This window comes from Helianthus annuus, chromosome 6 (assembly GCF_002127325.2).
Source record: "Helianthus annuus cultivar XRQ/B chromosome 6, HanXRQr2.0-SUNRISE, whole genome shotgun sequence".
Taxonomy (NCBI): Eukaryota; Viridiplantae; Streptophyta; class Magnoliopsida; order Asterales; family Asteraceae; genus Helianthus; species Helianthus annuus.
This window is the reverse complement of record NC_035438.2, coordinates 64,531,262-64,603,350: the sequence shown is the minus strand read 5'-3', so window position 1 is coordinate 64,603,350 and position 72,089 is coordinate 64,531,262. Positions and strand designations below refer to the sequence as shown.

The 72,089-nt window shown below is 38.9% G+C and overlaps 5 protein-coding genes across 5 annotated transcripts in view; 2 read left to right on the top strand and 3 right to left on the bottom strand.

Moving 5' to 3' along the window:
* Positions 1-22,573: 22,573 nt before the first annotated feature.
* LOC110942539 (uncharacterized mitochondrial protein AtMg00810-like) lies at positions 22,574-23,760 on the bottom strand. Its single transcript, XM_022184313.1, has 2 exons — positions 23,640-23,760; positions 22,574-23,523 (listed from the first exon to the last, which is right to left on the bottom strand). The coding sequence occupies exons 1-2, from the start codon at positions 23,758-23,760 to the stop codon at positions 22,574-22,576; spliced, it is 1,071 nt and encodes a 356-aa protein (XP_022040005.1).
* Positions 23,761-36,402: 12,642 nt separating this feature from the next.
* LOC110942540 lies at positions 36,403-36,861 on the bottom strand. The gene has a single exon (XM_022184314.1). The coding sequence runs from the start codon at positions 36,859-36,861 to the stop codon at positions 36,403-36,405; it is 459 nt and encodes a 152-aa protein (XP_022040006.1).
* A 4,236-nt stretch (positions 36,862-41,097) lies between these two features.
* Positions 41,098-41,676, top strand: LOC110942541 (protein PRY2-like). The gene has a single exon (XM_022184315.1). The coding sequence runs from the start codon at positions 41,098-41,100 to the stop codon at positions 41,674-41,676; it is 579 nt and encodes a 192-aa protein (XP_022040007.1).
* Positions 41,677-47,269: 5,593 nt separating this feature from the next.
* LOC110942542 (protein FAR1-RELATED SEQUENCE 2-like) lies at positions 47,270-48,936 on the bottom strand. The gene is made up of 5 exons (XM_022184316.1): positions 48,658-48,936; positions 48,244-48,393; positions 47,868-48,097; positions 47,398-47,449; positions 47,270-47,299 (listed from the first exon to the last, which is right to left on the bottom strand). The coding sequence occupies exons 1-5, from the start codon at positions 48,934-48,936 to the stop codon at positions 47,270-47,272; spliced, it is 741 nt and encodes a 246-aa protein (XP_022040008.1).
* Positions 48,937-71,378: 22,442 nt separating this feature from the next.
* LOC110939785 (probable carboxylesterase 18) overlaps positions 71,379-72,089 on the top strand; it is a 5,375-nt gene continuing 4,664 nt past the window's right edge. The window contains exon 1 of the mRNA XM_022181349.2: positions 71,379-72,024. Coding sequence (XP_022037041.1) covers positions 71,434-72,024 — 591 coding nt within the window. The 5' untranslated portion in view covers positions 71,379-71,433. The remainder of the gene's footprint in view (positions 72,025-72,089) is intronic.

Genomic DNA, 72,089 nt, shown 5'->3' with positions numbered 1-72,089 from the left:
GTATATGTGGCATTCACACCGGACCCCGGGCAGTTGTCGCCAAGATCCAAAACGCCGGATACTATTGGCATGGGATGCACGAATACGCGGTAGATGAACTCAGAAAATATCGCAGCTGTCAAAAGTTTGCCCCACAAACGCTCCGCCCTAAAAAAAACTTGATTCCCGTTACGGCGGCCTGGCCTTTTCAAAAATGGGCAGTTGATATTGTGGGACAATTCCCGCTAGCCCTTGGGAAGCTAAAGTACTTAATTGTAGCAATCGACTATTTCACCAAGTGGGTCGAAGCAAAGCCTCTGGCCAAGATAACTGCTGAGAACGCCAAGAAATTCCTATGGGAACACATAGTCTACCGATTTGGATTGCCGCTATATCTTGTGAGCGACAATGGAACACAATTCACAGATAGGGTCCTACAAGATTGGTGTGCAGAACTTCAGATTCAACAAATCTTTACATTGGTCGCATATCCCCAAGGAAATGGCCAAGTGGAGCGTGCAAATAGGAGTCTGCTGGATGGAATCAAAAGAAGGTTAGGCTACAAGGGGAGTTCTTGGGTAGAAGAATTTCCAAACGTCCTTTGGGCACATCGAACCATTCCCAAGACAAGTAACAGCGAAACCCCCTTCAGTCTAACCTATGGCGCTGAGGCAATGATACCAGCGGAAGTTGGGCTACCCTAAGGCATCTAACAACTAATGATGATAATGGCAGGCTCCTACGGGAAGGCCTGGACCTCCTTGAAGAACGGCGCGAAGCAGCCGCCATCAGCGTGGCAAAATACAAGAAAACTTTAGAGAAGTACTATAAACAATGCGTGGCTCAGCAAACTTTCAAGGAGGGCGAGTATGTCATGCGGGATAACGAGGCCAGTACAGCGGAACCCTCAGGCAAGCTAAGACCCAACTGGGAAGGCCCCTACATCGTCCAAGAAGAGTTAGGCAATTATCGCCTATCCAGACTTGATGGCACAGCGGTCCCACGTAGTTGGAACGCTGCTCAGTGGAAAAAATGTTACATGTAGACTCCCACCCCTAACGGCGGGTTTGACTGTTTTCTTTTCATGAACAAGTGTAATCCATCATGAACGATGTCTCTTTTTCTTCTCAGTTATTAAGTTAATAAAAGTAACTTTTTATTCTCTTTTGTTATCTACATGTACACTAAAAATTACCATCGCATTTATACTACATATTACGGTACAAAACATTACCATCGCATTCAAACTGCACATAACGGTAAAAAATGTCTCTGACACGAAATATTTTTCATACACAAGTCAGGTGACCAAAACTATACAGCGCTAAGAGTGGGTATCTTGGTAATAGATATATTAACCACTACAAAAGATAGGTATTTTGGTGATAAATACATACAACTATCTTACAAAACCAAGTACTTGTCCCTGTTGTTAAACACCAACATATGGGAATACCAAAAAACGAACATGTTCTACTATACTACATATCGGGAAACATTGCTACCACCTCTGCAGGGGTGTGCAATGCCTCACCATAATACTCCAAGGGACGAGGATCGGCGATCAAGTCATCAACGTTCACCTCATCAACCGGAGAAGCTGATGTCTTCTGACCTCCAACTGAGCTTACACATTGACGGCCACACCGGCGTCGCTGGTACACCGTCCTAAATCGTTGTATATACTCATGAGGAAATGCCTACATCAAGGTATCAGCAGTTAAGAATGCCACATCAACGTCATCCTTAACCAGAACATGGGAGGGGCTGTCATCTCCGATACCTCTGCAAGACCTGTTTACACAAGGCATGGTATCGCCGGAGTTAGCTTTCTTACCCCTGATCATCTTCTCCGTCACCGGATCCTGAAGACGGACCAAAGCCTCCTCTGCATCCAGGTTTCGAAGTACGTCGGAAATTTTCCGATTACGGCACTTTCGGTCCACTTTTTCAGTTACTAAATTTGGAAAAAGCATGACACAATTATAGGGGATTAAGAGTGCTGACAACTGTGACGACGGCAAAATTAATAGCATGGCATCATTACATGTCAAATCGCCACACTTAAGTAAACCTCGACGTTATCATGATGGAAATTGCATTAATTTTCTTACAAAAATCAAGTGCTCACACGCACCCCAAACAAAACCAAACAGTGTTTTTACAAAAATCTAAGGATCAATGGGATTAACAAATAAAAAACACTCATTCATCTCCAGATTCCTCTGCCACATCCAGCTTCTGGCATAAGGAGTCCACGCCGTCTTCGGCCACCTTATCAACAAGCTTTGCATACGCGGGCAGCGGGTCATTGCAAGTTGCCTTAAGAGCATCTGCCATCTCCGCTGTCAGTTTGCCTCTATACTCCTGTAACTCGGGAATGAGCTTATCCGTTTGTTGGCACCTAAAATAACCCTCGTAGAGGCCATCATGGTGCCCTGACTTATAAGAGGCAGTAAACAGGCGGTCCAGAAGAGTAACAAAGGACTCCGATTGGCAGAGATACTCAAAAGCCCCAACCAAGCCATTGGTTATCAACCAGTTCCGATCACCCTATAAACCAGCCAGGCGGCTAGTCAGGCTGTCGATTTCGGCGTTGGATTGATCCAAGGCACTCTCCGCCTCTTTAAGGCGCACATGTTGGGAGGTTGAAGATTGAACCAGTTGATTTTTCTCTGACACGAGAGAGTCACACACCTGCTACAGTTTCCTAAGCTGCCCTCCCGCTCTTCCGACTCAACCTGTTTGGCTTGGGCTTTGGCATTAGACGACTCTAACTCCACGGCAAGACTTTGGTATCTCTCCTGCACATGAGATACAAAATCGGTGTCAATACAGAACTTTTCCATCTCGGCAGATAGCTCAGATCTCACCTTTTGAGCCTCAGTGATGGCTTTACGTTCCAGCTGTTCTTGAACAACCTTGGAGTGAGAAAGGACATGATCCTTTTTCGCTATGTCGTGGGCCCATAATATCCTTTCCTCAGCAAGGTTGGCTGTTACACGCTTCAGATCCTCCTCTGCCTTGTTTTTCTCGGAGACAAACCGACTCTCCCTAAGACCAACAGCTTGGAGTTGGCTTTCCAAGCGATACTTTTCATCCATCAGCTCCTGAATGGTAATCTGCGCCTGGTGGCTCATTGTTATCATGCATCCACCGACGTCGGATTTCGGCCAACCTCTGAGGTTGAATTACTGCGTCCACCATCGTTGCATTCATCAAATTCTCATTATCCAACCCCTCTACATAGGCTGATTCAGCCAGGGGATACGCTCGCTCAACCCAGTGATGCTCCACCAGGGGGGAAACCAACCTAGTAGACTCCGCTATCTTCCACTTAGGTTGATAGCGTTTGTCCTGAGCATTCAAATCCCAGCAAATGGTGGGCAGATAAAGATCATCGCCCAAACGGGCCCCATCGTCAACAAAACCACTGCTAGATCCCCCAGCATCACTTACAGTGGCATCCCTGGCACTTGTGGACTCGCCGACAACGGAAGTTGTAGGCATCTCCTTCTCAGACGCAGAGAAAACGCCAATAGGTGAATCAAACGGGGACACGGGGGTAGAACTTGAAAACAACGGTGTTGTAAAAGAGCTGGGTGTCACAACCACAACATTTGTAAACTCGGGCGGTAGCATTGAAGAGCTAACAGCGACAGCACTGGCCAGGAATATAAGATCTGAAAGGCTTGGCCTGCCAGCCGCGGAGGAAACAATTGCACCAGAGGACCCACCCCCAACTTGGGTCTCAGTAATGGAACCTGCATCAAATCAGATATTCAAAACAAGAACATAGAAACTCAACTCCTATATTGACAAGTAAAATCACTCACCAGCGGGTAAGGCGTGAGCAGCCTTGATTGCTTGAAAAGAAGTCAAAGGAGACATTATCCTACGCTTTCGCCCTTTTTCTACTAACCACTAACCCAACCACCTACCTTTAACCCAAGCCTAACCCTTCACCCCAAAAGTCCTCTTGATATTTACAAAGGTACATAGTTAAAAAGGAGGAGGATTGATTGCTTGGCAAGCTTATGGTAGGAGTAAGTTCCATGCCGCTCTCGAGTGATTCACTAAAATACATCTTCGGCCGAGTGTTGAGTGATCCCTCGTGAGGTATGTGAACTTGTATATAAATGGAATTTTAAAAAAGGCATGTTATGCCCTAATAAGTAATTTATCTTTGTAATGTTTTTAATAAATCATGACGAATAGGATTGTAAATAAATAAAAATAAAACTTAATAAAGAATCTTTGAAATCCCAACACTCTATGACAAGCCCAAAAACCTTCTCTTCTACCCATTCCATTTGGGAGTGTAAAAGCCACATTATAAAGAGTTTTGCTTGAGGACAAGCAAAGATTCAAGTGTGGGGGTATTTGATGTGCACAAAATGCAACATATAAATTACATCAATTGTGGCATAAAACTAACCCTTTTTAGTACTAATGTTGGAAAAAGTGTGTTTTTGTCTTCCTTTTGTATTTTCAGGATTAAATGAGCTTAAATGAACAAAAGAAGCAAAAAGGCAGCTAAATCTAACATAAATACAAGAAAAGGAACAAACGTGGCATGCCCGACCCCCCGACAGCATCTTCCCAAGCAAAACAAGAGAACAGAAGACTGAACACGCCCCGTGCTCAATGAGCACGGGGGCGTGCCCAAGTGTCAGCAGAAAAGACAAAGTTGTAGAAGCTTCTATCACCTACCACGGGGGCGTGCCCAGCGGACACGGGGCCTTGGTCAACTCTAAGATTCCCAGAATCTGAGGAAATCTTGATAGTACAGATACGCTTCTGCACACGGGGTCGTGCTCAGCGGACACGGGGGTGCGGTCAACTAATGTAGACAAACTGCAATTAATGAAGAAAGAGAAGAGGGATGGACACGGGGCCGTGCGCAATGGGCACGGGGCCGTGCCCGAGCTTCTATTCAGACTATAAATAGGGGTGCTTGGCTCATTTGCAAACCATCCCTTGGCACACCACCTCTCTCACACTTCACCTACCACCTACCACCATCACAACACCATCATCCACCACTATTATCCATTGTCCATCATAGAGTGTGTGAGTCGTCTCGGGATCCAAGATTGATCGTAAGAGTTCTTGACAATCAAAGGCCATGTTTGCCTAAGTCTCTTACAACACTTGGTGAAAACAAGCATTTAGTGTAATACTTTTTATTTCTAATCTTTTCACACTTTTTATTTGGTTATGTATTCATGACTTTAATAACTAGTTTTATATGTTGAAGGTGATTCTTCCTTATCATTTGTCCGTGGTGTCTTGGCATTATTTTACTGTCTATATAAAATAAAATATTTTCACCATTCATATCTCCACGGTCTATATGGAGATATGTTGGCTACCTGGTCGGGGGTTAAGGGAATGGTTTGGTAAGAGTCTTGCCATTGTTCAGTGTAGAGATCCTGCAAAGGACCTGGGTCAAATTTAGTAGGACCTCCTTCAATACCCAATGGTATTGGATGGCGGAGGTGCAAACTCTTTGATCCCCTCATATATAAACTACTATTAAAACTTTAACCCGGCTACTTAGGACTGTATCCCTGCTGACTCTGACTACTTAGTCGAGGGTAACGTCACCTTCAAAAGAGGGGCCTACCACATTATGCATTAATAACTTAATTAATTATCTTTCAATAATCCAACCCTTTAGGATTGTATCCTTGCTGACTCAAACTACTGGGTTGAGGGTAACGTCACCTTCAAAAGAGCGGCCTACTACAATAACTAAGATAATCTCTTAAAAAGTGCAAAAGTGCGGAAATAATCAAAGGTTACACTAAAGGCGAGTCGGATCCAAGTGATTCATCTTGTCTATCTGGTTTTACTTTTATTTTATTTTCATCATTTTAGTTAGTTTTATTTTTCTAGTTTAAAAACATGTTTTCTAACTTTTTGATTTGATTGGACGTTGAGGATAAACCGGTATTAAAAGCACTTGTGTCCTTGGACGACCTCGGTATCTTACCAACACTATACTACGCTCACGATGGGTGCACTTGCCCATATGTGTGTTTAGTGTTAGTAAATATCGTGTTTTATAAATTTAAAACTTAGCTAAAAAGTGTAAAAGGGCTTAAAATATACATTAAAAATCTATTACACCTAACACACATCAGTTACCCTCGGCTAAGTAGTCTGAGTCAGCAGGGATACAGTCCTAAATAGCCGGATTAAAGTTTTAATAGTAGCTTACATATGAGGGGATCAAAGAGTTTGGACCCCCGCCATCCAATACCAGTGGGTATTGAAGGAGGTTGATGTGTGTAAAACGCAACATATAAATTACATCAAATGAGGCATAAAACTAACCCTTTTTAAGTACTAATGTTGGAAAAAGTGTGCTTTTGTCTTCCTTTTTGTATTTTCAGGGTAAAAAGAGCTTAAATGAACAAAAGAAGCAAAAAATGCAGCCAAATCCAACATAAATACAAAGAAAAGGAAGAAACGTGGCATGCCCGACTCCTCGACAGCATCTCCCAAAGCAAAAGCAAAAGCAAAAGCAAAAGCAAAAACAAGAAGAAAGCTGAGCATGGGGCTGTGCCCAGCTGAGCATGGGGCTGTGCCCAGCTGAACACGGGGCGTGTCCAGCTCAACACGGGGCCGTGCTCAGCGAGCACGGGGCCGTGTCCAGGATGGTCAGCCCTGGCAGAAAAGACAAAAGTGATAGAAGCTTCTGTTGCCCACCACGGGGCCGTGCCCAGCGGACACGGGGGCGTGGCGAAAGTACTCCAGGCGCATTAATTGTAATTGAGAATTACAATTAATGAGGAGAGAGATTGTCAGACGGGCACGGGGCCGTGTGCAGCGGACACGGGGCCGTGCCCAGGCTTCTGTTCAGCCTATAAATAGGAGTGCTTGGTTTCATTGCAACTCATCCCTTGGCACACCACCTCTCTCACACTTCATCCACCACCCACCACCATTACAACACCATCATCCACCACCATCATCCATTGTCCATCATAGAGTGTGTGAGTCGTCTCGGGATCCAAGATTGATCGTAAGAATTCTTGACAATCAAGGCCATGTTTGCCTAAGTCTCTTACATCACTTGGTGAAGACACGTGTTTAGTATAATACTTTTTATTTTTAATCTTTTGCACTTTTTACTTGGTTTTGTATTAATGACTTTAATAACTAGTTGCTTATGTTGAAGGTGATCTTTCCTTATCATTTGTCCGTGGTGTCTTGGCATTATTTTACTGTCTATATAAAATATAAGATTTTCACCATTCATATCTCCATGGTCTATATGGAGGTATGTTGGCTACCTGGTCGGGGGTTAAGGGAACGGTTTGGTAAGGGTCTTGCCCTTGTTCAGCGTTTAGAGGTCCTGCAAGGGACCTGGGTCAAATTTAGTAGGATCTCCTTCAATGCCCATAGGTATTGGATGGCGGGGATCCAAACTCTTTGACCCCCTCATATGTTAACTACTATTAATACTATAATCCGGCTATTTAGGACTGTATCCCTGCTGACTCAGACTACTTAGTCGAGGGTAACGTCACCGCCAAAAGCGGGGCCTACCATAATTTGCATTAATAACTTAATTCATTATCTTCCAATAATCCAACCCTTTAGGATTGTATCCTTGCTGACTCAAACTACTGGGTTGAGGGTAACGTCGCCTTCAAAAGAGGGGCCTACTACAATAACTAAGATAATCTCTTAAACAAGTGCAAAAGTGCGAAAATAATCAAAGGTTATACTAATACACGAGTCGGATCCAAGTGATTCATCTTGTCTATCTGTTTTTATTTTCATTTTATTTTTCAGCATTTAGTTAGTTTTTATTTTCTTAGTTTAAAAACCTTTTCTAACATTTTGATTTGATTAGACGTTGAGGATAAACCGGTACTAAAAGCTCTTGTGTTTTTGGACGACCTCGGTATCTTACCAACACTATACTACGTCCACGATGGGTGCACTTGCTCATATGTGAGTTTAGTGTTAGTAAATATCGTGTTTTATAAATTTAAAACTTGGCTAAAAGTGTAAAAAGGGCTTAAAATATACATCCAAAATATATTACACTACACACGCATCAGAGGTCCTACTAAATTTGACCCAGGTCCTTGCAGGATCTATACACTGAACAAGGCAAGACTCTTACCAAACCATTCCCTTAACCCCCGACAAGGTAGCCAACATATCTCCATATAGACCGTGGAGATATGAATGGTGAAAATCTTTTATTTTATATAGACAGTAAAATAATGCCAAGACACCACGGACAAATGATAAGGAAAGATCACCTTCAACATAAGCAACTAGTTATTAAAGTCATTAATACAAAACCAAGTAAAAAGTGCAAAAGATTAAAAATAAAAAGTATTACACTAGACACTTGTCTTCACCAAGTGATGTAAGAGACTTAGGCAAACATGGCCTTTGATTATCAAGAACTCTTACGATCAATATTGGATTCCGAGACTACTCACACACTCTATGATGGATGATGGATGATGGTGGTGGATGTGGGTTGTAATGGTGGTGGTGGGTGGGTGAAGTGTGAGAGAGGTGGTGTGCCAAGGGATGGTTTGCAAGTGAGCCAAGCACCCCTATTTATAGCCTGCATAGAAGCCCGGACACGGCCCCATGTCCATTGGGCACGACCCCGTGTCCACCTATCTTCTCTTTCTTCATTAATTGCAGTTTGTCTGCATTAGTTGACCACGCCCCGGTGTCCGCTGGGCACGACCCCGTGTGCAGAAGCGTATCTGTACTATCAAGATTTTCCTAGATACTGCGAATCTTAGAGTTGACCAGGGCCCCGTGTCCGCTGGGCACGCCCCCGTGGTGGGTGATAGAAGCTTCTACAACTTTGTCTTTTCTGCAGACTCTTGGGCACGCCCCCGTGCTCATTGAGCACGGGGCGTGTTCAGCCTTCTGTTCTCTTGTTTTTGCTTGGGAAGATGCTGCCGGGGGGTCGGGCATGCCACGCTTGTTCCTTTTCTTGTATTTATGGTATATTTAGCTGCCTTTTTGCTTCTTTTGTTCACGTGAGCTCATTTAATCTTGAAAATACAAAAGGAAGACAAAAACACACTTTTTTCCAACATTAGTACTAAAAAAGGGTTAGTTTTATGCCACATTTGATTTAATTTATATGTTGCATTTTGCGCACATCAACAAGCACAATTTGTAGCACAAATTAAAGAAAAAGTTGACACATACCTTCATGAAGCCTTTGAAAGGCAGGGTACAATCTGCTATTACGCCACAACAAACTCATCCCCGCCATCACCAGAGCCCCCTCCAGGATCACCGTGCACTCTGAGGGGCGTTGGCTTAATCTTTTAAACAGAGCATTCTAAACGTAAGCATCAGCAGGGGGACTGATGTTCGTGTAGTGTGCTATATTTTTTATGTATATTTTAAGTCATTTTACACTTTTTAGCCACGTTTTAAATTTATAAAACACGATATATACTAACACTAAACACACATATGGGAAAGTGCACCCATTGTGGACGTAGTATAGTGATGGTAAGATACCGAGGTCATCCAAGGACACAAGAGCTTTTAGTACCGGTTTATCCTCAACGTCTAATCAAATCGAAAAGTTAGAAAAAGGTTTTTAAACTAGAAAAATAAAACTAACTAAAATGCTGAAAAATAAAATAAAAGTAAAAAGAGATAGAAAAGATGAATCACTTGGATCCGACTTGTGTGTAGTGTAACCTTTGATTATTTCCGAACTTTTGCACTTTTTAAGAGATTATCTTAGTTATTGTAGTAGGCCCCTCTTTTGAAGGTGACGTTACCCTCAACCCAGTAGTTTGAGTCAGCAAGGATACAATCCTAAAGGGTCGGATTATTGAAAGATAATTAATTAAGTTATTAATACATAATGTGGTAAGCCCCTCTTTTGAAGGTGACGTTACCCTCGACTAAGTAGTGTGAGTCAGCAGGGATACAGTCCTAAGTAGCCGGGTTAAAGTTTTAATAGTAGCTTACTTATGAGGGGATCAAAGAGTTTGGACCCCCGCCATCCAATACCAGTGGGTATTGAAGGAGGTCCTACTAAATTTGACCCAGGTCCTTTGCAGGATCTATACACTGAACAATGGCAAGACTCTTACCAAACCGTTCCCTTAACCCCCGACCAGGTAGCCAACATATCTCCATATAGACCGTGGAGATATGAATGGTGAAAATCTTTTATTTTATATAGACAGTAAAATAATGCCAAGACATCGCGGACAAACGATAAAGAAGAATCACCTTCAACATAAGAAACTAGTTATTAAAGTCATTAATACATAACCAAATAAAAAGTGCGAAAAGATTAAAAATAAAAAGTATTACACTAAACACTTGTCTTCACCAAGTGATGTAAGAGACTTAGACAAACATGGCCTTTGATTGTCAAGAACTCTTACGATCAATCTTGGATCCCATGACGACTCACACACTCTATGATGGATGATGGTGGTGGATGATGGTGCTGTGATGGTGGTGGTGGGTGGGTTAAGTGTGAGAGAGGTGGTGTGCCAAGGGATGGTTTGCAAATGAGCCAAGCACCCCTATTTATAGCCTGAACAGCAGCTCGGGCACGGCCCCGTGGCCATTGGGCACGGCCCCGTGTCCATCCTCCTTCTCTTTCTTCATTAATTGCAGTTTGTCTGCATTAGTTGACCACGCCCCCGTGTCCGCTGAGCATGACCCCGTGTGCAGAAACGTATCTGTACTATCAAGATTTCCCTAGATTCTACGAATCTTAGAGTTGACCATGGCCCCATGTCCGCTGGGCACGCCCCCGTGGTGGGTGATAGAAGCTTCTACAACTTTGTCTTTTCTGCTGACACTTGGGCACCCCTCGTGCTCATTGGGCACGTGGCGTGTTTAGTCTTCTGTTCTCTTGTTTTTGCTTGGGAAGATGCTGTCGGGTGTTCGGGCATGATAGGTTTGTTCCTTTTCTTGTATTTATGTTAGATTTGGCTGCCTTTTTGCTTCTTCTGTTCATTTGAGCTCATTTAATCCTAAAAATACAAAAGGAAGACAAAAACACACTTTTTCCAACATTAGTACTAAAAAAGGGTTAGTTTTATGCCACAATTGATGTAATTCATATGTTGCATTTTGTGCACATCAAATACCCCCATACTTGAATCTTTGCTTGTCCTCAAGCAAAACTCTTTATAATGTGGCTTTACACTCCCAAATGGAATGGGTAGAAGAGAAGGTTTTTGGGCTTGTCATAGAGTGTCAGGATTTCCAAGATTCTTTGTTAAGTTTTATTTTTATTTATTTACAATCCTATTCGTCATGATTTATTTAAAACATTTCATAAGATAAATTACTTATTAGGGCATAACATGCCTTTTTAAAATTCCATTTATATACAAGTTTACATACCTCACGGGGGATCACTCAACGCTCGGCCGAAGATGTATTTTTAGTAAATCGCTCGAGAGCGGCATGGAACTTACTCCTACCATAAGCTTGCCAAGCAATCAATCCTCCTCATTTTTAACTATACACCCTTGTAAATATCAAGAGAGCTTTTGGGGTGAAGTGTTAGGCTTGGGCTAAAGGTGGGTGGTTGGGTTAGTGGTTAGTAAAAAAAGCGTGAAAGACGTAAAAAGCATCGGTTTTCCGGAAGACTTTTTATTTTTTTCATAACTTTTTATTTTGATGAAGCATTTCTTTCAAACAAAGTTCTTTTTGATAAACTTGTTTGTTTATTTCTTTTGGCTTCATCATCATCATTTTTTTTTCATAAGCGAGTCATAAGAAAAACCAAGCCTTATTACTAAAATAAAGGGTTTAAAATGAAAAAGGGTTTTGGAGGGTAAAAGGGTGTTTATTTTGGGTTAAGAAATGAAAAGGTTTAGGCTCAAAGGGGTTAACTAGGGGGATTTTGGGTAGGTGGTAAAAAAAAAGAAAAATAATGGTGTAGAAATAAAAAGGGTTAGTCCTAGTGCCTCCATCATTTACTTACTCGGGTTTAAGTTGGTAAGGACCGGGAATGTATCGTCGTGGCAAGTTCTAGAGTCGTAAGAACCAAGCGGCTATTCACACAAGAAACGGAAAATGAGCATTTAGTTTAAAGATATGTATTTGTATGCTCAATAAAGGCTCAAAACTCACTTTTGTGGGAATGGGTTTTTATGTGATCAAGTATATATAATCAAATTTTAACTAAACTTGTCATGCCGTTTCATAATTTTCTTATGTTGGTTCTTTTTATCACGACGCTATCGGTTGTAAATTTGTAAAAATATAACCTTTTTTTAGAACTTGAAATTCCCAATTTAAACCTAGACAAGTAAAAAAAGGAAAATTTTTGAAAAAATTTGGGGTGATTTAGCGGTTCCAATAGAGTTTTGTGTAAGGCTTGTAATTAGGACTTGCAAGATTCAAGGTTTTAGCATCCCCCACACTTAAATTGCACATTGTCCTCAATGTGTCCCAAGAAAAAGTTTTTAGGTTGATTGAATGTGTAAAAAGGTGTGAAAAAGCAAAATTTTATGTTACTGGGCGTCTGGACATGGCCCCGTGGTGTCCGGGTACGACCCCGTGTTCAGATCGCCAGTAACAGAAATTGTTAAAAAGAAACAGAAGCCTGGGCACGGGGGCGTGTTCGGTAAGCACGCCCCGTGTCCAGATACCTGAACTGGGCATTTCCTGCAGATTGTGCAGCACGGGGCCGTGTTGGGCGGGCACGGCCCGTGCTGAACTTGCTGTAATGAAGAAAATTTTGTCGGATGGCTCTGTTTTTGTGCATGGGGTGCTGGTTCAAGTTTCCCTTGGTATCCTTCACCATCCCGGGTGTGTTTTATTCCTGAAATTAAAACTAAACTAGAAAATATAAAAATTAATCTAAACTAAACTAAGGATAGTTCCGCGGAATGCCTCCGTGGTGCGCCACGTTTATAAGGGTCCTTGGCTAGACCCAAAGCCTGGTCATATGTTACCCAAGTGGGATGTTTTGCATCCCATGCTACACCGTCGGAGAGCATCATCCAAACTCGAGTCAATGACCATCATGTAGTTGACCGGGTCTTCGTCTTCTACTCTTTTTCCAACTCCAAACTTCATCTCCTCGTCCCCAATCCTCAATGTTAGTGTTCCATCATTCATATCTACCACTGCTTGGGCCGTAGCTAGGAATGGCCTTCCAAGGATGAGTGGTACTTCGGCATCTTCCTCCATATCTAGTATGACAAAGTCGGCTGGAAAGACAAATTCGCCGACTTTGACCAATAGATTTTCAGCGACACCTTGTGGATATTTGACGGATCTATCAGCGAGTTGTATGCTTATTTTTGTAGGGCTTGTTTTCCCTAAGCCGAGTCGGTTGAACATTGATGAGGGCATGAGGTTGATGCTTGCCCCGAGATCGGCTAGTGCATTACGAATGGGGGATTCCCCAATCGAGCAAGGAATTGTGAAGCTTCCGGGATCAAGCTTCTTATGCGGGAGTTTGTTGAGCAGTAAGGCGGAGCATTCTTCGCCTAAATTAACTAATTGCAATGATTCAATTTTCCTTTTATGAGTGAGGAAGTCCCTCATAAATTTTGAATATTTAGGCATTTGAGTTAGGACTTCGATAAATGGAATATTAACATGCAATTGTTTTAGTAAATTTTCGAACTTTGCGAATTGCTCATCGGTCTTTTGACGAATTAAGCGACCGGGGTATGGAACCGGAGGAGTCTTAGTAGGCTCTTGAACTGGTGGAGAAGCCTTCTCTTGTTAGAGCGTGGGTGGAGTTGTGGTTTGGCTAGAATGGCTTCTTTCAGTTGGCGGTAATGGAGCCTCTTCGGGACCCACGGTAGGGTTTCTCAACGTTATGAGATGTACTTGCGCCTTTGGGTTGGTTTCAGTATTACTTGGTAACGCGCCTTGTGGTCTCTCGAAGAAATTCTGAGCTATTTGATTTAATTGCTTTTCAATGTTTTGTATACTAGCTTGTTGATTTCTAAAATTCGATTCCAATTGTTGAAATCGATCCGAGTTTTTCTTTTCGGTGTCGGAGATGAGGCGAGATACAGTATCTTCAAGCCTTTCTCGTCCACCTTGTTGTTGAGAGAAATTTTGTGACTCGATTCTTGGTTGTTGAAAGTTTGTTCGTTGGTTTAGATTTTGTTGGTCACTACTATTTCCGGGTTCTCTCCAACCAAGGTTAGGGTGGTTACGCCATCCTTGGTTGTAGGTACCCGTTGGAGGACCCGACGGCCTAGGTCTATTATCAATGTAGTTTACCGATTCTGTTTGATCATCAACTTCTTTCATACAACTCCAATTTTCATGTGGCCCACCACACCCTTCACAAGCCATGACCGAGGCTGTTTTTTGCCATTTCTAGCTTTTTGATTTTTGAAGAAAGGGCCTCGATTTGGGCTTGTAAAGAAGTGCTTTCATCAACCTTATGGGTGCCCGGGACAATAGATTTATTTCCTCAGGGAGTGTGCCACAGAAAATTAGTTTGAGCAATTTTCTCAATTTGATTATATATTTCATTTGGGCGACGATTACCTAAAAGTTCCCCAGAGCTAGAGTCAAGTGTTTGTCTTGTGTGTGGCAACAACCCATTGTAGAAAGTGGATACTTGTTGCCACACTGCAAGACCGTGATGGGGACACTTTCTCAGTAGCTCCTTAAACCTTTCCCAAGTTTCATATAAGGATTCCCCATCCTCTTGTGAATATGTATGGTCATTAATTTAGTCGTTTTAGCATGAGGGAAATACTTATATAGAAACTTTTGAGCTAGTTCATCCCAGGTGTTTACCGAGCCAACTGGGAGGGCGTTGAGCCAAGCCTTAGCTCGGTCTTTTAGTGAAAATGGAAACACTCGAAGGCGGATGGCGTCGTTTGATGCTCCATTGATCCTAAAGGTATCACATATTTCTAAGAAATTAGTAATATGTAGATGAGGATCCTCGTCCGCGAGCCCATGGAAGGTTGCAGAGTTTTGAAGCATTTGTATCAAATGTGGCCAAAGTTCGAAGTTGTTGGCTTCGACATTCGGTGCATTGATAGCAGCGCCGAGATTACCTACGGTGGGTCGTAGGTAATCCATGAGGGAACGTTGGTCCGCCATTGGAAGTGGGTCCCCCGAAACTTTCTCTTGGTTTTTAGCTTTAAGTCTCTTTCGTAGAAAGCGTTCGGGTTCGTCTAGGGGTTCTTTTATGTCTCTACTAGAACTGGAGCTCATACACTACGTGGAAAATGCAAATCTGGCGCCTGAGTTCCAAGTCCTGCAATAAAAACAAAGAAGAACGTTGGTCAGAAGCTTCACCACGGCCCCGTGCTCAGATGAACACGGCCCGTGGTCGGAGATACAGTGATTGTTTTTCGGATCGCTGTTACTGGGGAGTTCGACACGGCCCCGTGTTGCACCGACACGGCCCCGTGCTCAACTCTCTGTAACTCGGAAAATAAAAACTGCCAGTAACAATGTTGGGCACGGCCCGTGTCCGACCAGGCACGGCCCGTGCGGAGCTCTGCAGAAACTGAAAAATTAATAAAATCCTAAAAAAACAAAAAAAAATAGAAAAAAAACCATTAGGCCGTTGATTCCTAACTTTCTTAAAATCCTTGTGTCCCCGGCAGCGGCGCCAAAAACTTGATGTGCGTGTAGTGTGCTATATTTTTTGTGTATATTTTAAGCCCTTTTACACTTTTTAGCCAAGTTTTAAATTTATAAAACACGATATTTACAAAAACTAAAGACACATATGGGCAAGGGTACCCATCGTGGACGTAGTATAGTGTTGGTAAGATACCGAGGTCGTCCAAGGACACAAGAGCTTTTAGTACCAGTTTATCCTCGACGTCTAATCAAATCGAAAAGTTAAAAAAAGGTTTTTAAACTACAAAAATAAAACTAACTAAAATGCTGAAAAATAAAATAAAAGTAAAAACAGATAGACAAGATGAATCACTTGGATCCGACTTGTGTGTAGTGTAACATTTTAGTATTTCCGCACTTTTGCACTTTTTAAGAGATTATCTGAGTTATTGTAGTAGGCCCCTCTTTTGAATGTGACGTTACCCTCAACCAAGTAGTTTGAGTCAGTAAGGATACAATCCTAAAGGGTCGGATTATTGAAAGATAATTAATTAAGTTATTAATGCATAATGTGGTAGGCCCCTCTTTTGAAGGTGACGTTACCCTCGACTAAGTAGTCTGAGTCAGCAGGGATACAGTCCTAAGTAGCCGGGTTAAAGTTTTAATAGTAACTTACTTATGAGGGGATCAAAGAGTTTGGACCTCCGCCATCCAATACCAGTGGGTATTGAAGGAGGTCCTACTAAATTTGACCCAGGTCCTTTGCATGATCTATACACTGAACAATGGCAAGACTCTTACCAAACCGTTCCCTTAACCCCCTACCAGGTAGCCAACATATCTCCATATAGTCCGTGGAGATATGAATGGTGAAAATCTTTTATTTTATATAGACAGTAAAATAATGCCAAGACACCACGGACAAACGATAAGGAAGAATCACCTTCAACATAAGAAACTAGTTATTAAAGTCATTAATACATAACCAAATAAAAAGTGCGAAAAGATTACAAATAAAAAGTATTACACTAAACACTTGTCTTTACCAAGTGATGTAAGAGACTTAGGCAAACATTGCCTTTGATTGTCAAGAACTCTTACGATTAATCTTGGATCCCGAGATGACTCACACACTCTTTGATGGATGATGGTGGTGGATGATGGTGTTGTGATGGTGGTGGCGGGTGGGTGAAATGTGAGAGAGGTGGTGTGCCATGGGATGGTTTTCAAATGAGCCAAGCACCCCTGTTTATAGCCTGAACAGCAGCTCGGGCATGGCCCCGTGTCCATTGGGCACGGCCCCGTGTCCATCCTCCTTCTCTTTCTTCATTAATTGCATTTTGTCTGCATTAGTTGACCACGCCCCCGTTGTCACGGCTCCCCGACCCACCCTGGACGGAGTCGGGGCCCGCGAGGCAGTTCCCGTGGTATTTAATTTATGCGGCAGCGGAAGTCTTTTTACAACAGGATCTTTTCACCGTAAAATGCTCGTTTAATATATTACACCAAGTTTAAGGGATAAATCACATAATTTACAATAAGTTGATTTCACACAGAAATCTTTATTTTTCAAAACACGTTTTATTGGTTTATTTACACTGAGCCACTTCTCTGAGCTTGATAGTGCTTTACTGCACTTTTCCTGGATCACACAGATCACCTGAAACATGTTTGAAAAAGGTTTTGTCAGCGGGGAAATACTGAGTGAATCATTCTGTTTTCTAAAACGACCCGTTAGTTATAATTTACAGTATTAAGAGCGATTACAATGTTTCTATCAACCAATTATCAAGAATGGGTATTTGTCACTCGATTCATTTCTGTGACTGTGGTCATACCACTATTGGGTCCCGTTGCCCTAATAGTGACGGTGTACTCACACAGAGTAATAATAACTCACATAGAGTAATATTCACTCACATAGAGTGATAATAACAATAATGTGCACAATACCCCACATACCAGCTGTAATTTGGTGATTACAAAGACTTAATCCCTGTAATTATAACCTTGAAAATAATTTGAGGTATTGTAATACTTACTCACAAACGGTGAGAAAACAATTTAAAAAGAAGAATGACTCACATTGCAGATTAACGAGCAATAGATATAAGCCTGCTGATTAGCCTTGATTACACCTAGTTTTAACACAATGCACACACACAGGTTAGTAACTAATACAGCAATTACGTCAATTCACGAGATTAAACCTTCACAACGATTAATCAGTGCAATACTCGATAATTCAATCGGATTCACAACGAATAACAGAGCATAGTCCGAATTCGAACAGCACTCTAATATTCAAGTCGAAATCACGACGAATAATAAAAGTACAAGCTCAATTGAGCAGCACCCGGACTATCGTTGGATAGTTATAATCGATCGGACGTTGAATCGTAATAGCGATCGAGTTATTACCCTGATTGCGGCAGCGTTTCGATAATTGTGTGTGTGTGTTGGACTGTTTCTGTTATAACTCAGCGTATACAGCGAGTTTTTCCGTCGTTCAAGTTGCAAATTTCAAGTCCCAGACTCCTCTATTTATACATGAAATTTGACACCGTCGCGTAGCGCGAGGGGTACCCCCTATAGGCGTCGCGCTACGCGAGTGGTAACCTATGTTCATAGGGTAGCTACGTGTGTAACTAGGCTTGCTGTGTTGACAGATTTATAAAATTCGATTTTTACAATTAGTTATGAAGATAATCGTTGGCTAGGGTTTATCCCCCCCTGAGTTTTAGGGGCCCTGATCCTGATTCCTATTGTTCTGGAAATTTTAGGGTTAGTGCAGAATTACTTGGGTTTCTTAATTAGGGTTTCCTTAATAGCTAATTACCATCCTAATTATGGATTTTAGTGACAGTTGTTACACCCGTGTCCGCTGAGCACGACCCCGTGTGCAGAAGCGTATTTGTACTATCAAGATTTCCCTAGATTCTGCGTATCTTAGGGTTGACCATGGCCCCGTGTCCGCTGGGAACGCCCCCGTGGTGGGTGATAGAAGCTTCTACAACTTTGTCTTTTCTGCTGACACTTGGGCACGCCCCCGTGCTCATTGGGCACGGGGCGTGTTCAGTCTTCTGTTCTCTTTTTTTTGCTTGGGAAGATGTTGTCGGGTGGTCGAGCATGCTACATTTGTTCTTTTTCTTGTATTTATGTTAGATTTGGCTGCCTTTTGCTTCTTTTGTTCATTTGAGCTCATTTAATCCTGAAAATACAAAAGGAAGACAAAAACACACTTTTTTCCAACATTAGTACTAAAATAAGGTTAGTTTTATGCCACAATTGATGTAATTTATATGTTGCATTTTGTGCACATCAAGGACCTTCATCTTTGAACTTGTCCCTAGACCCCATTTCCCTCCAATGCATCTCTCCGGGGATAACACTGACATCAATGTAGAAGAACTTCTTTTTCCAATCCTTAGCCCTGGAACTAGCAGGGATGTCCCTCAGACATGACACACCAATGTCTCGTCGATCAAAGGTGAAAAGGGGGATTTCCACACAAGAACAAAAAAAGCCCTAAATACCATAATTTCGGGGATATGACCCAGGGCAATGCAAGTAAATTCGAAGTGACGAAGTTTGACTAATCCTAAAGGATGCATTTGAGAGATGTGGATTTGATATTCGTCAAGAACGGACTTACAAAACTTGGTAATGGGCAACCGAAAGTTGCACAACTTGAAGAAATCACTGAACAGAGTAATCTTACCCTGTTTCAGTGGGAATGTTGTATCTTGCTTCGATGGTAACACCGGGTTCCATTCCGGTTTGATATCATACTCTGGCACGAGATTGTTGAATGATATCGATCCCCATTTATAATGCAATGCATCGGAGCTTGTTTGGACAGAAGAAGATTCGCTAGTTTTGGAGGCCATTTTTGCAATCAAGAAAGTGAAGAAGTTAAGAGCAAAGAGCGAAATGGGAAAACCCTAAATGGGGAACCTATTTATAAGAAAGGGATAACAACCTTTCGAATTCAAAAAGGCAAACGGATGGAAACGTGTGTCAAGACAGGGGAGGTACAACTGTCATCCTAATGATGACCTAACTGTCACACCTTTTCACATCAACGCCATTTTTCAAACAAGTAACGGTACTCCTACTCGAGAAACTTGCACTCAAAGGGGGTATTTTGACTTTTTCCTTTTTTAGTCTGATCCCATGAAATTCATTTCATAAGTTCGGACTGGGGGACATGACGAGGTATGACCTGGAACGGCTAACCCGACCCGGTCATTACCTATTATTTTATTATAAATATAGAATTACACATGTTTATTCTAGAATATTCTATTCTACATGGATAAACCACGTAGCCGAATCCCCAATCTCTTAGGAAGATCATACAAATCCCTAACTTATCGGAGCCCATCCTAAGTTAGAGAAAACCCTAATGGTAAACTATAAATAGAGGTAAACATCAAAGGTATGCATTCTCTGCTCTCGTTTACTCTCTCTCTCTCTCTCTACATATATTCTTTATTCCCAAACCGAGACTAATTCTCACGCCGTAGGGTGGTTACAAGAATAACCCCATTCCTGTAACGAGTCCTAACGGTGTTCTGTTTTGCAGTCAGTTGTTCGGATCGTCAAGAGTTGAAGTCCTAGTCGGAGCCTACCGTTCAGGGCAGTGTTTCTTCAAGAACTAAAAAGTTAGACAAAGATTGTTTAAAATCAGGTTTGGATCTGATTATTTTCGGCGAAGAGATTCAGTTAGAAAGAAGATGATTAGTGATTGCAATTTACTTTGAGATTGTTGCAGGTTTTGTTTTGGTTAATGGTGTGATGTTGGTAGGCCAGGTGGTGGTGGTTCTCATGTTGTGTATGTGGTGGTCCGGTGGTAGTTGTCGACAAATGGTGATCGGGGTGAGGAAAAAGGGGGTGGGGCCTACACTATATAATAATAATAATAATAATAATAATAATAATAATAATAATAAGTTAATTTAGATATTATTAATTGTTTTTCTTTTTGCAAGGGTAATTATGTCATTTCAAACCCAGAGATAACTGACGACCATTTATTATAGGGACTATATGAGTAACAACTTGTTAAACCACAGGGAACACGAGTGTAATTTAGAAACGCTGGGGATTATAGGTGTTACTTTAACAAAACACAGGAACACTCTACTTTATATTAAAATAGGTGTGAAATACAGAGATCACTCATGGAACACTCTACTTTATATTACATGATGATAAAATAAATTACAATGTTTTTATATGCTTATTACTTAAAAAACACATTTGGATTTCTTTGTGTGTTTTATATTTTCAAACCAATAATAATATTGTCTGGTTATGGAATTAGCCTGATCAGTGAATTGGTAAAGTGACCAATTCAATGACTGGTTTGCAAGATCATTGTTTGTCACGGTATTTAGAAAGAATTAATTAACGGACCATTGTTAGCAGGTTTTTGGGAACGAGCGTTTTCAAAATTTTAATACCCTGTCATTGGTGCATATCATATAGGTGTAAAAATGTAATTAAGGGATGGCATGTACCCAATGTTGGTATCCCACGTGTGTATATTCTTCTATGTACACACATGTTAAGATATTTTATTTGTATGCGTTGTTCATGGCAATCAATTAGGCTGTCTACATGTTACTCTTTTCAGACCCTAATTTAGTTTTGCTATTGGTAGGATTTACTAAGTATGATGATGATGACGTGTCTAGACATCGGATTTTGTGGGCACACATGTAGAGATGAGGAGATTTAGTTCACATTGTACATTAGACGTATAAATCATGCAATGTACTTTATAAGCTCTCATCATGTACAACACCTTCAGAAACTAACTAGAAAATTTGGTATCTTTGGTTTCCACCCAAGCTAGCCTTATATCGAACGCATCACCCGACATATCTTAAGCATAATGGTTTAAGTCTAAGTATTCACACCAGAATAGTTAGTTCTCTTAAGCCGATGGTCTAATAGCAACATTGTAACACCCATATTTTCTATAACCTTTTTGTATTCCTTTTATAATTTTTCTCCAAAATTGATCCCAAAACTTTCATTATTAATGTTATACATGATGTTACACCCCAACAAAGAATGGGATGACATGTCACTTTACAGAGGTCTTTCCCTCTGGGGGTATGAAAATCATCATTGGGATGGCGTACCAAAAGCTATGGTACTTGGGTGTGGGTCTTTTGTCGAAATGGAATGACCTTTTCTTTAGTATTTATCGTAAATAAGTGAAGCATTACACATAGCATACCCGTCACCGATAAGCGTTTTTTAGGTGCTCGTAACACTTCCTCAATGAGAAACACAATTACATAAATTCTTAAACATTACAAGGTTTAGCAATTTAATAGGAAATACGACATCTAATTCGTTACATGTATGCATTTGTACACACTGGTCTAATTCATTACAAAATTCTTAGGTCTTGTATTCAGTTAAAAATAAAATAAGAACCGAACAAAATAACACATAAAGTCGATTTTCGTATCCTTCTTATTAAGCTGTAATGTTCATCTTCTAAATCTATAGGAAATCAACACGTGCAGTAAGTACAAAAAAATAAATGCTTTAAAACACAAAAAAAAAACTTCATAATTAGACCGATCATACCTTACTTAAGACCTTGTGAATGAAGTCCAAAATAAATTGTTCAGACATGTATTTGTGTAGTCCATGACATGTATTTGTGTAGTCCATCAAGTACGCTTCTTTCCCGGACTTCTTAAGCCACCAGTAGCACTTATCTGCCAATCCCGAATAGCATCAAAACCAGCCACAACCACCATGGTTGCTGGAAATCCATTTTAGATATGTCCACACCATTGGGGCCACTTACATTAATGATAGGATTGAAGATTTCTGGAGATCAAAGGAACTTTAGGGTTTTGTTTTATTATTTTCGTATATGCAAAAGAGAGAACAAACAAGAGAATAAATAGAAAACCTATCAAACTAAACATGGTAACAAAATAATGATAGGCTAATAATCAGGAGGAAAATATTCTGGGAATATTTTATGGTCCAATACTCCCCCTCAAGATGGAGCATGTAGATCCTTAATGCCCATCTTGTCAAGAAGTGAATTAAGTTGTTGAGTACCGAGCCCCTTAGTGAGTAAATCTGCGATCTGTAGTTTACTATCAATTTGCATAGGAACAATTTCCTGCGAATCCACACGTTCACGAACAAAGTAACAGTCCATTTCAACATGCTTTGTACGCTCATGAAAAACAGGATTGTTTGCAATGTGACGAGCACCTTGGTTGTCACAAAACAAAGGTGTAGCAGCCGTAATATTGACTTGGAAATCTTTGAGAAGCCATCTCACCCAAAGGATCTCACTAACCATGGAAGCCATGGCTCTGTATTCCGCCTCAGCTAAGGAGCGGGAGACAACCGATTGTTTCTTTGTTTTCCAAGAAATAGCACCACCACCCAAGAGAAGCAAATACCCGGTTCTTGAACGTCTTGTGTACGGGCACCCAAGCCAATCTGAGTCACAATAAGCAGTCAAAGTTAAAGGTCCTTCACGAGGGAGAAGGATTCCTTGACCCGATGTGCCTTTCAAATACCGGAGAACTCGATTGGCAGCTTCCATGTGATTGCGTCTTGGTTCCGCAACAAACTGGCTTAGAACATTAACTGAGTATGTGATATCGGGTCTAGTGGCTTGTAAGTACAACAGCCTCCCTACTAGCCGCCGATATTGAGTGGCATCTATACGAGCCTCTTCTTCACCTTTGTCGAGCTTAGTGCCTTGATCAAAAGGAAAAGCGCTAGGGCGACATCCCAACATTCCACTATCCTTTAGAATGTCTAACGTGTACTTTCGTTGACTCAAGATCAAGCCATCCGAGGTTTCTACGACCTCAATTCCAAGGAAATACTTCAAGGGGCCAAGATCCTTGATGCTAAATTCTTCGTCCAGTTGCGTCTTTGTTCTTTGAATATGTTCAAAATTATTTCCAACGATAATTACATCGTCTACATAAATGAGAATGGCACTAAAAATACTTCCATCTTAGAATGTAAACAACGAATGATCAGCTTTGGATTGGCAAAAATTTAACTTGAGAAGGAACTTTGTGAACTTATGGTACCAATTTCTAGAGGCCTGTTTAAGGCCATAAAGAGATTTGCGGAGACGGCACACACGTGTTTCATTTTCCTTCGAAAAACCCTTTGGAATCTACATATAAACTTCCTCGTCAACATCTCCATGTAGAAAAGCATTATTCACGTCCAATTGATGAATAACCAATCCTTCTTTATCGCAACAGCTAGCAACGTTCGAACGGTCACAAGTTTAGCCACCGGAGCAAACGTCTCATGATAGTCTACCCCTTCCATTTGTGTGAAACCCTTGGCTACGAGCCTAGCCTTGAATCTCTCAATCTCCCCATTGGATTTATATTTTGTTTTATAGACCCATTTTGAATCAATGGCTCGTTTCCCTTGTGGCAGCTCTTCTAAGGTCCAAGTCCCATTCTTTTCAAGGGCCTTGATCTCTTCCTGCATAGCCTTCTTCCACCGTTCATCCTGTGCAGCTTGTTCAAAACAACTTGGCTCATCATTAGAATCAATAGCCGACAAGAAGGCTTTATGAGAACTTGAGAATTTATTATATGAAACAAAATGTGAAATAGGGTGTACCGTAGAGGCTGCTTGATCGGATGCAGATTGTGAATGGTCGACCGAAGGGGGAAGCTTCACTATGTAATCATTGAACCGTATAGGTTGAGATCGGTTTCTCTTGGTTCGAGGCTCAGCTCAATCAGACGGATCGGAAGCATCGAGGATGTTTGGTTCAGTCACATTATCGAAAATGGGAATTGGTTCGGTGTTAGTGGGTTGGGCCGAATCCGTGGCAACAGTGGGCTTGAAGTTTTCTTGCGGGCTTGTTGGGCCTTCCATCTCAAAATTATCTTCTTGAGCTTCATTGACTATTTGGGGTTTAGTGGCCATATCATAGCTTAACCCACTTAAGATTTTTATGGGCTCGTCATCAACAGTGGCCTCATTTTCCTTCACAGCCTTGAAAGGAAAATAGTTTTCACAGAATAATACGTCTCTACTGATGACGATCTTTTTGCTCTCAAAATCATAGATTTTGTACCCCTTTGTCCCTCCAAGATACCCTACAAATACCCCGGTCTCCCCCTCATTTCAAACTTATCTCCCTTGGTGTTATTGTTTATGTGATAGGCAAAACAACCAAAAACCCTTAAATGCTTGTATTTGGGCTTTTGGTTCCAAACCAATTCATAAGGGGTCTTGTTTTTTATAACCTTGGAAGGGAGACGGTTTATTAAGTACGTAACGGTTAGTATACATTCTCCCCAAAACATTTTCGGAACATTGGCTTCAAATCTTAGGGCTCGTGCCGTCTCGAGGAGATGTCTATGCTTCCTTTCCACAACCCCATTTTGCTGAGGGGTGTGTGGACATGTGGTTTCTAAAATAATTCCATTTTTGTTATATAAATCAATCATGAAATTAGATGTGAATTCCCCACCATTGTCACACCTAATCCTTTTTATGCTTTTCTCAAATTGAACTTGAATCATTTTATGAAAATTTACCAAACATTCGCTGGCATCACTTTTGTGCTTTATGAGAAAAACCCACACGGATCTACTGAAATCATCAACTATGGTAAGGAAAAAATTTGCCCATGTGTATGATGGTATCCGATGACCTCCCCAAATATCACAAGGAATAAGTTCAAAACAATGAGTAGTTTTAATAGAACTAGAAGGAAATGATGTTCGGGCGTGTTTTGCCTTAGCACAAGAATCACAAAAATCACTACTAAGTTTAATGGAATTACTTTTCAAAAAATCGACATTAGAGAGTTTCCCTTCTGAAACATGACCCAATCTTTTATGCCATGTATCTGTCGTCACCATCATCGCTCTTCTATTTTCTTTGGTCATCTTCAAGTGATACAATCCCCCTCGGCATTCACCTGCTCCAATCAAGCTCCTCGTTTGTAACCCCTGCATGACAAAAAAGTCAGGAAAAAAGGTTAAAGCGCATTTAAGATCCTTGCACAAGCGGCTAACCGAAAGAAGATTATTTAAAATTTGGTATGTAAAGGGCTCCTCTTAGTTTCACTCCCCCTGGAAGTGACAGATCGCCCCTTCCCTCAACCGGAATGGCACTACCATTTGGTATGGTAACCGGCATCTCATTAGGAGTCCTTTTCTCATTCAAGAGAAGAGTGAGCAAATGGGTTATGTATTCGGTGCAACCCGAGTCCACGATAAAGGTATCTCTCCCATTACCTGCCATGTTTGCTTCGGGCTTTGTCTCGTCAGTATCGTTGGTTCCAGAACCTGAAAAAAACTTCAGAAACGTTTGATATTGCTCATCGCTCATCCCGGGTATGGGGCTGTGTGACAACTCGAATTTCCAAGATTTCCTATTTAGCATTTATTGCACGTTCATTTATTATTTAGTTGTTTACTTGCATAATTGATTGCTTTGGAATTGTATACGTTTTGATGCAATGAATCGTATTGTGTGATTGTGCATGGTTGTTTGTTAATTGTGAAAGACTTGGTAAATATATGAACTTGGTGGTGAAACTATGAAATTGTTATGAGATGGTGTGCATGTGTAAAATATGATACTTAGGGAGGTAGAGGGTAATTAGTGAAATCTTAGAGATACTTAACCCTAATCCCTTTTTCACTAATCATTCTCACAAAAATCCAAAGCACGTACTTCACATTCTATGGCAATCATCACCATCATCATTGGCAAGACATTCATCACTTTTGTTTCCACATTCTCTCTAGAATCATTCAAGGTAATTGTTTAATGGTTATTGTGATACTTGTAAACCCTAATTGATTGGTTGATCGCATCAATTCTTGATTATGTGTTCATGAAAACCCTAGCTCTTGTTTGATACTTCTGTGGTTTTGATTGAGTCTGATTTATTATGAAAGGATGTTGATCATTGTGTAATCATTGCTTGATGATTAAGATACTTGATTTGTAGAATGATTGATTAAGAAATTGGATTTACCGCTATTCAGATGCATAAGAAAATTAGGGTTTTGGATTGTATGAATACTAAAACGTAACTGATGTTCACGTGAATGATGTTCTGCTCTCGATGATTGATTTTACTTGTAGTCTGAGTTTTGTGAATGATGCAAGTCCGAATTTTTAATGTGATGAGAAGTCTGAGCTTTATGTCCTAGTTTTGATCACTTATACTTTGTCCGAACTTTTGTAACAAGGTTAATAGGTCCGAGTTTCTTGCTAACATAAGGTCCGAGCTTTGACATGCCTTAATAATCCGAGTTCTTGGGCCTTGAATCCTTGTCCGACCTCTTTAATGATAATGGTTATCCGAGTTTTAATGTGGTACCTTGGTCCGAATTTGTTCTTATTTAAGGGGGTCCGAACTTTGGGCCTTGGGCCTCTGGTCCGACTTTTAAACAGGAAGCCCCCCCGTCACTTTGTTTGTCCGAGTTTCATGAGCCACCCATGTTGTCCGACTTTTTGGCATAAAGCCTTGGGTCCGACTTTGTGAATGTTAAAAGGGTGAGTCCGAGTTTCAACCCCTCTCCCTCATGATCCGACTTTTAACCCCAGCCCTCATATGGTCCGAGCTTTACCCCCCCCCCCACACTGGTCTGTCCGAGTTTGTAATAGGGCAAGGCCCTGTTCGACTTGTGTGTTGTTAAAGATGGAGCTATGAATGTATGTTACAACATGATCTGAACTTTTGTAATGGTATATGCTCTGAGTTCTGTATTGTCTATTACTACTGCATACTACAGCATGCTATTGTCTATTATTGTATGCGATTATGTGATACTGACTGATATGCTACATGTTACTGTATGACACAATAACCGCATGCTACTATGTGATATGAATCTGTAAGTTGTGCGATATGATTCTGTAAGTGACTGTTGAACAACAAGAACTTGTAAACCCTAATTGAACGTCAACACTTATCTTGGGTTTATGTGCAATATACATTAGGTCGTGAGTAACGGACTTAAACACTAATAAACCCTAGAAGCAATAACATACCGAGCAAATCAAGGTGAGTTCACACTCTTACTAAGGCATGGGATTTCCAAGGGCTTGGGAATGGGATTGAAGGAATGAGATTGACTAGATTCGTACATACACTGTTACTAGACTACCATACCATCGTCCTCGGTTGTGCAGGACACATACGTAAAACCTACGTATACTTATGCTACTCACTGTCCTCAGGTTGCGAAGGGCACTCACGTAAAACCTACGTGAACTGATACTCACTATTGCCTCGGTTGTGTCAGGCACTTACGTAAAACCTACGTAAACCCCCGCGTACCCCTATCCTCGGTTGTGAAGGATACTTACGTAAAACCTACGTAAACTTGTACGTATTACTGTTCTCGGGATATGTAGAACACTTATAGTTACGAATAGTCTAGTGGTTATACATCACGGGAAGCCCCCACCAATAGAACGTACTATCGGCCCAGTAGAGCCACATGTCACAAACGAACTTACTATTACGCATTTACTTCCTGTGAACTCGCTCAACTAGTTGTTGATCCTCTCTTACATGCCTTGCAGGTCGTTTGATACATGGAGCTTGCACAGGGAGGAGATGGTCTTTGTGGGCTTGGATCGTGATTATCTTGTTAAACACTTATGACATTTGATACTTTATTATGATGGGTTTTATCTATACGCTTCCGCTAAACAGTGATAACTTACTTATGTTTTGGAACACCTTTCATATGGATTTGGTTTGGTTTAATTAGAATTGTTGTTACTATATACATTGTTCTATATGATTGGTGGCTTGATCCTGGTCAGTCACGCTCCCAAGCGGTGATACTCCGCAGGTGGGTTTTGGGGGTGTGACAGATTGGTATTAGAGCCATTGGTTATAGAGAACTTGGTTTTAATATGGGAAAACGTTTTTATTAAAACCAGACTATAACCAGAACAGCGCTCTCAACGATCCACAACGACGCTTCGCTCCATGTGCAAGACTCAACATCCTAGGTAATAAGGTTTACGTTTATTGCCTACATGCTAGAATTGCATAGAACTTTGCTCGTAGTATGCTTAGATTACGTTGCTCATTACTTGTTATTGTTTGAGAACACTTGTGTGCTTACACTCTTCTGTCATCGCACTATTCGCGAACCTTTCTCACTTATGTTGCCTTTGATGTGAAGATCAATGGCCGGACGAATTAACTTGACACAAGCCCAGTTGACGGCTCTTATCAATGAACAAGTTGCTGCGGCACTTGCAGCTGCAAACGCAGGAGGTATACCGTGCAGTCGTAACTCATCCTAGGATCTTTAGATCCTACGTTCCTAACCAACTCTTATGTTTAACCTCATTCTGTTCTTACACATTAGGTCAACACGTTCAGCAACCTGTGTGTACCTTCAAGAACTTCATGGATTGTCGTCCTAGCACGTTCAGTGGCACGGAGGGAGCGGTTGGACTCCTCCACTGGTTTGAAAAGCTCGAGTCTGTGTTCGAGATGTGTGAATGCCCTGAGGCTCGCAGGGTGAAATACGCCACTGGCACACTTGAAGGGATTGCGCTAACTTGGTGGAACGCGCAAGTGCAAATTTTAGGGTTGGCAGCTGCTAACGCCACCCCTTGGAATGATTTCAAGGAACTGATCAAAAGGGAATACTGCACTCGGGAAGACATTCATGAGTTGGAAGACGAGCTGTATCATTTGAAAATGGTTGGGTCAGAGATCGAAGCTTATACTAAACGGTCGAATGAGCTGGCCGTGCTATGTCCAACTATGGTGGACCCTCCAGTTAAGCGTATTCAGTTGTATCTCAAGGGTTTGGCGCCAGAAATTCAGAGCCATGTGACATCGGCTAATCTTGGCAACATTCAGGCTATTCAACGCCTCACTCATCGCATCACAGATCAGGCAGTGGATCAGAATAGGCTGCCTAAACGTATCAGCGCTACTGCTACCGCCACTACTTCTGCTACACTTGCTACTCCCAGTGACAACAAGAGAAAATGGGATGGGGATTCCAGTAAGGGATCAGCTTCAGTTCAGTCACAGGTTCAGCAGCGAAAGATTGACAGTTATCAGAGTCCCAGTCAGCACTCCTCAGGCAGCCACAGGCAGGGTGGATATCGAGGGAACCTCCCAAAGTGTAACAACTGCAACAGACACCACAGTGGCCAGTGTAACAAGGGCCGCTGTCAAAGATGCCTCAAGATGGGTCATGAGGCCAAAGATTGTAGAAGCCCTCGGCCTGTGAACCAGAATCAGCAGCAGCCACAAGCGCAGCAGAATCAGCAACAGGGCAACAAGGGGTGTTTTCATTGCGGCGTAGAAGGGCACTTCAAAAGGCACTGCCCTCAGCTAAACAGGAACCAGAACAACAACAACAATAACAACAATCAGGGAAATGGCAACAACAACAACAATGGTGGGAACAACAACGGCAATGAAGCAAGGGGTCGTGCGTTTGTGTTGGGGCAGGGTGATGCCAGAAATGATCCCAACGTCGTTATGGGTAAGTTTCTTCTCGACGATATTTATGTTACTGTTTTGTTTGATTCGGGTGCGGATACGAGTTATATGTCTTTGAAAATGAGTAAATTGTTAAAACGTACACCAACACCCCTAAACACCAAACATGTCGTAGAACTAGCAAATGGTAAAAGTGTAGAAGCCGCGCATGTAGTCAAGGGTTGTAACATCGTTCTAGCGGGTCAGACCTTCTCTATTGATCTTATTCCGATAGTTTTGGGTAGTTTCGACATCGTCATCGGCATGGATTGGTTATCCAAGCAGCAGGCGGAGATCCTATGCAAGGAGAAGATTATTCGTATTCCTCGTACAGGAAAGGAACCTCTCGAAGTTCAAGGTGACAAGAGTGGTGCTGTGGTTGGCATCATCTCTTTCTTGAAGGCTCAGAAATGTTTACGGAAGGGTCATACGGCTATCTTGGCACTTGTTACTGATGCATCGACAAAGGAGAAAAGAATAGAGGATATTCCAGTTGTACGCGAATTTCCTCAAGTGTTTCCTGAAGATTTACCAGGTCTACCGCCTCATCGTCAAGTCGAGTTTCAAGTCGAGCTAGCTCCAGGAGCAGCACCTATAGCTCGCGCACCGTATCGTTTGGCTCCAACTGAACTGGAAGAACTGTCAAAGCAACTACAAGAGCTCTTGGACAAGGGCTTTATTCGTCCAAGCTCTTCGCCTTGGGGAGCTCCAGTACTATTTGTGAAAAAGAAGGATGGCACTTTCAGAATGTGCATAGATTACCGTGAACTGAACAAGGTCACAGTGAAGAACCGCTATCCTCTCCCTCGTATTGACGACTTATTCGACCAGTTGCAAGGGCCGAGTTACTACTCCAAGATTGATCTAAGGTCTGGTTATCATCAGCTGAGAGTCCGGGATGAGGACGTCTCCAAGACAGCATTCAGAACTCGCTACGGTCACTACGAGTTTTTAGTCATGCCGTTCGGGCTTACGAACGTGCCTGTAGTTTTCATGGATCTTATGAACAGGGTGTGCAAACCCTATCTAGACAAGTTCGTCATTGTCTTCATCGATAACATTCTGATCTACTCCAAGAGTCAGGAGGAACATGAGCAGCACTTACGCCTTATCTTGGAACTTCTTCGAAAGGAACAATTGTACGCCAAGTTTTCGAAATGCGACTTCTGGCTTCGTGAAGTCCACTTCTTAGGCCATGTGGTGAACAGGGATGGGATTCATGTCGATCCATCCAAGGTAGATTCGATCAGGAACTGGCCTGCACCGCGTACACCAACGGAAATACGCCAATTCTTGGGTTTGGCGGGGTATTACAGGCGATTCATTAAAGACTTCTCCAAGATCGCACAGCCGCTTACTATGTTGACACAGAAAGGTGTTAGCTATCGTTGGGGTAATACACAAGAAATGGCTTTTCAGTACTTAAAGGATAGGCTTTGCAGCGCACCTATTCTCTCATTGCCAGAGGGCACGGATGATTTTGTAGTCTATTGTGACGCGTCGATACAGGGGCTTGGTTGTGTATTGATGCAGCGGGATAAAGTTATTGCCTACGCTTCTCGTCAACTCAAAGTTCATGAACGGAACTACACGATGCACGATTTAGAGCTGGGAGCTGTTGTTTTTGCGCTTAAGATATGGCGACACTACCTGTACGGTACCAAGTGCACTATTTACACTGATCACAGGAGTCTCGAGCATATCTTCAAGCAGAAGGAATTGAATATGCGTCAACGACGATGGGTCGAGTTACTTAATGATTACGAATGCGCCATCAAGTACCATCCAGGCAAAGCCAATGTTGTGGCTGACGCTCTAAGTCGAAAAGATACTTTACCTAGGGGGTACGAGCTTTGCAGCTCACTATTCAGTCTGATCTTCCTGCACAAATACGAGATGCTCAGGTGGAAGCATTGAAACCAGAAAACGTAAAGGCTGAAGCCTTACGCGGCTCAAGGCAACGATTAGAACAAAAGGAAGACGGCGCTTACTATGTAACAGGACGCATTTGGGTCCCACTATACGGCGGTTTACGAGAACTTGTGATGGATGAAGCTCATAAGTCTCGCTACTCGGTACATCCAGGCTCGGATAAAATGTACCACGATCTTAGAACTACATACTGGTGGCCTAGCATGAAAGCCCTCATCGCAACGTACATCGGCAAATGTTTGACTTGTGCGAGAGTCAAGACAGAGTACCAGAAACCCTCAGGCCTACTGCAACAACCCAGAATACCACAGTGGAAATGGGAAGAAATTTCCATGGATTTTGTTACTGGCCTGCCTAGATCTCAGCGTGGGAATGATACTATATGGGTGATCATGGACCGACTCACCAAGTCTGCACATTTCCTGGCTATTAAGGAAATGGATAAGTTCTCCACTCTCACAGACGTTTATCTTAAAGAAGTTGTTTCGAGGCACGGGGTGCCCACCTCCATCATTTCGGATCGAGATGCACGATTCACCTCAGAACTATGGCAAGCGTTGCACAAAGCGTTTGGCTCTCGTTTAGACATGAGCACAGCATATCACCCTCAGACGGATGGGCAGTCTGAGCGCACGATTCAAAGTCTAGAAGACATGCTTCGGGCGTGTGTTATCGATTTCGGCAACAGCTGGGAAACGCACCTCCCTTTAGTGGAGTTTTCGTACAATAACAGTTATCACACCAGCATACAAGCCGCTCCATTCGAGGCATTGTACGGACGTAAATGCCGGTCACCTCTCTGTTGGGCAGAGGTGGGAGATAGTCAGATTACAGGTCCAGAAATGGTAGTTGACGCTACTGAATGAATAGCACAGATACGACAACGCATGGCGGCGGCTCGTGATCGCCAGAAAAGCTACGCTGATCTACGCAGAAAACCGCTCGAGTTCCAAGTTGGGGATCGAGTGCTACTTAAAGTCTCACCCTGGAAGGGTATGGTTCGTTTTGGTAAACGAGGCAAGCTCAATCCACGGTATGTTGGACCGTTCGAAATCACTGAAAGAATAGGAAAAGTAGCCTACAGACTAAACCTACAAGTCGAACTCGGTGCAGTTCACAATGTATTTCACGTGTCGAATCTGAAGAAGTGCCTGTCAGATGAGACCCTCATAGTTCCTTTTAAGGAACTCACTATCGACGAGCTGTTGCAGTTCGTCGAGGAGCCAGTTGAAATCACGGACCAGGATGTTAAGGTCCTCAAAAGCAAGAGAATCCCTCTTGTTCGAGTTCGTTGGAACTCCCGACGTGGCCCAGAGTACACCTGGGAACGCGAAGACCAAATGAAAGAAAAGTACCCCCAGTTATTCGGAACCAATGCAACCACTACTGAGACTGAAGCTACTAATGCGGAATTTCGGGACGAAATTCCAAAGCAACGGGGAGATGATGTGACACCCCAGGAAAACCAGTAAACGATACGACTTGCCGAGCTTCCTCAGTAACCGCATGCTAAATTTCGGGACGAAATTTCTTTCAAGTTGGGGATAATGTGACAACTCGAATTTCCAAGATTTCCTATTTAGCATTTATTGCACGTTCATTTATTATTTAGTTGTTTACTTGCATAATTGATTGCTTTGGAATTGTATACGTTTTGATGCAATGAATCGTATTGTGTGATTGTGCATGGTTGTTTGTTAATTGTGAAAGACTTGGTAAATATATGAACTTGGTGGTGAAACTATGAAATTGTTATGAGATGGTGTGCATGTGTAAAATATGATACTTAGGGAGGTAGAGGGTAATTAGTGAAATCTTAGAGATACTTAACCCTAATCCCTTTTTCACTAATCATTCTCACAAAAATCCAAAGCACGTACTTCACATTCTCTGGCAATCATCACCATCATCATTGGCAAGACATTCATCACTTTTGTTTCCACATTCTCTCTAGAATCATTCAAGGTAATTGTTTAATGGTTATTGTGATACTTGTAAACCCTAATTGATTGGTTGATCGCATCAATTCTTGATTATGTGTTCATGAAAACCCTAGCTCTTGTTTGATACTTCTGTGGTTTTGATTGAGTCTGATTTATTATGAAAGGATGTTGATCATTGTGTAATCATTGCTTGATGATTAAGATACTTGATTTGTAGAATGATTGATTAAGAAATTGGATTTACCGCTATTCAGATGCATAAGAAAATTAGGGTTTTGGATTGTATGAATACTAAAACATAACTGATGTTCACGTGAATGATGTTCTGCTCTCGATGATTAATTTTACTTGTAGTCTGAGTTTTGTGAATGATCCAAGTCCGAATTTTTAATGTGATGAGAAGTCCGAGCTTTATGTCCTAGTTTTGATCACTTATACTTTGTACGAACTTTTGTAACAAGGTTAATAGGTCCGAGTTTCTTGCTAACATAAGGTCCGAGCTTTGACATGCCTTAATAATCCGAGTTCTTGGGCCTTGAATCCTTGTCCGACCTCTTTAAAGATAATGGTTATCCGAGTTTTAATGTGGTACCTTGGTCCGACTTTGTTCTTATTTAAGGGGGTCCGAACTTTAGGCCTTGGGCCTCTGGTCCGACTTTTAAACAGGAAGCCCCCCCGTCACTTTGTTTGTCCGAGTTTCATGAGCCACCCATGTTGTCCGACTTTTTGGCATAAAGCCTTGGGTCCGACTTTGTGAATGTTAAAAGGGTGAGTCCGAGTTTCAACCCCTCTCCCTCATGATCCGACTTTTAACCCCCAACCCTCATATGGTCCGAGCTTTACCCCCCCCCCCCCCCCCACACTGGTCTGTCCGAGTTTGTAATAGGGCAAGGCCCTGTCCGACTTGTGTGTTGTTAAAGATGGAGCTATGAATGTATGTTACAACATGATCTGAACTTTTGTAATGGTACATGCTCTGAGTTTTGTATTGTCTATTACTACTGCATACTACTGCATGCTATTGTCTATTACTGTACGCGATTATGTGATACTGACTGATATGCTACATGTTACTGTATGACACAATAACCGCATGCTACTGTGTGATATGAATCTGTAAGTTGTGCGATATGATTCTGTAAGTGACTGTTGAACAGCAAGAACCTGTAAACCCTAATTGAACGTCAACACTTATCTTGGGTTTATGTGCAATATACATTAGGTCGTGAGTAACGGACTTAAACACTAATAAACCCTAGAAGCAATAACATACCGAGCAAATCAAGGTGAGTTCACACTCTTACTAAGGCATGGGATTCCCAAGGGCTTGGGAATGGGATTGAAGGAATGAGATTGACTAGATTCGTACATACACTGTTACTAGACTACCATACCATCGTCCTCGGTTGTGCAGGACACATACGTAAAACCTACGTATACTTATGCTACTCACTGTCCTCAGGTTGCGAAGGGCACTCACGTAAAACCTACGTGAACTGATACTCACTACTGCCTCGGTTGTGTCAGGCACTTACGTAAAACCTACGTAAACCCCCGCGTACCCCTATCCTCGGTTGTGAAGGATACTTACGTAAAACCTACGTAAACTTGTACGTATTACTGTTCTCGGGATATGTAGAACACTTATGGTTACGAATAGTCTAGTGGTTATACATCATGGGAAGCCCCCACCAATAGAACGTACTATCGGCCCAGTAGAGCCACATGTCACAAACGAACTTACTATTACGCATTTACTTCCTGTGAACTCGCTCAACTAGTTGTTGATCCTCTGTTACATGCCTTGCAGGTCGTTAGATACATGGAGCTTGCACAGGGAGGAGCTGGTTGTTGTGGGCTTGGATCGTGATTATCTTGTTAAACACTTATGACATTTGATACTTTATTATGATGGGTTTTATCTATACGCTTCCGCTAAACAGTGATAACTTACTTATGTTTTGGAACACCTTTCATATGGATTTGGTTTGGTTTAATTACAATTGTTGTTACTATATACATTGTTCTATATGATTGGTGGATTGATCCTGGTCAGTCACGCTCCCAAGCGGTGATACTCCGCAGGTGGGTTTTGGGGGTGTGACAGGCTGCATTTTGTTTCCATGCAAGCAGCCTTCGGTTTAGCTTTTTCTTCTTTCTTTCCGGGCCACCAGTCCGGATATCCAATCAGCTTGAAACATCCTTCACGTTTGTGTCCATTCCTTTCACAAAAGGTGTAATAATCGTTCTCCTTGCTCTCTTTTCTCGGCCTGTTGTTTTGCTTGTCTTTCGGTTGGCCAGAACTCCCTTCACGCCTCTGAAAGGCCTTAAAGGCAGCTGATTCAGGGGCTGCTCGGTTCTCATTACTTATAGCCCTTTGCCTCTCATCTTCGGCTACCATGTGGTAGGCAACCCCCAAGGTGGGTGTTGGTTTAGTAGCCAAGATCTGAGTCTTTATAACAGCAAATTCACTATCGAGCCCCATAAGAAATTCATACAACCTCTCCTTTTCAATATGTTCAACAATTTCTTACCGACTTCGCATATGCACGTGTTGCAGGTGCAACAGGGAAAAAACTGACCCGCTTCATCCCACAAAGATCGGAGTTTCGTGTAGTACGTAGAAACCATGGCCCCGTCTTGCCTGGTTGCTACTATCTTTTGTTTCAATTCATAGCCTCTCGGTGCACTTTCTTTTCCGAATCTCTCCTGCAGATCTGACCAAATCTCGGCTGAAGTGCTAGCATATTTCACACTATCACGTATGTTCTTCTCCATGGCCGCAGAAAGCCATCCTTTTATCATAGCATCGCATCGCATCCATGGCTTGTATTCGGGCGCTGTGGTTTCTGGTTTCTTGAGGGTTCCATCAACAAAATCTATTTTGTTTTTGGCGAACAGAAAATTGGTCATCTCCTGTGACCAATCGGTGTAATTGTTGTCCGTAAGGACATCGTTTACGTGGAGCTGCTTTGGGAAATCAGAGGGATGGAGATAATAAGGTGAGTTGTGGTCGGTTGCGGTACCAGCATTGCCTTCGGTACCCTTTTGTTGTCTTCTCCAGCCATTCTAGGTTAGCCGTATCGAGGGTTTTACAACCGCTCTGATACCATGAAGATTTCTGGAGATCAAAGGAACTTTAGGGTTTTGTTTTATTATTTTCGTATATGCAAAAGAGAGAACAAACAAGAGAATAAATAGAAAACTGTTGGATTGAACCCTACAGAGGAACAGATGATGTAAAGCCAAAACCGGTTCAGAACGGTGGATTCACAATAAGCAGTTGTTTACATTAAGCTTTCCCCTTGACAGTGGTCATCTAACATCTGAAAGACTTCAAAGTACTGCCTTTATCAACATCTACTGACCTACAACTGCTGTTCTATTCAAGGACTGATGAAGTCTAAAAGCCCTGTTGTTCAATCTGCTGCCTTGAGTCAAGCACTGCTGATCATGACAAGTACTACTGGGTTCACAGCAGTAGAATGATGCAGCAGCAATTTTATTCATCTCATGTAAAGTAATGCAATATCAGTAGTTAGCAAAGCAGTAGTTGTATAGATCAGTAGATAGAGTTTGTTAGGTTGTTAGATGTCACTTTCATGGTGACGTCAACTGAGATGCTTCAGTGGTTTGGATTGTCTATAAATGTAACAATGCTATGTACTGTTACATTTGATCGTTTTGGGTGAGTTCTTCTCCTCAATTCAATCCTTTCATCTTGAGCAACCAACCTTGGGGTATCAGGCTAAGGGGGAGTTTAGTTATGTAAGCATGCTTGTAATCTTTTGATTTTCATTGTAATCATTCGACTTAATGAGGAAGCATGTGTTTATCAAACTATTCACTTCTTTGATTGTGTTTACAAAGTTTGTATTCATTTCCGCTGCACTTTACATTGTTTTATATTCATTGATTTGTCAAATTCTTACAAACAATCACAATCATGACGACCTAAAATCCTAACAATTGGTATCAGAGCGAGGACAGTCAAATTCGATCTAACAATCAATTTGACGTAACAGTTCAGCTCAAAATTCATTGATACTAAGGTTGATTGTATTTAGTTGAAAAACAGAGCAACGAGAAATCATGTTCAAAATGATGGATCAGATACTCTGTAAAACAACCAAGATGCATAAAACACCTATAGTGCTCAGATCTTAAAATATGTCTGATAACTATGGTATAATCTCTTTATTTTACAAAATTGATTTCAATTGTTGTTATGAAAGTTGTGATGTTTTTATCATGACTGCTGCTAAGGTGTTTACCTCATGTCAACGAAAATCTATGTTCGGATGATAACATTAGTGTTTTTGTTAGCATAAAAAGAGGAAAATTAAAACTTTAGCTATTTAGATCTTATGTATTGAAAAACAGGTTGAAAATCCTCTAAAATGACCAAAAATCAACTATGTCAAAAATACATTAAGAAAATCAGCAGTCAAAATATCCAGATCATGAGTAATGTGGAATTTGGCATAAGCAAGTGCAAAAATGTCCAAATCTCTCAAAACATTGCTGAAAATGATTTTGGATTGAGTATTCTTTCCTTGAAAACCTTTCAGTAAAAGTTTCAATACTCTTCTATGGAAAGGGTAAAAAGGGAAAGAAGAAAAATTACAAAAACTCAAAAGTGTGTTTATCTCAAAACTTTTGAATTCAAAAGAAAAGAGTATAAACTCAAAACACTTAAGAGTCCACAGGTTAATCCTACAAAAGGAAAACCAAAAATAGATCTGCATTTTTGGTCAAACATAATGTCATCAATCAACCATGCTCAATCACTGTATCAGGGAAGTTCAGGTAACAAAAGTATCTCCAGATATTTTTCAATAAAGAGGAATAGGCCAAATTTCTCAGAAATTATTCACATGGTAATAAGGTTCACAAAGAACTTTCAAAACCTTTGTGAACGGGCTCCTCATGGTAACAATCAACAGACAAGGAAATGGTACCAAACGGTGGTTACAGGACTTTGGTTCAAACCACTGACCATTGTCCTAAGCTTGAGAATGAAATGATCTTGACCTAATTCAAAGTCACTTTAACTCTTGAGACACACCAGATCTAATTGATCTTATTATCAGAAAACTTTTACTCTTTTTCTCTGTAAAGTTTTCTTCAAATAAAACAGGATATATTATTCTTTATTTTTCCTTAAGAATGATATACTTTGCACTTTTACTTGTTTTTTATAGTAAAAGTTCAATCACCTGTTGGGATATAGAATCCTTTTATTTTTTGCATAGGGTGATATATTCCTTGATAATGAATCAAAAGGAGATGGTGAAATAGTTAGGGACATTTCAAACTCAAGTTTCCATCTCATATCAAAATTGATTGTTAACAAATTTCAAACATCTGGTTGCTCATGTTTTACTCTAAGTTCTCAAAGGGAATATTAAAACACAAAATGGGTGATCAAAGCTAAATGTGATGATCATCTGGGATACTCAACCACTGTCAAAATCTATAGAAGTGTTCAAAACTTGAAATAGATAAGTGGTAAAACCTGAATGCAAGGGCCAGAAAATTTTCTACATTAAAGATCCCTGTAAACCCTGTTGATATGATTAATTCTGATAAATTAGCATCTAAAATGTGTTTGTCAAGAATTTGATTCTGAAGGTAACTCACATTCACCATCAACAGATGTTGGACGTGATACTAAAATCATTTCCATCATCAGAGCAGTAGATGTACAAAACAGCTGTTAAAGCTCATCCACTGATGAACAAACAGTGTTTGACCAAAATCCAGTATCTCATTCATCCATCATCACTTGACATCAGACACCACTTTGTGGGGGATTGCTATGAAAAAGGTTTGATGTCTCTGCATCATGTCCATTCTAAAGATCAGTTGGCAGATGTACAAACCAAAGAATTTGATACATCTACCTTTGAAAACTTCATCTCTAGGATTAGAATGCTAAACATGGATCAAAGCAAGTTATCTTGTACTCCATGTGTAAAAAGCGTCAAAATGTTTTCAGAAAATCAAAATGAAGCCTTAAAAATAGTTAAAATTGAATTTTTTTTTCAATAGATCTCTAAAGTCTGATGAAACCATTATTTCCAAAATACAAGCAGAGGTTCCTGAGCAGAATTTAGCAGCAAACACTGCTCCTCAGGTATCTGCTGTTGAGCCCACTGCTCAAGGTGATCACAGCAGCAAAACAACTGTTGTGAAACCCACACCTAAATCCACCAAAAGACCAAAACAATATAAACACAAAAACCCCCAAACCTACAATAAAGGCAACTTTGGAAGATGAGATCCCAGAGCAACTGCCAGTGAAAACACAAAAGTCACTAGAAACCACTGCTGCTACTTCCTCACAGCAGATGGTAAAAAGGTCTCAACCCATGCTTCAAACTCCTCCTGCTTCTTCTAAAAAGGAACAGGTTGTAAGAACAGGGACACCAAATTATGATGCTCTGGAATCACTTGATTCCATCATCCACAGCCCACTGCCCGGGGCAAATTCATTTTCAACTCCCATCATCATTTCACAAATACCACCATCAATAATGACCTTGTTGCATGCTTTGGATATAACTCAGACATAAATCAGTTCCTCTCAACCACCTATCACTGAGAGTACACTCCAACAAGTGACTGAGTCTGATGCTTATACCTCTGCTATCCCAGCAACAACTGAGGAGGTTGCACCCCTTGAGTTACAAGTAACTCTTGGTGGTAATTCAAGTGAAGCAGCTACTACAAGTGTTGAACCCACTGGTTTGCACTTGGACAGTAGTTTCATCAATAAGACTTCCTTGAAGGCAATTTCTTCACTGGGAACTCTTGTGTATCCAGTCTTCACTGGTTCACTAAAAAGTGTTTCTCATTACGAAGAAAGAAGTCCCCAGTACCAAGAAAAAGGGGCATCAGCGGATAGTGTTTGGAGTACACTCCCTACATCAACCACTGATAAAACCACTACTAGTGGGAAATCAGATGACCTCATTAAGTTGGGTAATGGTTTAATGTACCAATAATTGACGGGTAGAATTGATAAACTGGATACATCTGTTGCAAAAATCAAAGACATGCTGCAACAGTTGTTGAAAGCACAAACGGTACCATCCACTGCTGCACCATCTCCAACAGCTACTACATCATATGCTCCTACTCCAGATGAGCTGTGGAATTTGTTTCAACCCCTGCACTATCTTCGAAAGAGTTGATGATGCCAAAAAGGGGGAGAAAAATGACTCTGAGGAAAATCCTTCAGTAACTTCTGCTGAAACATCTGTCAAAGAAAAGGAAAAGGGAGGTGATGGAACCCTGAAAATTCAAGCAGATGATGAAGATACACAAATGAGGATCGTTCAAAGTCAAGTCAATTCAGCTGGTCTCAAAACCACTGCTGATATTAAATGGGTAAGGGATGAGAGTAGAGCTTTGGTTGAGAAAAATTTAGTTCTGCAAAAGGAAAAAGAAGAGGATGGTACTTCATTAATGAAGAGTCCTGTTAGAAAAACAAGGCAATCAACCACCACAGCTTCTAAAACTAAGCCAGTTACTACTTCAACCACAACTTCTGTTCCCACAAAATCACTTACACCTCCACCATTAACAACATATGTCACCCAAACAACTGCCACCAATACCACATCAACACACACCACCACAAACATCACCTGCTGCCATCCTTCATCAAAGAAGGAAACAAAGCAGATGGATGCAGATATATCAAAAGAAGTCCAAGCTTGAGAAGAATATATCATGAAGATGGTTCTTCAGACACTTAGAGCAGAACTACATAAAACAGCAAAATCTTAAGACAATGCTCAAAGTTGTCATCACTAGGCCTCAATCTCCAAACTCATCCTTTCAAATAAATCTCTCCCAAGAAACCCATTGGATTCAAAAATACTAAAGTGGATGTCTGATCAAAAGACCCATGTATTGACTCTGCTCAGATCCAATGGTGAAGTGAAGCATATATCAAGGGAAACAACACTTGGCCTGGGTGTTGAAGATTCGCAAGATCTCCTTGAGCTTACACTGTGCAGGGATGAGGATGATACAAGTTCCATTGGCTTTGAATTACAATTCAAAGGACAAGTTAGGGAACTTGTGATGAGCAATAAAGATCCAGAATAATGAAGGTTTTTGGCATCATCCGTTCCAGGGGGAGATTGTTGGGATTGAACCCTACAGAGGAACAGATGATGTAAAGCCAAAACCGGTTCGGAACAGTGGATTCACAATAAGCAGTTGTTTACATTAAGCTTTCCCCTTGACAGTGGTCATCTAACATCTGAAAGACTTCAAAGTACTGCCTTTATCAACATCTGCTGACCTACAACTGCTGTTCTATTCAAGGACTGATGAAGTCTAAAAGCCCTGTTGTTCAATCTGCTGCCTTGAGTCAAGCACTGCTGATCATGACAAGTACTACTGGGTTCACAGCAGTAGAATGATGCAGCAGCAGTTTTATTCATCTCATGTAAAGTAATGCAATATCAGTAGTTAGCAAAGCAGTAGTTGTATAGATCAGTAGATAGAGTTTGTTAGGTTGTTAGATGTCACTTTCATGGTGACGTCAGCTGAGATGCTTCAGTGGTTTGGATTTTCTATAAATGTAATAGTGCTATGTACTGTTACATTTGATCGTTTTGGGTGAGTTCTTCTCCTCAATTCAATCCTTTCATCTTGAGCAACCAACCTTGGGGTATCAGGCTGAGGGGGAGTTTAGTTATGTAAGCATGCTTGTAATCTTTTGATTTTCATTGTAATCATTCGACTTAATGAGGAAGCATGTGTTTATCAAACTATTCACTTCTTTGATTGTGTTTACAAAGTTTGTATTCATTTCCGCTGCACTTTACATTGTTTTATATTCATTGATTTGTCAAATTCTTACAAACAAGCACAATCATGACGGCCTAATATCCTAACAAAAACCTATCAAACTAAACATGGTAACAAAATAATGATAGGCTAATAATCAGGAGGAAAATATTCTGGGAATATTTTATGGTCCAATAAGGATGGTCTCTATTGTAGGGTTCACCTAGCGGCATGAATGCGTTCCACGACCAATAATTCCAATTAATGGACACAATGGGTGTTCCTTCCAGTCGTATTTCAGAATCTGTTCCCTCCTCACCTCCAAAGAGTGGCTGGATTGCCACCAGCCCAATTACCTTCAAAACATCATGCAGCTCATCAGCAACCAGGTCCACATTTTCTTAACTCAAAGTCTGAATTTTTGGTCCGTGTCGGGTGAGTAACATATTAGTTTTTGAGGTTATCATGAATATGAAAATGAAAATGTTATGTATCATTTAATAACCATTTGAGCTATTAAATACAAATGGGATCCATCACAAATTATGATGTTTGAGTTAAAATACTATAGCGATAAGATTGAATCATTCTTTGCCAATAATTTCATTAAAAATACTTGTTGATGTTTTCAACGGATGAAATGAAGTATAAATATACTTAACTAAAGACAATATATCAATGAAAACCAAATATCCAGCTGGTTAAGTTGACAATGGATGTTAACGTACCCGGAGTTGTTGGAAGTTGAATTCAGAGGCTCTTAGAGCAATATGATGAGCATGTGTCTGTCAGCGCTATCACCCGAGATAAAGCAACGTGATGTTGCGCAGGGTGTCATCCAAAAAGTTCAACGTCCAAAAAATTCAGCACATCAATCCCATCGTGATGTTGCGCAGGGTGTCATCCAAAAACTTCAACGTCCAAAAACTTCAGCACATCAATCCCATCGTGATGTTGCGCAGGGTGTCGTTGCTCAGGTAAGACGATAATCAACAGAAACAACTATCACATGCAATTTTCTCGCGTACTTGCGGAAAACCTCGTCTTATGGCTTCACGTCCGGGGAGAGGACAATATATGCACCACCGTGAAAGAACACCATAACAGAGAGATATATTGAATCATGAGTAAATTACAAGTTTTGTCCTTTATGTTTACATCAAATTTCAGGCGCTGTCCTTTAGCGCAAAAGTTGACAGGCGGTGTCCTTTACCTTTCAAAATCTTGCACGTTTTATCCTTTAGGCCAAACCCAGTTAGTTTTTTTTGGTTAAATCTAGTCATGTGCAAGGCACATGAGGGTACTATTGTAATTTCACCATTTGAGGGGCTATTGTGTAAGATAAATTATATCAAGGGGCTATTATGTAATTTACTCAAACATTTATTGACCCCTTACTATTCTAACTTTCCAAGTTGCCACCGGAAACAACAAAAACTCTGCCCTAGATGCCACCGGAAACGACAAAAACTCCACCCATACTATTCTAACTTTCCAAGCAGACACTCTTCTCGAAAGATCTGTTCAAACCAAAAACCCTACACCAACAAATTCAACCACCAAATTAAGAAAACGAACCGTCGTTAAAAAAGCAACCGGTCCCTCACCTTCTCGCCCGCCTTGGAAGACTGCTGTGAGCGTAATTATAAAGAATTTAGGCCTTTTGGCTGTACTGTTGGTTCTGATTCAGATGGTTCGTAGGCTAGGGTTTAATCAGGGAGGTATTGGATCCGGTGATCTGATTCTGTGTTGGGTTTGAAGTACGAAAGGCGGATTGCGGTGGTGGTTGGGTGTTGGTGGTGGCGGTGGGAGATGGGAGATGGGATGTGGCGGCGGTGGGTGTTGGTGGTGGGAGGTGGAGGTGGTGGTGGAAGGTGGTGGTAGGGGGTTAAGAGAGAGAAAGGAGAGGAGAGAGAGAGAGAAGAGAGGGAGAGAGAGTGGTGGTAGTGGGTGATCTCTACGCCCCCGACCTGGTTCCATGGCTGAACCACCATAAGAGCATTCACATCCTGGGATTTTTTGCAACTTGGAAAGTCTGTTAGAATAGTAAGGGGTCAATAAATGTTTGAGTAAATTACATAATAGCCCCTTGATATAATTTATCTTATACAATAGCCCCTCGAATGGTGAAATTAAAATAGTACCCTCATGTGCCTTGCACATGACTAGATTTAACCAAAAAAACTAACTGGGTTTGGCCTAAAGGACAAAACGTGCAAGATTTTGAAAGGTAAAGGACACCGCCTGTCAACTTTTGCGCTAAAGGACAGCGCCTGAAATTTGATGTAAACATAAAGGACAAAACTTGTAATTTACTCTTGAATCATTATTAACTTTTTTATAATGCAAACCAAATTTGATAAATGTATTTTATTGATTTGTTATAGATATATTGAATTATTATTATTATTATTATTATTATTATTATTATTATTATTATTATTATTATTATTATTATTATTATTTTAAATCTTCGTTGATATTGGCAAAGAGCCACCTCGATCCACCTTGAATGTTTAATTACGGGTGTACATATTTGCAAACTAAAATACTTACTTGCATCTCAAACCCTAACTTTATATACGCCACGAATAGGTGTACCTGTGGTGTATAACTGCCATATATAAAGAGAATCTCTGATTCACATCATCTAATATATCACTATAGGTGTAATTTAGGTCCCGTATATGTGTAATTTCTAAGAGAAACTCTGATTCACATCATCTGGTCACTTTATATACGTCACGTATATATAGGCCTATACACGTCATATATAAAGGGTGAGTTTTTTTACAAACATTTATATACAATATTTATTGTTTTAGCAAACTTTTATAATAAGTAACTTTTTTTAAAAAAATAAATAAAAAACATTGTTAAATATTCTATCGTATAGTATAATATAGGTTTTGAATATGCCTATGGATGTAGTATCGTATCATATAGTATAGTATAAGTCTCGTATAGGCCTATAGGTGTAGTATAGTATAATATGTTAACGGAGAGAACGCTTATGGATCGTTTGATCAAAACAATCTATGGACTAGATGATGCGGTGGCGTTTTCGTAAATAAAATCACTTTTATTAATCTGGCGCGCTTCATTAAGGGTAAAAGGGTCTTTTGACTTAACATAAAACGTCAAACTCACGCTATTAAAATCCCGCCTTAGCAAACATAGCACACTTCATCATAATATAACGCCATAGATATAAAAAGCCAAACTTTGTTTTTAACCGATAAAGCTGAACAACAGTAGTGAAACGACGGAACTTAATTACTAGCATTTAGTGTAATAAAAATCACGCCTAAAATACGCGCCAAAAACTTCCTATATAAACAAACTCTTAGAACTACTAAAATCCACACCAAAACCCCAAAAACCTATATTTTCTTCTATACCAATCATCTTATAAACGTCAAAAAAACCAAAATATCAAAGATTCCAATCCATGTTTCTTTGATATACACTATTTTCTCAATAAACTTTCGCTCTATGTAATGAGAACGATCCTCAATATAAACGCCAAAACATACAAAAACCACAAAACTTCAAAAACGCCATTTCATGGGGATTCAGTTTTTGTTCTCAATAAAGTTTAGCTAAACGGGATGGATAACATTGTTACACATCTTTCTTGACTGAGGATTAACAATGTTATCCACCTCGTTCAGCAAATCATTATTGAGTTTAGCACGACCAAAAGTAGAAGTTTATGGTAGTTTTATTTAGTGGCGTTATTGTTTTTTTTTTTTTTTTGCGTTTGATTTCCTTGTCCGATCTTATATTGTTTGTTATGTAACTTCGAAGTAGCATGTTATGAACAAATAGGTAGAAAAAAAAGATGAAAAAAAATGATGTATAAAAATGATGTAAAACATCAAACTGAGATCTGTCTGTGTTCTATAGGATTGAAATATACAAAACGCCAAACTACTCTACACTGGCTCTCGAAGACCATCTGTGTGTGTTCTGTAAGAATGAAAAATACAAAACGCCAAACTACTCTTCACTGGCTCTCGAAGACCTTGTCGATCTTCTTTTAATTACGGCCTGTTTGCATGTCGATGCGTAGTGTCCATAGCCTTTGCAGTTCTGACACTGTCTTTCTTTGGCCCCGGTTTTCGACTTTGATTTCTTTTTGTCGATTGCTATCTCTTGTTTAGATTTCAGGCGCTTCCGAGAACCAGAACCTTTGGATTTATACCTAACAGGGACTCTTATCGGATTCTTGTCGTTTTTATATTGACCGGTTATCTCGTCAAATCTATCCCTAGAACTAGCGGGAGGAGCAACAATATGCATATCTTGAACCTTCTTCATATAAGATTGAACATGATCCTTGTATAAGGATAGCTCCTCTTTATTACCAGATAAACGGTTCAAAGTATATTCGGTTGAAAAAATAATATCTCGCATCATACTTTGCACATCAGGATCAAGCTCGGCCATATATTCACGACTAATTGAGTATTCAGGAGAGCAGTTTGGGGAAGCCTCTTTGCACTATCTATTCAGAATGTATTGTTTTGGAAATTCCCTAATGTCCATAATTCTCAAAACATAGAATATATGTCTACATAACAAACCAAACTGTTCAAAGCGCCTGCATGTGCAATCAGACATACGGAACATTACCTGAAAAACGCCAAAAACAATATCTCTATAACGCCATGCATAGAATGTTCGTCTAAAAAGTAAAAAAACACATTGCATATGATAAAACGCCATTAACGGAAAACGCCATAAAAACCAAAATGCCATTATTTACCACAAATAAGGATGTACAAGGTTGTTGGAAGTCATTTACGCAAAACTTAACAAACCCATCAGGCTGATCTTCGTAACGTTGATTTATGCAATCCGCAACTCCAATAAGCTCAGCTTGAATGTCACAAAAATACTTTTTGTGTATATGTCAACAGCTTGCCCTTCCAACAATTTGTAACTACTCTTCAGCTGGGGTCTTTTGTATCGAGATTCATTATCATTTTTTCCGATGTGTGTGACATTGTGCTTCTATTGCAGTCTCGTAATGCGTCATGAACTCAACAAGAGTAGCTTTCGAATTGCACACTTGATGAATAAAATGATTCTCACTCTCTGACCTGGATGTCGTTCGCATAAGACCAGACATCTCCTCCATTCTATAGTATGCAGGGATCCAAGATTCCCTAAGTGCAAAAATATCAGATAGCCAGTCATTATCTTCTAAATTGAACTCTGCAATAACCGCTTCCCATTCTGACTCAAACTCTTTAGGTGTGAGAATATCCGTCCACACAACACCACAAATACGTTCTTTAAAATTGGTGGAATTGCATAGCCTAACACCAACCTATGTATAACACGAAAACACCATACATAAAAAAAACACAAAGACAAAACTTAATTAAAAAAAACACTAAAAAGGTAAAGAACGCCATGTATTTTAAAACGCAGTGTATCCTAAAACGCCAAAGGTAAAAAAAAAAGCATAACAACCTTCGGAGAAAGTTTATGCATCACATGCCACATGCATAACCGATGCCTCATGTCAACAAATACAACAGAAATAGCCTTCTTCATTGCTGGATCTTGGTTAGTGACAACAACTTTTGGTTGAGAACCAACAGCTTTTGCAGTGATGATTGTCTATACCAGTGAACAGTACAAACACCATAGAGTATCTGCATATGAAAACGAACTGAAACAATAATAAAACGCCATTGCATGTAAACTAATAAAACGCCAATGCATGTAAAATAATAAAACGCCATTGCATGTAAACTAATAACGCCATTGCATGTAAAATAATAAAACGCCATTGCATGTAAACTAATAAAACGCCAAAAACAGAAGAAGTTGAATTATAAATTATTACTTGTTGGAACGATATGTGGCGTCAAACGAAATCACATCACCAAACACGTGGTAATTACGTTTAGCTTGATCGTCACACCAAAAAAGTCCCTTCAAACGATTCTCTTCGTCTGTGATGTAATCATACGAGAAATTAGGCTGGGAATGGTTTCTTTCATTCAAATGTCTCACAACCATATCAGCGTCATATTCCCCTATAAACAAGTTAATGTGCCTCTTATAGTTCTTAAATTCAACTTTACTTGCACCCACGTCTTCAAAACCGCCAAAACAAGTCTTCATAACATTAAACGCCTTGACGGGACCCAAATTCATCTTAGACATGCTGTGTATAACATGCTTCTGGAGCTAAGTGAGGTGTCGTTCAGTTGGAAGAAAATGCTTATCGGGATGTTCAACAAGTTCATGATTGTGCTCCTCGACAAACTTATACACCTTCCATGATCCAGCCTCAAAAAGTACACATAACAGTGCACCACAATCAGTCCTCTTTGAAAAGTTGGATCGCACTACTCGCTCCTTTTGATTGGGGTCAAACGTATCAACCTTCTTGTCCTTGTATAACCCAGATCTCGTACACAAGTAATACTTAATATGTAAGACACCTTTAGAGTTTGTCTTTGTAGTCCCTTTCCTGACTGAAAACCCACACTCCTTGGCGTACTTAACATACATTGAATAACAATAATCAAGGCTTGAGAATACCATGTCCATTGTGGGCTTTAATTCTTCACTGACGTCAGGAATGATAAATGGTAATCCAGTTTTGGGGCAAAGCCTTTAACTCAAGGAAGAAACTTCGTCTGAGAAAACACAGTGAGGAATAGAAAAACCAGAAAAACACAGTGATGTCTCGTAATAACATTTTATATTAAAACGCCATTAATTGAATAACAAACACATAATTTAAAAACGACATGATAAAAAGCCATGAGATGAATAATTAAAAACACTTAACAACATAAATAATTAACAAAATATAACATCATAATGAAAACGCCATAATTAACAAAACTAATGTTTACACAAATTAACAAAATAGTAATAACTGATGTTCACAAATACTACTAAATAAAATTCAAAACTAATAAAATTGATGTAAAACGCCAATGATCGTAAAAACATAAGAAATATACTAGAATGTAAACGACAATTAAAATTAATATTGAAAACTCCAGTTGCAGTTCTTAATAATTGTTTAAATACCAATTAAAACGCGATTAAATTGCATAATTGAATAACGCTATTAAAAATCATACAACACATTATAAAAATAATAATACAAAAAAACGCCATAGAACAATGATAAAAGAACAAAACGCCATATCTGTTGCATGATTTGTTGGAACGAAAATAGAAAACGCCAACGAATTTTACTTTGTCAAACATAATCCACGTTAAACGCCATAGATCTGAGAAAGCTTGCAAAGGAGGTAACAGCTAACAATAAATCTTTGGAGTTTTAATTTGAAAGAGATTTATAACGCGAATAAGGAGGGAACGTATAAAAGGACAATCGTACCCCCGCATAACAATTAGGGCCCCCTGCCACGTGTTGGGCCAGGATCCGTTCTCACCGTTCTCATATTTTTCACTGTTCTCTCCTGAACCTGTTTCTATATATATATATATAGTGGAGGGTTAAAATGAGAAGAAAAATTTTATAAGAATAAAAAGAATAACTTTTAAACCAATAGAAATGCTCCATTTTAATTATTTAATATGTGTATTTAATGTTATTAATAAGGGCATATAGGTAAATTTCTAATTGTAATTAATTAGCTAACAGACTAAAATTGTAACTCACTTTTAAATATACTCTTTGAAGATAAAATAATTTAGGATGAATGACAATTTTCGACATGTGTAGGATAAATTTTAGTATGTGTAGGATAAATTCTTAAATGTGCATGATAAATTTAGATATGCGCAGGGTAAATTTCGGTAAGTGTAAAATATATGTAGGATAAATTTTGAAATGTGTAGGAATAAAATGTTTTTTTGCTTTATTAATGAGAGAAAACATAATTAATGGGGGAGTTATAAACTATTTAGTGTTTTACCATTATGCCCTTTCTTCTTTTTCTTCTCAAATTAAATTTCTTCTCAAATGAACCTTCCCCTATATATATATATATATATATATAGGGGGCTGCTAGAATGAGAACCACCCCGAGTTGTAAGAACCGCGAGAACTACACCCCACGGAGCGCCGTTCGCCATGATTTTTTTTTTACAAGTTGATGTGTGTATTATAAACACAGCCGTAAAAAATCATGGCGAACGGCACTCCGTGGGGTGTAGTTTTTTACACCACAAGTTTGGTGTTTTTTAATTTTTTTTCTTTTTTCTTTTTTTTCACCAAACTTGTGGTGTAAAAAACTACACCCCACGGAGCGCCGTTCGCCATGATTTTTTACGGCTGTGTTTATAATATACACATCTACTTGTAAAAAAAAATCATGGCGAACGGCGCTCCGTGGGGTGTAGTTCTCGCGGTTCTTACAAATCGAGGTGGTTCTCATTCTAGCGGCTCCCTATATATATATATGAGTTATTTATACCTATGTTTTGTATGGATTATTTTTGCCAAATCGCGATGTCTTTGCCTTCAGACTCTATTGTCAATTTGACTTGGATGATGAGATTGAGGTTGTAGCCCTTGGTGGCGACGTTCTTGTTGATGGGGAGGTTGTCCCAGTGCCCTGATGGTGAGGATGGTATCCTCGATGTGATTGTTGATGGGGATGGGGTCTTCAATGTTATTCATCATGAGCGGGATGTTGCTCGTGTTGGTGGGGACGTTGTCCCTGTGGTTCGTATCGATGACGTCATGTCGAGGACGATGAAGATGATGTGCTCATCTTGAAGGTGCTCCCCTCATCTTGAATGTGCTCTCTCTGGTTGTTCCTGTTGTTGATATCTCTACTTCTATTTCATCTGACACCGTGTTATCCATTGTGTTGAGAGCAGCGGGTGTTAGCGCGTGAGTTATCACATCCTACCCCTACTGATCGGGTGAACGGAGGTTTAGATAATGGCAGGAGGGAGGTCCCTTCTGTGTAAAATTTTTAATTATTTTTCAAGAAGTTTTTTTTATTTGTACGGCTTCTACATTTATTACAAGAATTTAGTACTGCCACGTCAAGAAAACCATAAAAAGGAATATGGTACCACAAGCGATGTTTTTTGGTTGGTATTTGACCCGTTCGAAGATCGAATCGTAGATAAATAATAACCTCATCATGATCGTATATTCGGAGTTTTATAAAACGTAATATTATATTAATAAAAAAGAAAAAGGTAATCGAAGTCATTTTAATAAAAAAAAAAAAAAAAAAAAAAAACTTAACCAATTTTATATGGTACCGGTACCGATGTTCGAACAATTAAGGTAATATTAAAAGAATTTCATTAAAAGTTAAATAAAAAATACTAATTTTATAAAACGTTTATATATTATATTAATAAAAAACAACAAGGTTAATCAACGTCATTTTTTAAAAATAAGCTAAACCGATGTTATACAGTACTGATACTAATGGTGTTCAAACGTTTAAATTTAAAATATCTTTTTTTATTATTTAAAGAATCATACCTCCATTTTCATCTAGAGCAAGTGCGCATATTTACCAGTAGACCATCTATACACTTGTTGATAAGGTTCCCTTACAAAATATTAAAGGGTTCCTTTAGAATTTTCTATATACTTTAACGTTAAAAATTACGAATTGAACGAGTTTTTGGGAACCCCTAAACTGACTGTAGATCCGCCCCTGTCTATACGGGCTGTATAACCCTATACAATCTGTATGGAGTTAAGGGTGTGAAAATAAGATATTGATGGTATGAGAATAGTGGAAGCTTTTGTTTATCATGTCTTTGTTGGTGTGACGTTTTAGCAGTTGACTACTTAAAAAAAAATTGTATATGAAAATGAAAGTGATAGTGAAATTACAAAATTGATAATAGATTTAGAATTATTATGTTCAGTTTGTATTTTACAAGTTACAATAATCATTATCATATTTAAACTATCGTCTTTGCAATTGGGTCAGAAATAATGTGGGTACACTCATGTACAACGTAATGTTAAACGTAACCTTTTTTATATTGTTTGTATTAAATATACTTTCTTTTAACGTGCGTACTTATGGAAAAGTATTTAGAATAATGACTCCTAAACACTCAAAATTTATCAAAATAAGATAATATGACCTTTTTGTGAAAAAAAAAAAGATTAAACGTCAATTTTTCAAATCGTTGCAAAGTTAAGAGTTAACAAATAATTAACTAAAAAAATCATAAGTACTTACGACAAGTCTACATTTAGGGATCTTTTTCATGTTTTTTTTACGTGTAAGGGATTTTAGTATGATAACGTTATGTTAATGATTTTCTTTGTAAGAAAAGGAGAAAGTAGTTTTTTTTACGATATTAATCCTTTCTTTTTTCAATATTGTAGAATGTTTTTTCACAAAAAATCAATTGGTGGTATGAGGCTCCAATGAGTTAGGGTTGTTTAAATTGCTTGAAACTTGCTTAGAAATGGCTCGATTAAAATTGACTCGGGTATAAATGAGCCAACTCAACTCTACTCGGCCTGTAAACAATCCAAGTTTAAGCATAACTTGGCTCATCTTGGTTTGGCAGGTAAGCAACCTTATTGGACGCCACCTAGGCATTCGTAGCCTTCAAAACGTCATATTACGGCTGCTCTTCGTCCTAAAAAAATATTAACGTTTATTGGTAATGATAGTGGCTTTGTGACATGTTCATGTTACTTATTTTAATCTATCGGTTGGAGACTTTACACATTTGGTTTATTAATCATATGACCATTTGTTTTTAAGGTTAACTAGTAATATTTCCCGCACGTTGCGGCGGGTCTACGGCTAGTATCGGTTCGATTTATGACAAGATCGGTATGGTTTCAACACTTGGTATAGTAAGGGGCTGTTTGGCAACTTCTGAATGATTAAGTACTGAACCAGTAAGAGCTCTGAACCATTAAGTGTTGTACCAGTAAGATATCTAAACCATTAAGAGCCAGTATAATACTTAACCCTTCAAAGACAAATGTCTAACCAATTCAGATTAGAAGTCTTAACCATTCAGACTTTGTAGAATCTTAATCAGTCAGAGGCAAATGTCTGAACCATTCAGACATCTACTCACGAAACAAACAGTCTGAACCATTAAGTGTTGAACCAGTAAGAGGTCTGAACCATTAAGAGCCTCATTAAGAGGTAAACAAACAACCCCTAACTAAAAAATACAACCGAAAAATAAAAGTAATGATATGACCAAAATGATATTGGCACGTGTTTTACAATGCTTGAAAACCATAAAAACGAATAGTGGTTCCAATAAGAAGGATACAGTACCAATGTTGTTCGGTCGAAATTGACAGGGCATTGATGTTGCTAAGACGGTGTCAGTTTAGCTAGTCATGGTAGGGATATGGTACGAACACTAGCTATAGCTTACAATATATAAAATATACTTTATACGGCTACCGAAGTTGTGCACACGGTATTGGTTCATTTCGTCACAATAAAAAACAAAAAAAAAATCAATTATATTTTACCCGTTCGATTCAAACAAAACTTATATTGAATTATAAATAAAGATAAGCATGTCACAACGTTATTTTCTAAATTTTATAAGGAGTTAAATGCCCGGATAGTCCCTGTGGTTTGCCCGTTTTTCACCTTTAGTCCCTAACTTTCTAAAATTGCAGCTATAGTCCCCAACTTTTCAATTTTTGTTCCCGAATAGTCCTTGTGCCTAATATTAGTTAGTTTTCTCAGTTAAGAGAGTGTGAAATGACAAAAATACCCTTTCCTTAAAATTGGCAAACCACAGGGACTATCCGTGCATTCAATAACTAAAAAAATAAAAATCTAATTAACAACTAAAATTTCAAGTGGGCCCACAACCTACCTCACCCTCACCCTACCCCGGTAGCCCCTATCATCATCTTCTTCTCAAAATCCGTCACCCACCTGCAAGTTTTGATTTGCAAATTGATGAATTTATACCCTCTAGGTTGGCATGGATTCAACGAGAAATCAGTTAGCTTTTTGAAACGAATTTGATAGTTAATATAATCACCCACAATGCCGTTGAACCAAATCCCCACAAGCTCTGTTTCTAAACAATAAAAACAACAATTTTTTAAAAAACCCATTTGAAATTCTTGGTTTCTTTTGGCGATTGCCCTAAATCCAGAAACCCCATTTGTTGTCTCTCAAATTGCGACCAGAAAACAGAGTTTTCTAACGAAATGGAGAAGAATAGCAACTGGGTTTCAATTGAATCGGAGGATGGTGATGAGTATGTGAAGGAATTGGAGGTTGCTTTGAAAGCTGTTCATGTTGCTTGTTTGCTTTGTCAGAAAGTTCACGAGGATTTGATATTTAACGAGATGTTGAGAATGTTCAAGCTAAAGATGATAATTCCCTGTTACAATTGCTGGTGAGTTTTAGTGTGAAATTCATTTGTATTGAATTGAATTTAATATTCTGAGTGTTAATTGTTTGAAGATATATGATATGATATGATTTCCCGTTGAATCCATGCCAAACCCAGAGGGTATAAATTCATCTTTGCACAACAAAACTCGCAAGTGGGTGGTAGATTTTGGGAAGAAGAAGATGATGATAGGGGGTAGGGTGAGGGTTGGGTAGGTTGTGGGCCCACTTGAAACTTGAGTTATTAATTAGATTCTTATTTTTTTTATTTACTAAATGTCCGGATAGTCCCTGTGGTTTGCCATTTTTAAGGAAAGGATATTTTTGTCATTTCACACTCTCTTAACTGAGAAAACAGACTGATGTTAGACACAGGGACTATCCGGGAACGAAAGTTGAATAGTTGGGAACTATACCTGTAATTTTAGAAAGTTAAGGACTAAAGGTGAAAAAATGGCAAACCACAGGGACTATCCGGGCATTTAACTCTTTTATAAGGCATTACTTATATTATTAAAATAATGTAAAGGATAAACGGCGTCGACATATAAAAGATACTAAACGTGTCGTAACTGCATACTTAAAAAATTTAGAAAATATCATTTTGAGAAAAGTTATAATAGAAGAACAAAATATGTTTAATTAACATAATAAAATAATTAAAAGGTAGAAAAAATACAATAACAAATAAAAATTTATTTACTATTCATGACTACTTTCTTTTAATAGTTACTAGTGAACTTTCCTTGCGCGTTGCGGCGGGAAGTTAGTTGGTAACGGTTCGATTCAATAAAGTACCAGTACCATAGTACCATAATCGACACTTCGTATAGCGACCGAAAGATAAATCCCAAACAATAAAGTCATGATATGCCCAAAAACATATAGACACATGTTTTACATCGATCAAAAAATATAAAAATAAATATCGAGGTTTCAAAAGTATAATTATTAGTACTGATGTTCATTTAAAATTGACGTGGTACCAATGTTGTTCGGACGGTATCAGTTTTGTTCGTCACTGACACTCGTTATAGATTATGATATAAAAGGTTTCGATTCGATTTGTCACGGTGATAAACAAAAAGAATCAATTATAATTGACTCGATCAATTTTGAACAAAGCTTTCATCAAAACACATATAAAATAAGCATGTTACAATGGCATATTAATAGAATTATAGAGCATTATACTATATTATTAAAATAACGAAAGAAGGTAAACGACATTAATTTATAAAGAGTAAACTGCCAAAATGGTCTCTGAGGTTTGGTCACTTTTGCCACTTTAGTCCAAAACTCAAATCTTTTAAATCTGGGTCCCTTTGGGTTTCAACTTTGTTGCCATTTTCATCCAAAATCAAAATCTGGTCAGATTTTTCAGTTAACATCCGGTTTTTTTGTTTTTTCCCTCCCTTTTAATGAAGGGAAAAATGGTCAGATTTTTTTAATTTGTTATAATAAAACGTTAAAAGACCATTTTGCCCTTCATTAAAAAGAAAGAAAAAGACCAAAAAAGCTGGATGTTAACTAAAAAATCTGACCAGATTTTGATTTTTGATGAAAATGAGAACAAAATTGAAACCACAAAGACTCAGATTCAAAAGTTGAGTTTTGGACTAAAGTGGCAAAAGTGACCAAACCTAAGGGACCATTTTGGCAGTTTACTCATTTATAAAATATCGTATCTTAAATGTTATAAAAAATATGTCTAAAATTAGAATTAAAAAAATACTTAATAAATATATATCAAATAAACATAGTCGCGGGATTAGATTTTTAAAATAAGTTAACAAACACAACTTATTTAAAACAGTCAAATTAAATAATGAATAAAATTTCATTAGAAAGGGATTACTAAAAATATAAAAAATAAAATAATATATATATATATATATATATATGCTCAAACTTAGAATAAAAAACAAATAACTACTTAAAAACCCTATATCACTGTTCATGATAACTTTCTATTAATATGTGTATATATATAATCAGTTGGTAGGGGTTCGGTTCATTTCGATACCAACAATCCCTATAGTAGCTGAAGGAGAAAACTAAAAAAAATAAAGCTATGATATGCACAAAAGGATATATATTAATATCAATCAAAAACCATGAAAAGAATACCGTTTCCGATACTACCGATGTTGGTATGAAGGTTGTTCGACTAAAATGGGTTCGTTAGTCACGTATCACTACTCAAATACAAAAATATATGTTTTTTATATTTTTATCGGCACATGTATAGTTTATAATAATAAAAATAAATTATTATTTATTTTCAATATAAATAAAAATGTAATATATAATCAGCTATAATAAATATAATTAAATGAAATAAAGTATTAAAATTTAGATCTACTTCATATATATAAATATAATAATTATATTATAAAATAATAATTATAATAATCAATGCATTGAATAATTCATGTAGAACAATTAATGTGTTGAATCAGGAATAGAAACGATGAGAAAATGACACTTAAGACCAAGTTTTTATAATCCTCTAGTTAAGTGGCAACGGGTAGAGTGGGATACCCTAGCCAATGAAACGGCTAGAATAGATAGTGGAGCCTCAAAAAAACATTTAAAAAAACAGCAAGAGGTTACAAGGAAAATGCGAGGAACGCTACTTACACCTGATTCCTTGAAGACTAAGTCAGAATTTTAGATAGATGTGTTATACGGGTTGAATTTTACTAGTTTATAGTGTCTGTGTTATACAGATTGAATGATAAGATTTGTTGCATTTGAAGAATAAAATAATTACAAAATTTAAATTATTTTTGATATTGCACATGTTAAATACAAATTTTGATATAAACACATATTACCCTAACATGGACTATCCATAGTAAGTTAAAGAGAATATAACATTACTCGCTATAAATAACGCATTTAAGCAAATACTTTATATTTATTTTTTACTTTAGAAATAGGGTAAATTACACTTTTCGTCCTTTTGTTTGTATCGTATTGCAATGGATACTCTTTAACTTTAATAATTACAGTCACAGTCCTTTCTTTGATAAAAGCCTTGCAAGTCACGTCCTTTTCACTAACGGTGTTAGATTTTTTCAGTTAAATTTGATCATATGCTAGTCACATGAGGGCATTTAAGTAACTGTACTATTTTATTTAAAATTATCTTTATTAATAAAACAAAAACAAAAACTTAATAAAAAAATAACAACAATATAGATAACTCCGGCCCCATTTCTTTCTTCATCTCCAAGTCCACCCATTTCTTTCTTCATCTCCACCACACCACCTGCAACAATACCACCACATTGTCGGCGGCCACTCCCTCAACATACAGAGGTATCCCACCGACAAGACACCACCACTGTATCCCCACTCATCTTCATCTCTGTCCCGATGTTATAGATTTGGGATTTTCAGTGGCGATATGGATTTACAGATCTGGAAGGGTGAAAGCTATGGCGTATGAGGGAGTGAATTGTGTGTGTGTGTGGGGGGGGGGATTTTAAAGGAGTACAGATGTTACGGATCATGTTCTTGTTCTTCATGTTCTAGATATGTTTATTTTTTTTCTTTTTAGGTATTCGTTTCAATCATATGCCTACGGTTCATTTGTTTGTTTCTTTTAGTTATTCTTTTCAATTATTTGCAAATTACTCAACCAAGATTCATTTTTTTTCTTTGGTTCATAATTTTTTTTTTAATGTAATCGACAATATCATTCCATAAATGATCTGGTTGATTAGGTTGAATGGTTGATGGTGGTGATTTGGTTGTTGTGACGGTAGGGGGATTAAAGAGTAAATGTTTATTTTAAGTTTTGGTTCAAAAGTTTAAGTTAATTATACAAATAGTCCCTAAGCTAATAAAAGACGAATTTTCTCTTATGTGCAATGCACATGACTAGATCTAACTGAAAAAATTAATAAGGTTAGAACCAAAGGACCTAGGGTGTAATGTTTTTAACAAAAAAATGACTGTGACTGTAATTATTGAAGTTAAAGGGTATCCATTGCAATCTGATACAAACATAAAGGACGAAAAGTGTAATTTACCCTTAGAAATAATAACTGGATATACATAAAATATATACATATATATAATAATTTAATTTATATATTATGCTATGATACGTAAAGAATGTGAAGTAAATTCTTAAATTCCATCGTTATCTTGGGGAATGAGACGAACTAGAAAAAAAATGATGAACACATAAAGGTTTCTTTAAAATTTTGGGATAATAATGAGAATGCTCTTAAATCTTAATTGAGATGGAGTTGGTGGCGATGAAGATGGATTGTGGTGGGTATATCTAATTATAATAAAAGTTTCCAGTTAATGTCATATGATATTCTCTCTTTTAATTCATTAATAATATTATTATCTATTAATTAAATTTTGTTTGAGTTAATAGATATAATAGATAAATTCATCGATTTAGTTGAAATAATCACTTCACTTCACCTCATTATCTTTAATATATAAACTCAAATCCGGGTGTTATTATTTTACATATTTTTTGTGGTGTTGATATAAAATATTAATGCATATAATTAAAAAAGCAATATTTTTAAAAACGTAACACCATGTTTCTTAGATAATAACAATTAAATTTTTTTCAAAGGTAAACATATCATTTAGTTATATTTATACTTGATATGTATTCAAAACAAATAAAGTAAATCAAACCATATGCTTATCCATTTTAAGAAATAATAAAATCAAAGATAATTCGTATATTATTTAATCATAAATTAGAATTAGATATTAATGAATCATTAATGAATTGAAGGAGAATGTGATGTGATATTATTTGAATTCTTTTATTAGAATTAAATATTTTTATTTTTTTGTTATTATATGTTTAGAAATTTTAGATTATTAGATATTTATTAATATTATCACTAAATTGATGGAGAAAATGTCATGTAACATTAGATGAACTCATTTATCATAATTAGCTGACATGTGGCATTAGAAAGACTTTTTAATTATAATTAGATTCGTTGAAATGCGGGTTCCAACAACTATTGAAAAGGGTACAATGACCTTTAAACCATTCACTAAGGGTTCATGCCCTTACTAGGTGGCTGGCTGACGTGGAACACCGTCGTAAGCCACATGAGGGGCGCCATGAGACTAGGCATGGCGTGAAGAGGGGCGGTTAGGTGGAGCCCATCAACTAATCGAGTGATTTCCATTTTTTTAATTTTATTTGTTTTCAATCTGAGTTTTAAGATTATTTTAATAGGACTTGAAAAAAATATAGAGTGGAGTGAAAAATAAGAGTTAATTGCTCGGATGGTCGCTGTGGTTTTTCAATTTTTCACCGTTAGTCCCCAACTTTCTAAAATATTAGGTATACTCCCTATGGTTTGATCGTTTGTTACTCGGATAGTCCCCTGAATAGATATTAGTTAGTTAGCTCAGTTAAGTTAGTGTTAAATTACTAAATTACCCCTACTTCTAATAATAATAAAAAAATTCTGATTAAATATTTAAACTTCAAGTATGCCCCACCACATATTAAAAGAAATTAAATTAAATTAATTTAATTTAAATGGGGCCCACCTTTCCTTCTTCTCAGACCATGCGTAGTCGTTGGGGAATAATGCCCACCCTTAGGCGTTGTGCACCATGTGGCAGCCTAGTAAGCAATTTGACGTTTTTCTAAAATGGGTGTGGTGGGGATGTAGGCATTATGTTAATAGTGGTGTAAAGAATTAAATAAATTAAAAAAAGCATGAAAAAAATTGATTGCCCAAAGGAAAGGAGATAACTCTCATTGGTCAACCCATTTCTTCTCTGGCGTGAAATATAAAACGCCTCAACTCATTTTTTGCAAAAAAAACGCCAAAACACGCCGACATGGGTGGGGGGTTTGACGGTTTCGGACGTGTTTGAGGGGAGAAACGCCGGATAACAGCGACTACGGGTGGTCTCACACCACTACCCACCTCTTCATCCTCCTCCACCCAAACTCACTTGCAAACAAAATCCATTTCTTTCAATTACAAATTATTATATACTGACATATCATCTTTTTGAGAATTCTTGGTATGAAAACTCAAACATGATAAAACCTAGATGGTTTTGATGGAGAGTGTGAAACCCGAGTGTTAACGTGCTTATCTTGTGTGGTTTATTGCCGTTTACGTGATTATATACATTGAATATGTTCACTACGAGCTTTCATGGTTTTACAGGTTAATGGCGTAATTCGGTAAAGTTGGAGAGTTTAGTAATGAAGTGGAATGACCATGGGTGATAACCAAGATATATAATATCATTCGGACTTGTTCGGATCGAGAAATAACGTGAATATACAAGAAAAATGTGAAAGAATAAAGTCTACGGGCTTATTGTCATTCAATGAAAGTTATGTTGTGAAAGGAATTGGAAGTTCAAGGTTTGACGTAAGCTACGGCTTAAGAGCGTAACCTACGGGTATAAGTAATTGAGTACAACAGAATGTATGAATCGTAACCTACGGTTCTTTAACCGTGGGCTACGGTGGTGATTATATGGCACACGCATGGATTGAAGGAATTTTATTATCATCAAATCATCAGCAACATAACATCATCCTATCAGAGACACGTGCGGACTTGGTGGATTATTTTTGGCGGCTGAGTTGTTGGTGGGGAGTTCAAGTGACACTTGGGATTGAGCAAAAGAAAGTCAACAAATGATTATATGGGCAGACCTCACTGGACAATAGGAAGAGCCATCACGTGGAGCATCAGGGGACAACATGAGTTGGGCCATATTCACGTGAAAAAGAAATCAATTGGGCGGATAAAGTGGGCTCGATTTTGGCGGCTGACATTGGACTTGTTGAGACTTGGGCCGCACATGATTGGTTTGTTTTGGGCGGCACATGTAAAGAAGCAAACATAAACATCACGTTGACAGAAGGCACATGGGCTTTGTAAGACAATTTTTGGGATTTTAATTAATCACCATTATAATTCTTTTTGGGCCAACATTGGATACACGTGACATAAGATCATGATTGGAGGGCTTGGAATTAAAGAATCAATAACATCATCAATATCTTGACGGCAAAAGGAAGTCAGTCGCACGCGAAGATCATCCCACCATGAGCGGCTAGTTTTTATGGTTTCCTCCGGACGGAGGGTTTGTGTAATTAGGTACTTTTATGTGTTTTTAATCATTGTAACTTGGTGATCTAAGCATCCGATGCTTTTCACCATGGATTTAATTGACTGATTGTAACTGGTTGCATTTATTTAAACCTTGATTTCTAAGCATTCAGTTCCCGAGAGTTCTAGTAATTAGGATATATTTGAAATGGGATTAGGGTTGGTAATTGTAATTGATAATCATTCGATAACCTCCCGTTATGTATTGACCGGAGTACTTAGTCGTTGGTTATCACAATTGGTTAATTAGGTTAAACATTTATGTCTATGTGAATATTTTGATTAAACACATAACTGAACTTGTTTGCAAACCTGAAATCTGGAGGAACCATCTTTTCTGCCATTGAATTAAACCACAATTTTTTTATTTCGTAATTTAGTTAATCCACAAATCAAATCACAAGAATTTACTTTTCTGCATTAGTTAATAAATACTTAACGTTACACACTTTCCACAATCCTCCTCTGGTTCGATATCCGACTTATCCTATCTACATAGTTTAGTTGGTTTTTGCATGTCCATAATGACAGACATCAAAATGGCGCCGTTGCCAGGGAGGCGTGCGCAAAGTGTTTAGTTTTAAGTTTTTAGTAAAATAGATAAAAAAAATTCAAAAAAAAAATTAAAAAAAAATAGTTTTTTTTATTCGTCACATATTCCACTGTTTGCTTTTACCTTGGGTATACTAGTTTTGTCTGTGCAGATTTATTGCAGATCTTATTATGGAAAGTGCTTACTGGTCATGTCGAGGTTGTGGTAGTCCATGTCACACGCGTGACGATTGTCCTGTGTTCCGAAAAATGTGTGAGGACGAACAAAGGAGAGCAGATGAGTTGGATTTTTATTCTGATGATGATGTCCACCCATACTATTCTTATTCTGATTCGCTGCGAGTTGCATATGATTACCAATCAGATACAAATTATTGTTATGATGAGCAGACATGGTATGGGAGTAGCTATGATCCGGGGATGGTACAAAGCATGAGTTACCAAGTGGAGTATGACCATTGTTATAATGAATACTCTCAATTTTCTTATGAAGACCATCCGGTACACTATCAGGATGCCTATCATACCCAGTATACAGTTGATCAGGGTGAGTCTGAATGTGCACCCCAGTCAGATAGTTACTATCAATCACCTCAATTTAGAAGTCTTATGGAATATATGAGAAAAAGAGAGCTGGCATACATTGAAAAGGAATTGGCGAATCCTGACCTGTCAATAGAGGACCAGTTGGAGATGTGGATTACGAAGTATAACCTTTAGATGGCTGAAGTGAAGGATGATGGGCCAAGAATGACTCCAATGGAAAAACGCCAAGCCAGAGATAAATGGGTGTCTCTACAGATGTCTTCTTCTCAAGTAAGAGATGAGGTTGTGGAGGTTAATACCACACCGGTGATTCTCTCAGTTGTTGAACAGTCAGATGTGGAGAAAATTGTTGAAGGTGATGAGGTGAAAGAAGACATTCCACAAAATAAGTGTGGGGATGCACGTATAGAGAAGAGGAAGGTGACGGTGAAGGACATCGGACAGGTCATCATAAAGTGGTTGTGCAATAATCCAACTTATCTGCTGATATTGAGTAAAAAGAAACGCTTGTGGAGAGTTAACTATCGAGTGTATGTTGGGAACTCGATAGGAAAGTGCGGACTGAGGCCGGATTGCAGTGCGTCAGTGGACATCTTGATAAAAATTAGACCCCGCTGGATCAGTAATGTCAGGTACCGTGCATTCATGGGAAATACAAGGGGTAAATGTGCACTGAGACCACCATAGCGCATATCAGGTACGGTCTGGCTGAAGACCTTTAAACTTAGCGCTCTCGGGGGGCAGCCCGAGGATGTAGAGTATTGTTTTGTTTTGTTTTGTTTTGTTTTGTTTTGTTTTGGTGTGTGTTATGTTTGGCAGGTTACTACGTTTAATTCCCCCGGATGCAATGATTCAAGTGTGGGGATGTTTGGCAACATCCCCGATGAGATGTCAGAGAATCCAAGAGGAGTTTGCGCCCCTGTCTGATCACATCAGCTGCACCGCTACAGACACTTGCTGATTGAATTATCAGGTTCATGTGTCTCTCTATCCTTTTGTTTTTATTTTTATTTGTATTTGCACATTTGGTGGTGTGAATCTTTGTGTTGGGAATGGTTTTATTTGTCGAGTCGTCTAGGTGTTAGCCGTTCATGGTTTGTAGGTGGTATCTCTCGAGTTTAGATTATAAATTGCACCATACATTGGGGACAATGTATCCCAAGTGTGGGGATGCGGTAACTCAAGAGAGGGTTGGTATGAGTGTTGATGATTTTAAATGCTTGAAGGGTTGAAATTGGAAAAAATTGAAAAATTTTAAAAAATTTTGTCTCAAGTATGCTTGAACTACATGAAAACCAACATTTTCAATCGCTAATGGGTTCTACTGATATTAAACTAACTTAGATCCCTAGTCATGGTTGTCCCTTTAAGTTTCATGAGAGTATTTCTGACATGTTTTTAGAGAATAGTTGAGAAGAGATGCCTAACTAGGGGTAACATGCTTTAGGAATTACACATGTTACGTGTCGGTAACCCATATCCCTTTTATTCGGTGAGAGATTTGAGCCTACTAGATTGTTAGTTGAATTTCAATAATTATTCAACTGTTGAGTGTAGGCCATATGTTGCTTTGTATTAGAACTTGTGGGGTTTGATACGTGCCGAGACTGTGATTTAGCGTATGCGCATAGATGATAAAGGCATTAGGATCCATTCATTGTTTTATATGCTGATTGTTTATCCACCCCACCTTAGTTAACCATGTTGAGCCTTATACCCTTCGTTTGTTACACCTTGTTTGACCCGTTTGATTACCACCATGAATGACAAGTACATGTTAGATGTTTGTTGAAAAAAAAAAGAGAGAAAAAAAAAGAAAAAGAAAAAAAGAAAAAAAATTATTGTTATGTTCGTGTTAAATAAGTGGGTTGAAAATCACCCAATGTGTTAGTAGTATTGTGAATAAGTTGTCATGGTTTGGTATATTCATTTGTGTTCGCCATATAAATTAAAAAAAAAAGCCAAAAATATATCCTTACCTTTACCCTTAACCCAAAACCCGTAAGTCCTTTTGATATGTGTTATACTATTTGATACAGTGGAGGTGTGATTGCTATACAAGCTTATGACTGCAAGGTAACATATTTGGTTTTGAGTGAATTATATGCTAGCACATTACACGCTAGTCTTGATTAAGCCGAGAGGAGTGATTATTGTGAGGGGCGTGTGGCATGTGTGTAGTATCATAAGCATGTTAGTTTTAGTTAGGCAAGTCTTAAAGTTTTTATATTTGTCAGATTGTCAATCTCGATTGTGTCAGTCTATTGGACGGGTATGAATTGGGACCTTAACTTGCTAATTCGGTAAGGGATTCAATGGTGATTTGTTAATAAGGTGAGTATTGTTTGTGATGGTTGCTTGAGGACAATCAATGTTAAGTGTGGGGATGTGATGGAGAGTGTAAAACCCGAGTGTTAACGTGCTTATCTTGTGCGGTTTATTGCCGTTTACGTGATTATATACATTGAATATGTTCACTACGAGCTTTCATGGTTTTACAGGTTAATGGCGTAATTCGGTAAAGTTGGAGAGTTTAGTAATGAAGTGGAACGACCATGGGTGATAACCAAGATATATCATATCATTCGGACTTGTTCGGATCGAGAAACAACGTGAATATACAAGAAAAATGTGAAAGAATAAAGTCTACTGGCTTATTGTCATTCAATGAAAGTTATGCTGTGAAAGGAATTGGAAGTTCAAGGTTTGACGTAAGCTACGACTTAAGAGCGTAACCTACGGATATAAGTAATTGAGTACAACAGAATGTATGAATCGTAACCTACGGTTCTTTAACCATGGGCTACGGTGGTGATTATATGGCACACGCATGGATTGAAGGAATTTTATTATCATCACATCATCAGCAACATAACATCATCCTATCAGAGACACGTGCGGACTTGGTGGATTATTTTTGGCGGCTGAGTTGTTGGTGGGGAGTTCAAGTGACATTTGGGATTGAGCAAAAGAAAGTCAACAAATGATTATATGGGCAGACCTCACTGGACAAATAGGAAAAGCCATCACGTGGAGCATCAGGGGACAACATGAGTTGGGCCATATTCACGTGAAAAAGAAATCAATTGGGCCGATAAAGTGGGCTCGATTTTGGCGGCTGACATTGGACTTGTTGAGACTTGGGCCGCACATGATTGGTTTGTTTTGGGCGGCACATGTAAAGAAGCAAACATAAACATCACGTTGACAGAAGGCACATGGGCTTTGTAGACAATTTTTGGGATTTTAATTAATCATCATTATAATTCTTTTTGGGCCAACATTGGATACACGTGACATAGGATCATGATTGGAGGGCTTGGAATTAAAGAATCAATAACATCATCAATATCTTGACGGCAGAAGGAAGTCAGTCGCACGCGAAGATCATCCCACCATGAGCGGCTAGTTTTTATGGTTTTCTCCGGACGGAGGGTTTGTGTAATTAGGTACTTTTATGTGTTTTTAATCATTGTAACTTGGTGATCTAAGCATCCGATGCTTTTCACCATGGATTTAATTGACTGATTGTAACTGGTTGCATTTATTTAAACCTTGATTTCTAAGCATTCAGTTCCCGAGAGTTCTAGTAATTGGGATATATTTGACATGGGATTAGGGTTTGTAATTGTAATTGATAATCATTCGATAACCTCCCGTTATGTATTGACCGGAGTACTTAGTCGTTGGTTATCACAATTGGTTAATTAGGTTAAACATTTATGTCTATGTGAATGTTTTGATTAAACACATAACTGAACTTGTTTGCAAACCTGAAATCTGGAGGAACCATCTTTTCTGCCATTGAATTAAACCACAATTTTTTTATTTCGTAATTTAGTTAATCCACAAATCAAATCACAAGAATTTACTTTTCTGTATTAGTTAATAAATACTTAACGTTACACACTTTCCACAATCCTCCTCTGGTTCGATATCCAACTTATCCTATCTACATAGTTTAGTTGGTTTTTGCATGTCCATAACGACAGACATCAAACTCATTTTTTGCAAAAAAAACGCCGAAACACGCCGACATGGGTGGGGGGTTTGACGGTTTCGGACGTGTTTGAGGGGAGAAAACGCCGGATAACAGCGACTATGGGTGGTCTCACACCACTACCCACCTCTTCATCCTCCTCCACCCAAACTCACTTGCAAACAAAATCCATTTCTTTCAATTACAAATTATTATATACTGACATATCATCTTTTTGAGAATTCTTGGTATGAAAACTCAAACATGATAAAACCTAGATGGTTTCGAGATGTTGGTCGGGTTTAGCTTGCATTAACTTTGAGAAAACTTTAAGTAAAACCCGATGGTGGTTAGTAATGGTGGGTGGAGGGTGGTGGTTGTTGGTAGGTGACGGTGGTAAGGGTTATGGTAGGTGACGGATATTGTGGTGGGTGAAAGGTGGTGGTTGGTTGGTAGGTGACGGTGGCGGGGGTTGTGGTTTGTGACGGTAGTGGTGGTTATGGTATGTGATGGTAGTGGGGGTCATGGTAGGTGACGGTGGTGGTTGGTTGGTAGGTGACGGTGATGGGAGTAGTGGTAACTGATGGTGGTGGGGTTATGGTAGGTGACGGTTATGGTTATTGGAAGGTGACGGTGGTGGTGGGTTACGGTTGTGGTTGTGGTGGGTGGGTGGTGGGTTAAGGGTGGTGGTGATGGATGAGGGTGGTGGGTGATAATGGTGAATGTTAAAACAAATTGGTAATGGTGGGTGAAGAAGTTATTAACTTGCAGGTTAATGAATCGGATGATGGTGGTCGACTGTTATTGTTTTGTGAAGAAGAAGAGTATGGGGTATGGTGGGGTGGTGGGGTAAGTTTATTAGAAATAATGGTGGGGCCCACTAGAAATTTAAATCATTAATCAGATTTTTATATGTTTTATTTATTTATTTATTTATTATTATTATTATTATTATTATTATTATTATTATTATTATTATTATTATTATTATTATAAGTAAGGGTAATTCAGTAATTTAATAATAACTTAACTGAGCAAACTAATTGATATCCATTCAGGGGACTATCCGAGTAACAAACGATCAAACCATAGGGAACATACCTGCTATTTTATAAAGTTGGGAATTAAAGGTGAAAAATGAAAAACCACAGGGACTATCCGGGTAATTAACTCGAAAAATAACAAGTGAAAGTAGTGTGATAATGTAATAATTATTTTATAAGATAAGAGATCATGTATTCATGTACAAGAGAGAATTCTTGTACGAAGTGTAGGAGACAACCTCAACCATTGATCTTCCAAGATCAATGGCTCAAAACTAGGCAGTGACATTTTCGTAAATATAAGGTTAAAACAATTGAAGAAACAAATAGAAAAAGGGTATTCTGGTCATTTCTCACTTGAACTCTTTCTTTCCTTAATTTTCAAACGACTATAACTTTTTTCATACGTTAATATTTTTTTTTTAAATTTACCGTATTAATGTGTTGCTAACTTCTTGCATCACTTGCGGAAAATGAACCCTTAATGGCTTCTTAACCCTCATGTTATGGATAACCTTGTGCTAATGACTTTAAACAACTCATGAGATGGATACCCCTCTTTTCCAAGATGGTTAGGGTTGAAATGGGTTGCAGTGGGTTCAAATGAGGTAACATATCTTCCTTTCGGTTGGGTTCATGAACTCAATTAAGAAACTAGATATGTACTCCCTCTTGGTACCCTAAATGGGACGGGGTGTTAAGAGTATTAGTGATAAAAGAACAACACCAGATTTATATGTTTTCGTGCACTAATGTTTGATCAGAGACCTTCATATTCTTCGTGTAGACTTTTATGCTTCACTAATTCATCATCGGTGAACGGAGAAAAATATGTGGGTCTATAATGAAATCACGTAATAATGTGCTGGGTATTCAAAATCACGTAATTACGTAATAGACTAACGTGTATTTAAAATCCTGTGTATTTTTTTTTAAGAAAACTATAGCAAAAGGCTGTTGGAATCAAAAAGAATGGAATGCTCGTTAATACGGTGTAAATTTTAAAAAAAAAATACTAAGGTATTAAAAAGTTATAGGCGTTTGAAAATCAATTGGGGAAGTTGTCTTAAATGAGAAAAAACTAAATTACCTTTAAGTCAATGTCACTTGTCCTGAATTTTTTGTCTCGTAGACTTTGTATGAAAAAATTATCTTGTATTGGATTCTTTCTATATTTTATAATGTGTCTGTGACACGAGATGAAAAAAATAAAACGATAATAGGTGGCCTATACATGTCAAGTTGTGAACACTCTATTATTATTATTATTATTATTATTATTATTATTATTATTATTATTATTATTATTATTATTATTATTAGAGAAAAATGCCCGGATAGTCCCTGTGGTTTCGCCTTTTTTCACCTATAGTCCCCAACTTTCTAAAACTACCTGAATAGTCCCCAACTTTTCATTTTTTGTTCCCGAATAGTCCTTGGGTCTAACTTCAGTTTGTTTTCTCTGTTAAGTGGGTGTGAAATTACAAAAATACCCTTAATAATTAATAAAAAAAAACCTAACCTTTTACCCACCCCACCCCTTTCCCTTTCCCCTTTTCTTCTCTCCGACCGATGACCAAATCACCGTTTTCCCTTTCTAAAATTACCTGCACATCACTCCAATTTTCTTCCCTATTTTATTCACATCTTCATATGGAACCCCACTGACATAAAACATATTCTTTCATCACAAAAGCAACATCCTTAAACCATGAAGCTAGAATACTAAAAGAAACCACAGACAGTATACATCCAAACACCATTAATTACTTTACTTACCACTTACCAGCACAAAAACCCTAGAACAAATTCATTCAAATTATCTAAACTTAATTGGTTAATTCTCACTTTAATCTTGATCTCACCTTCATTTAATGCTTCATTTGTGGATCATCAAAGGGTTTGTTCAGATTAGCTTGAACAACTGAATCAGTGTCATTCCAGCTCCAATAATTTTGTTCCAAGAAATTGCTTGTGGTTGGGACATGCATCCATGGTTGTGTCACATTCGAAGAATCCGGCGCCATCATTCGTGTGGTTACGAGTGTTGTCGTGTTGAATCGTCTTTGAAACCGGATAACAAAGGTGAAAGAGAAGTTGGAATGATTGGCGAGACACCACCGACCACCGCCGCCGTCGCTGCATCTAGCGGCTCTACCGCCGCCGCACACCACACTTTCTCTGATCTGTCCCTCTCTCCGTCTCTTCTTGTTCTGCCGCCACGCCGCCGCCGTGCGTGGCGACTCTCTTTCTGGTTCCATTAACCGACGTAGGGGGGTTTGATTGTTTGTCGATGAAGGGGTGTGGTGTGGTTTGTTGTCTGGTCGGGTTACGCAACACCGGAGCGCCGGTTAATCGGCTCCGGCAGCTGTCTATCTGTGTTTGTGTTGTTTGCTGTTTTCAGGCGGTGGCAAAGAGGACGACGAGAACGACGATGGTTCTGCGCGACGGAGACTGGCGGCGGCCGGTGATGGTGGAGGGTGGAGGAGGGTGATGGTGGGTGGAGGTTGAAGATGAAGTGTGGTGGTGGGGTTTTATAAATAAAAATTAAGAAGATGCCCGGATAGTCCCTATGGTTTGGCCTTTTAAGGAAAGGGTATTTTTGTCATTTCACACAATCTTAACAGAGAAAACAAACTGAAGTTAGACTCAGGGACTATCCGGGAACAAAAAATGAAAAGTTGGGGACTATTCAGGTAGTTTTAGAAAGTTGGGGACTATAGGTGAAAAAAGGCGAAACCACAGGGACTATCCGGGCATTTTTCTCTTATTATTATTATTATTATTATTATTATTATTATTATTATTTTTTGTTTTGAGCTTCTATGATTGACCCTTTCCAATGTTCATTTTAAAATTTTTGATGAATCAAAGTTTACGTTCATGATTTTCCATATAATACGTCTTGAACAAGATCATAAAATATATCCTTCAAAAACATGCCATCACATGAACCATTTGACCAATAATAATCAATTGTTTATTTTGCATTATAAATATTTGAATTTTGATTGGTTTACCCACACACATAATTACCTTCATTATTTTTCTCTCATCTAACAATGGAAGCTGCAGCCGAAACTCCAAAATCTCTGTCCCTACCCTGGACAACACGAATTACACTTTGGTTACTCGACATCGGACTCAACTTAGTTATGCGGAAAGACGGCACAGTGAACCGCGGTCTTCTCAAACTCGTACCTCTGACACCGCCATCATCTGAACCGATCAACGGTGTCAAGACATACGATGTAGTGGTGGATCCAACTCGCAATCTCTGGTTCCGCGTATTTGTCCCCACACAGTACACTGTAGAAGATCTTCCTGTGATGGTGTTCTGTCATGGAAGTGGATATATTGTCGCCTCCGCGGACACACAGTTGTATGACGATTTTTGTCGCAAGTTAGCGAGAGAATTGCATGTGATAGTTGTTTCTGTTGATTATCGTCTTGCACCGGAGCATCGACACCCTGCTCAACATGAAGATGGGCTTGATGTACTCAAGTTTCTAGACATTGAAGAGAACAGGTCAAAATGGTTACCGGGCAATGCAAATATTTCACAATGCTTTATCGCGGGTGATAGCGCTGGCGGAAACATGGCTCATCATGTTGCTGTAAGAGCCTCCCAGTTCAACTTCCAACAACTCCAGGTACACAATACATCTTGACTTTGTTTGAGACATCACCTAGATCATCGGTTGCTAAAGAAAGAATG

What these genes read in the sequence shown, in the direction of transcription:
- LOC110942539 (XM_022184313.1), bottom strand. Translation starts at nt 23,760, where the DNA reads ATGGAGATGTTGACGAGGAAGTTTATATGTAGATTCCAAAGGGTTTTT. An exon ending in AAACAGGCCTCTAGAAATTG is followed by an intron (nt 23,524 to 23,639) that starts GTACCATAAGTT and finishes TCATTTATGTAG; the next exon opens with ACGATGTAATTATCGTTGGA.
- LOC110942540 (XM_022184314.1), bottom strand. Translation starts at nt 36,861, where the DNA reads ATGACCAATTTTCTGTTCGCCAAAAACAAAATAGATTTTGTTGATGGA.
- LOC110942541 (XM_022184315.1), top strand. Translation starts at nt 41,098, where the DNA reads ATGAGCTGTGGAATTTGTTTCAACCCCTGCACTATCTTCGAAAGAGTT.
- LOC110942542 (XM_022184316.1), bottom strand. Translation starts at nt 48,936, where the DNA reads ATGAATTTGGGTCCCGTCAAGGCGTTTAATGTTATGAAGACTTGTTTT. An exon ending in ATTACCACGTGTTTGGTGAT is followed by an intron (nt 48,394 to 48,657) that starts GTGATTTCGTTT and finishes TCACTGGTATAG; the next exon opens with ACAATCATCACTGCAAAAGC. An exon ending in TGCATAAACTTTCTCCGAAG is followed by an intron (nt 48,098 to 48,243) that starts GTTGTTATGCTT and finishes TGTTATACATAG; the next exon opens with GTTGGTGTTAGGCTATGCAA.